At 35.2% G+C, this 58,469-nt stretch overlaps 2 protein-coding genes across 3 annotated transcripts; both read right to left on the minus strand.

The window, feature by feature from the left end:
• Positions 1-16,259: 16,259 nt before the first annotated feature.
• On the minus strand, positions 16,260-27,658 carry LOC108192622 (6,7,8-trihydroxycoumarin synthase). Of its 2 annotated transcripts, none has more exons than XM_064086961.1 (2): positions 26,713-27,653; positions 16,260-17,084 (listed from the first exon to the last, which is right to left on the minus strand). In XM_064086961.1, exons 1-2 carry the CDS (start codon positions 27,628-27,630, stop codon positions 16,452-16,454), a joined length of 1,551 nt encoding a protein of 516 aa, XP_063943031.1. In that variant the 5' UTR covers positions 27,631-27,653; the 3' UTR covers positions 16,260-16,451. The 2 variants fall into 2 exon arrangements, with proteins under 2 accessions (XP_063943031.1, XP_017227478.1); XM_017371989.2 differs by lacking the exon at positions 16,260-17,084 and adding an exon at positions 25,724-26,417 and having other exon boundaries at positions 26,713-27,658.
• Positions 27,659-36,280: 8,622 nt separating this feature from the next.
• LOC108203257 (uncharacterized) lies at positions 36,281-39,383 on the minus strand. Its single transcript, XM_064086742.1, has 2 exons — positions 37,135-39,383; positions 36,281-37,031 (listed from the first exon to the last, which is right to left on the minus strand). Exons 1-2 carry the CDS (start codon positions 39,381-39,383, stop codon positions 36,281-36,283), a joined length of 3,000 nt encoding a protein of 999 aa, XP_063942812.1.
• Between the last annotated feature and the right edge of the window lie 19,086 nt (positions 39,384-58,469).

Raw genomic sequence — 58,469 nt, forward strand, 5'->3', positions numbered from 1 at the left:
TACCCTTGACATGTGCTTTCATTTCCTCTCTCAGTGAGGTAGAGGGATAATCAGAAACCTGTTCCTGTAGAGTGACTAGCTCTCCATTCTTCAACTTAGCATTCTCAGCAGCAAGCCTTTCATATTCATCTTTCAGATTGGCCATTTGTTCCTGCAACAGATTTGTGTCGGTGTGTGAACTCACCTCACGAACATTCAAAGAATTATCTCTATCCTCTCGTGCATGTGTTTCGCTCAGTGTTTTTGCCTTTCTTCACTCGTGTTTATCACACCGTCACCAGTACCTGTATATACTGCTAAAGCTCCTTGAGATGGAACTAAAGGTAGTGAAGGAACAAATTGTCTTTCCGATACCTATGAAGGCAGATGTACTTGCAGGTTGCCAAGTAGATACTGATCCAAAAAGAAAGAGGGATCAGAAAAGTTTTCATTTAACATGTTTTGAAAATCTGTGCACTCATTAAGTGTAGTATCATATGTATCAGGTTGAGTGTTTATTAGCGTGAGTGCTAGTGATGTGCTTGACTCTATACAGGGTACCGCGGTAGGACAAAAAATTTCAATAAACGCATGCTGTTGAGAGAATGAATCTAGAGACTGTATATTTACCATTTCAGTATCCAAATCCTTTTGGAAGAAAATGGATGCGGCTGCAGTTGTCTCTGGTTCATCCACCCTTTGCTTCTTATGTAGAGACAGAGCTGCGGGTTCATGAATCATAACACCCACTCTGTTTCCAGGCTACCTTCTTAACAACATGTGTAGTAGTGTTGGTGGAAGTGTTTGACGAAGAACCAGAGGTTGAAATGAAATCATGACCTTGATTATGAACCTGGGTGTTTTCAGATTCATTGCTGGCAGGCTGGCACACATAATCAAGTTTACAATCATAATCTGCTATATCAACAGTAAAATTAGTTGAGAAGTTAGAAAGTACCTCAGCTACCTGTAAGTCGTCTTGAATTTTCTGTAGCTCAATGTTGATGTCAGAATCAGCTAGTAGTGGCTGGGAGGTTGATTGTGTTTGGGGGATGAAATGTGTTTGGATATTTGAAGGTGTAGGTTTAGATTGTGATGGGAAAATGGATGATTGTTGTACAGGGAAGAAGAGTTGTGATCCTTCCTGCGGTGGTGAAGGGTGATGTAGAGGTGATTGATGTGGTGACTGATATGGTGAATGGTGAGGGGATTAGTATGGATATTGGTGTGAGGATTGCCTTGATGATTGGTAGTCTTGGATAAGTAGAATTGGTTGAATTTGAGGTTGTTGTTGTTGCACTTCTTGTTGCAGTTCTTGTTGTTGTTGAGGTTGTTGTTGTTGAGGTTGATGTGGTGGAAGTGGTTCTCCAGGTTGTAGTTGCTGCAGTGGTTGAGGAGGTGGTGCCACTTGTAGCTATATGGTTGAAGTTGAGCATTAAACTGATCAAGCATAAATGGAGTTACACTCAGGGGAACATGATCAAGTTTCCTTGCCTTTGCAAGTCAGTTCATGAGCTTAGTACAAGTCTTGGAGGTAGGAGCCACTAGGTAATTCCTGTAGTAGAGCTTGTCCTCCTCAGACATCTTATTTCACTACTCTAACTAATTATATTGGTTGTGTAATTTATTTATTAAATTAATTCACTTTCCAAGTAATTTAATTCATGAATTTATTCAATTAGTAAACTATTATTCAATTAGTGAATAATAGTTTACTAATTATTTATAAAAGAAATTTTTATTTGTTATATTTATAAAACTCGGTTGTCTTCCCGAGCTACTACTACTCTTGGCCATCTTTTGGACACGGGAAGATAATGTCTAACATTGTCTTACCGAATTCTCAATGGCTTATCTTTGCAGTTTCATGTGTAATTCAGCAAGACAATTTTATAAATTGTCTTCCCGAATAGTTTGTTGCCTTAGCAGGTCTGTGCACACGGCAAGACAATTTTATAAATTGTCTTCCCGAATTTTTTTATGTTGCCGAGTGTACCAATGTCTTAGCACTTGTTGTTTTGTCTTAGCACATGCATATTTTTCTTAACAAATGTTGTCTTATCATTTGATTAATTTTCTTAGTAGTTCATTTACCATTGCCTTTAAATATGGCCTTTGGTTTTTCATTTGTAGTGTTCACAAAAATTGTAAACTTGATCAAGTTGCTTAACTTGCACAATGTTATATTCGCAAAAATTCTGTGCTGCAATCATTCGAGTGTTTTAATCCCTAAACTAGAATACTTTCTGTCAAATTTATTCTAGAATATTTAGTGGACATTAAAACTGAACCCCTTCAATTGTGTAATTAACGACTTTCAAGTTTAACATACCATTTAACTTGAACCTTGTTTCATTAATTAATATTAATCCAATTTACAAGATCGATTTAAATCATATTATTCCCGCGCGAATTCTGGATGATTGTATTCAACCCTCATTCTACAATCGTATCCAGACCTAACACGGATCACAAGAGTCTTAAGTATATCTTCACTCAAAAAAGAGCTGAACATGAGATAGAGGAGGTGGTTGGAGTTAACTAAGGATTATAACTATGAAATTCTTTGTCACCCAGGTAAATCCAATATGGTAGTTGATTCCCTTAGTAGGAAGGAAAGACTTAAAATGATAACCATTTCCGAGGAACTAATACAAGAATTTGAAAAGTTGGTAATTAATATCAAGATAATCGGAGAGGTCATTAAAAGCCTATTCGAGATTTCAACACAACCAGAGTTAACAGAGAAGATAAGGCAATGTCAATAGAGAGTCTTAAAAGAAGAAGGACGAGTGATGACATTGGAAGAAATAAGGTGCGTAATAGACGAAAAAGGAATCAGGAGATATATAAAAATATGTTTAAATATATGTACATATATATATATGGGTCGCGCTCAAGAGAGAAACAGTCCTTAAAATAGAACCATAGAACCACTAAGGTTCCGTTGCAGAACCCTAAATTTTAAATAGATTTTTCAGATCTAAATCTAAATACATGTTTTTTCATATTTTTTCATCGTTGTTTGTGTTCAAAAATAATTTTAAAATATAATACATAGATATTGATATTTTTTTGCATGTGAAGTTCTGCTGCAGAACCCTAACTAATACTTAAATTCTGCTGCATAACCCTACCTAATACTAGAAATAAGGTAAGGGTTCCATGGTTCTCTCTCTAATGGTTCTCTCTTGAACATGACCCTATATTATATATATCTAAATATATGTTTTTATAATTAATATATATATAGGGATAGGATCAAAAAAAAAAAAAATTAAGTTACAAACTTATAAACTTTTTTTATTCTTCCATCATGTTAATCCTTAGTTATAGAAAGTATCCCTGTTGAAAATTCTTGAAAAAACATCACAATTTTCAAAAATAACGCATAAATAAATCGTACATTCAATACATTTATAACTGGGGTTCAACATCGGGTGTAGAACACTAATTATCATTGTGTTAAATATATTTATAAAAATGCTTAAACTATACCTCTGGGGTTTGTGTAGGGTATAGAAACATAAATATTAGTTATATAACAGGTTTGACTTAGTTCTTACATTGCTAGAAACATAAATATTAGTTATATAACACGTTTAACTTAGTTCTTACATTGAAAAATTAGTTTATATACTTCTCCAACACAATTTTAATCGATGTTCAACAAAATATGTTAAAAAAATGTTTAACTCAAATTATATATGTGTTGAACGCATAAAGTTTGTAAGTTTGTACCAGAACCCACCCGTATATATGTATATATATATATATATATATGTATATATATATATATATATATATATATATATATATATATATATATATATATATATTTTAAAATTCTATGGAGACCACTTTTTTTGGAGACCGTGGAGACCACTTATGTTCTGCAAGTAAAATATTGTATAGAAACATTGCAAAACTCATAATTTTGCAAATCAAAATACTGTAGAATATATTATTTTGTGAAGTAAATTCTACAAATATCACCAATTCATTAAAATTATTATAGAACATCTATGTTTAATAAGTAGAATGTGTATGTTCTGCAAATTGAACAAATGTTCTGCTTACGCAGGATAAAATATTTTATAATATCCTACATGCAAAACGTACATGATAATCAAAATTTTAAATGATATATTGATCTTTGTACAACATTATTTGCAAAATTATGTTTTGCACTGTTTTTATGCATATTTTACTTGCTGAACAGAAACGGTCTCCACGGTCTCAAAAAAAAGTTGTCTCCATAGAACTTAACTCGCCTTGGGTGAGGTTCAAATTGAAACCAATATTAAAATTAGAACTTTAGAGCACACACATCCATTAGATGAATTCAATGGTACTCATAATCTTCCTAACTATATAAATAAAAATTACAACTTAATGGTATTTAAGATACCTTGTCTTATATGTAAATCATTATTACAAATCATAATAATCATTAACTACTACCTACTCATTGTAATAATCAGTTAATATATATGCTTTTTTTTTATAAATGGAAGTCAAACCTACAACATGTGATTCTCAATCAATTCTAATAATATAATATTACAAAACACGAGATTCTGTTGGAGTACATGTAATATTACAAAAAAACGAGTTTCTGTTGGAGTACAAATCTAGCTAAAATAATATTATAAAAAACGAGATTCTGCTGCAGTACACGTCTAGCTCATATAATATTACATAACAGGGGATTCTGATGCAGTACATATCTAGCTTATATAATATTACAAAACATGAACATCTGCTGTAATACATATAAATAATAATAACATACGCACTCAAGCTCTTCGTATTTTGGAGTTCTGTTGCATCACACTACTGAGATATATGAATTAAATATTAAATATATTTTTATTGTTAAAATGATCAAATATAAATTAAGAATGTGCATTGATTGAAGACATGTATATTTACATATGTACTATATATATTAAAACACATTCATATGTTTAATTTCACACATTCAAATTACTTTCATTTAATGACTATTAATATGGTTTTAAGGTTCTAAGTTTAAGTGGTTCTATCTGGAACCTGATCCACAGAGCCTTAGCTGAACATGCAAATTGTCTCTGGCAGAAATTATGGACATAGTTAATTCACTAGGACATGCGCAAGGCTATAACTAAGAAATCAATTGTGGCGCTCCTATTTATTTTGAAGTCAGCCGTTGTCCATTTTACTGTGCCTTGTGGTATGCTAGTTAACCTGTGAAGCACAAAGGAATATATTATGCGCTTCTTGCATGCTAGAGTTACAACGTCTATGAAAGGCTGAATTGGAAAGAATTTAGTATTCTAGTGAGTATCATATTTAACTCATCTCTATTATAATTTGGGATGGAACAATATTCATTTAAAACTTTCAAAATATAGCGATAATATTATGAATCACAACCAACACGGAACCGGTAGAATATGACCCATGCTTTGCACATGTTATTATGCTAGTTAGTACTTATACTTATAACTTGAACTAATGTATTTATTGTTCTCGATTTGAAACTGGAGTATTACACAAACTATATTGTACAATAATATGATATCATCCCTGTTATACTACTAAAGTCGATATATTAAAATTTTGACCGATCAATCGGTATCTTAACGAATTTACGAGTCTTTCTATTTTATAACATATTTTAACAGATATTCTACATTATAACTAAATCACTTTTAGACATTCTCGTAAAAAAAATTCTTGTTTGTATATATTTATAAGTATTTTTACAAACTCGATTTTTAGAAACTTCTTACTTCCTTTTTAATATTTAACGCTTTGACTTTGGGCACATATTTTTAAGTGCTTTGACCGAGTAGTTAAAAATATTATTTTTGCAATTTTCTTTTTTGGATATGAATATCTAATCAGAATTTTAATTCAAAAAAAAAAAATCAATCAAAATAAGAATTTTTACTATCTGGTCAACTCAGCTAAAAATGTTTGTCAAAAGTCAAAACGTCAAATAATAAAAATCAGAAGAAGTATAATATATTAATATATATTACATTTTATGTCGATCATTTTCTATCTTTACTCATTAATATTAATTAATATATATAAGGCAGCAATTTAGAAAATACCTTATACCAATGAAGTCAACTAACTTTTGATTTCCTATATTTGGGTTTAACATTAGTATTTTATAATATTTTGATCATGATGCTCTGATATTGGCTGGTACTGACCAAGAGTCCGATCCCACGGTAACAATTACTCCCATCCTTTCGTTTTAATAGTTCATTGTATAAAAATTACACATATTAAAAAAATATTGAATGTGATATATTATTATCGTTATCATGCATTGGTTATACAAAAATACTACTTAATAAGTTTTCATTCATTTTGTTAAAATTCAACATAATATATACTCCATCCGTTTCAAATCAGATCACACAGTTTAAGTAAAATAAATGTTCACAAATTAATTGCATTGAATAACTATAATATGTGGAACATGGTTGATCTAGTATACATAAATAAGGGATATGTCAAGTAAAATTGACTTTGAAAATATGATTTTGCATTGAAAGTTAAAGTGGACAACTAATTTGAAAAAAAAAATTGTTAAAAGTGGACATGTAAATTGAAACGGAGAGAGTATTGTAAATCATGAATATTGTGTGGGCTAATATATATATATATATATATATATATATATATATATATATATATATATATATATATATATATATATATATATATATATATTACTCCCACGTCTCAATTTATAAGTCCCTTTTAAGAAAATAATTTGTCTCATATTACATGTCTGATGTCCCTCTCTTCCTTCAACACAAATTTAACTCTATATTTATTGAAATTTTTTTGAAACTCAACTCCATTTTCATTTCTCAATGTTCAACTCTATTCTTACTTTTCAATACACTAATTAATGATATATAAGATAAAATCACATCTAATTAGTCAGTAATCATCGAGACAGACAAATGTGCAGGCTTATCAAATAGTGCGTGGTTTCAACACTCATGGTGCACCTGCTCCACTCTTTGACCTGGTGTCTCAAATCTCCATCCTCTTAAGGGCTCGTTGCTGGGTATGCGTGTTGGCGTATGTCTTTCCAGCCAGGAATCATGTGGCTAGGTTTGTTGCTCATATGGGAAGAGAGGTTCGTGATCGACTCTACACCCTCAATCGTATGGTTGGGCCTCTGGAGGAGCTTATCGACTGGGACATGGGGCCGGGTGTGGATCACCCTAACTTCATAGATGTCCGTGTGCCAGAAGATGCTCCAGATCTAGTCAACTTTAATGCGGTTGTAGGCATAGCAGGTTAAGTTAAATGTCTTTTCCTTGGTCAAGAACATGTGCATGGTGAAGCGCATGCAGAGAATGGTGCTCCAGAAGCGGTTCCAGCTGAGCAGATGATGGCAAATGGTGGAGTTCCTACTGCAAATCCAGGCACAACAAATGGAGGTGTGCAGATTCAGGAAAATGTTCCACCTTTTGTCTTTGATGAGCCTATTAATGATCATGAAAAAATGTTTCAGCCTGGAGCAGCAACTGGTTTCCTCTTCGCAGGAGATCCTCCATTGGAGGAAATTGACTGAAAGTTCTCTGCAATCTTTTAGGATCTAGCTGCATTTTGTAGTTATATGTTTCGAATTTAGCTGAATAAATTAGTTTAGTCCAGTTGCTGGGGTCGCTTTCCAGATCTTTTTGTTAGGTTCTATCTATTAGTCTTGGTCTCTGTCGCTTAGGGCTCTGCTTGTATGTTGTTCTGCTACTCCTACATCTTGTTGGAGGTAGGTTTTAATAAAAGTGTTGCGTTTCCAAAAAAAAAAAAACCTCTTTTCTTAATATGTGTGTTTTTTTTAAAAGGGATTTATATATTGAGATGGAGGTAGTGTAGGAACAATCGGACCTTGGTCCTGCGTTTTATGATACTAATTAAAAGTTCGAACGGAATATTAACCTTCATCGCTACGGCGCAAGCGATTCAAATCCACGTCTTCTACTGTATTCCTTGATTCTCCTTGGACGAAGTGTGGCCTTCGATCTCCCAAGGTGTGCCTCTCCTTAAAGCTCCGAAAACCCAAAACCCTAGCTGTCTCCTTGAGAAAAACGTCTGCCTCTCTCTGACTCTAGGATTAATTCGTTTAGGTGTGTCTTTCAGCTTTAAGAGAACGAGAATATATATAGGCTACAGCAGGGATCATGGATCATTAGGTCAGGCCTTCCAATGACATTCCGGGCCAGGCCCAATGTCATTAAATATTAATTCTATCCACTAAAGAACTAATATTTGCACTACCTTTCCTAATTCCGTAAATTAATTATTTAATTCGGCTCCCATATTAATTGCTTATAAATTCCCCATGTTTAAGATATCGCATGTCCATTAATTAAATTAATTTCTGACAATTAATTTAATCAATATCTTTTATCCTTGATCATCCACTCAACCTTATAATTATGCAAGAACAAATCTGCCTGCAGGACTAAAGCATAATTATCTTTATGAGCTTTCAAGAGGACATCATCACCCGAATATATTTTTCGGACACGGTTTCCTTCTATAGTCAATATCACACTCTGTATATAATGTCATTGCCCAATACATAAATTCGTAATTTAAAATAAATTACTTAATTTATGAGTCAAGGCATGTGCATTAAATACAAGTGTCAATCACTATATCCGGATTAAGAACTTAAGCATTAATAACATCATAGAATCTTAGTTCTTTATTGTCAGAATTAAAGAAACAATTATTCTACTATTTTGATCCCGTTCAATATACACAAAGTATATAAGTATTATTCAATAGTCAAGATAAACTATTTCCAAATAATACTTCAGCCGTTCCAGTGGTTTGTCTAACACCACCTCGACTGTGAACCTTTATTATATTATATAAGGAGTCTGACAATCTAATCTTCTGCTATCCCATTTGATACTAGATTGTCTACAATATATAATATACAGACAATGTGAAAACATGCATTCAAGATTCTCAAATAATTGTTATATACTTCAAACGAATATTTTAGTATAACCCTAACAGGTAGTAACATTGAAACTTGTATTAAATTTGAATTGGATAAACAAGGATAATAAAATGATAAAATAACTAATTTCGGGAAGGGAAATACTATACCGAGAGCAAAGTTTTTATATCGAGAGCAAACAAATATGAAAAGACAAAACTGACCTCGTGCATACACAATTACAACAAAAGAAAAAAAAAATGTAAGGAATAATTTCGTCTTTTCATACTTTTTCAGCTCTGGATATGAAAATTTGTTCTCGATATAATATTTCCTTTTGGGTTCTCGATATAATATTTCCTTTTGGGAAATGGATATAAATAATGCATTGTATTCATTGACATTAGCCGAGAAACAATAGCTTGAACTTCCTAATTCAGCATCCAAGTGGGGAAGCTCTGTTATTGATAATTAAGTTCCACTTATTACACAGAAAAGCTGCAGGATCATCTTACAGCTATTATTTCATAAATTAAGTTGGCACATGAAATCTTGATACGAGATGAATCATGGACAGATGTATATTTTAGGTCGAATGTAGAGAACATTTTTCCTCTGCAAAGTTAAGCCATTCACAGTCTCCTCTGCTCTATGTGTTTCGCTGCCTTATGGGCCCGCGGTTCCTTGGTATTCGCCACAGCACCAGTGTTATCACAATAAATCGTGATTTGCTGTGGCAAATTAGGAACCACACCCAAATCCAGCAGGAAGTTTCGGAACCATATAGCCTCTTTGGCTGCCTCCGAGGCTGCCACATATTCGGCTTCCATGGTTGAGTCCGCGATGCATTTCTGCTTCACACTCCTCCATATTACGGCTCCACCTCCCAAAGTAAAAACACATCCCGAGGTGGACTTTCTCTTATCCTTATCCTCCGAATCGGTATATCCCGGAGGCAATAAATCAGAGGACTTGTAAACCAGCATATACTCCTTAGCCCTTCGCAGGTACTTGAGTATTGCTTTTACAGCACTCCAATGTTCTTGTCCTGGGTTCAACTGGTATCTGCTAACCATGCCCACGGCAAAACAGATATCAGGCCTCGTACATAACATTGCATACATTAGGCTCCCACATGCCGAAGCATAAGGAACTGCCTTCATGTTCTCTATCTCCTTAGGTGTCGAAGGACACTGCCTCTTTGATAGAGTAACTCCATGTCTGAAGGGTAAATTACCCTTCTTGGAGTCCTGCATGTTAAAACGAGCTAATACGTCATCTATGTAGGGCTCCTGAGATAAAGCCAACATCCTTTTCTTGCGATCCCTTATAAGTTTGATCCCAAGGATGTATGCTGCTTCACCTAAGTCCTTCATTTCAAATTGTTTGAACAACCATGCCTTTATTGAAGACAACATCTAAACATTGTTTCCAATGAGTAAAATGTCATCAACATAAAGCACTAGAAAAACCACTGCATTTCCCTCACATCTCTTATACACGCATGCTTCGCTTGGACATTGATCAAATCCATATGACTGGACTGCCTGATCAAAGCGAATGTTCCAATACCTAGAAGCTTGTTTAAGTCCATAAATAGACCTCTTCAGCTTACAAACAAGATGCTCTTGGCCTTCTTTAATGAATCCCTCTGGTTGCTGCATATAGATGGTTTCCTCAAGATTTCCATTAAGGAAAGCTGTCTTGACATCCATTTGCCAAATCTCATAATCGAGATGAGCTGCTATAGATAAAAGAATACGGATTGACTTAAGCATGACTACTGGCGAAAAGGTTTCCTCATAATCGATACCTACTTTCTGAGTATACCCTTTCGCAACAAGTCTTGCTTTCCAGGCTTTCACCTTTTTGTCTGATCCCCTCTTTTTCTTGTAGACCCACTTACATCCAATAGGTTTTACACCTTTGGGTGGTTCCACGAGCTCCCAGACCTGATTAGAATACATTGATTCCATCTCAGAATCCATTGCCTTTTGCCAAAGACTTGCATCTTTGTCCTGTATTGCCTCTTCGTATGTCCGGGGATCATCATCATGTTCACCAGAGACCAAGTCCGAAGACTCTCCCAAAAACATGAATCTGTCGGGCTGTCGAACAACCCTCCCACTACGACGAGGAACTGGTGCGGTATTAGTGACCGGTTGCACAGTCTGCTGTGGTTGTTCTACTTGTACTACAGGTTCATTATTCGTCCCTCCCACTAGTTCCTTTAAAACGATACTACTCTTGGGTTTGTGATTCATTATATAGTCTTCCTCTAAGAATCTTGCATTGGTGCTAACAGTGACATCCCGATCCTTAGGACTATAAAATAAATAACCTTTTGTTCCCATGGGGTAGCCTACAAACAGCTTTACTTCTGTAAGAGATTCTAGCTTAGTTGCGTTCTTGTTCAGCACATGTGCTGGACAACCCCATATCCGAATGTGTCTCAGACTCGGTTTGTCCCCGGTCCACAATTCTAAAGGGGTTTTAGGAACCGACTTAGAAGGTACTAAGTTCAGAAGATAAGCTGCTGTTTCTAAGGCATGTCCCCAAAATGACTTGGGTAAATCCGAATAACTCATCATCGATCTAACACTCTCTAAAAGAGTCCGGTTCCTTCTCTCTGCTACACCGTTCTGCTGGGGTGTGCCTGGTGCAGTCAACTGGGATTCTATCCCATTCTCGGATAAATATTCCCTGAATTCCCCAAGCAAGTATTCGCCACCACGATCATATCGTAGTGACTTGATACTTTTATTATGTCGCTTCTCCGTTTTAGCTTTGTACTCTTTGAATTTCTCAAAGCACTCAGACTTACGGCGCAACAAATAAATGTATCCATATCTAGAATAATCGTCAATAAAAGTGACGAAATACTCATAACCACCTCTTGCTTGGATATTCATAGGTCCACATAAATTAGAGTGAACCAATCCTAACACTTCTTTGGCTCTATTCCCCTTTGCCTTAAAAGGCCTATTGGTCATTTTACCTTCCAAGCAGGATTCACAAACTGGAAATGGCTCCACTGCCAATGAGCCTAAAGGCCCGTCTACTACAAGTCTTTGAATCCTCCTCAAGTTAATATGACCTAATCTCAAGTGCCAAAGATATGTTTGGTTCAAACTAGAAGGTTCCTTTCTTTTATTAGAGGTAGAAGATGTGTTATTCAATACCCTATGTTGTAGTTGCAGTGCGGGTTGACTAGGATTAATTATATACAAATTGTCTTGCAATGTACCAGAACATATAATCCGTTTATTCATCATAATAGAAACATTACGATCCAAACAAACATTATAACCATCCATAGCAAGTTTAGAAACCGAAATCAAATTCCTTCTAAAAGAAGGTACATAAAGACAATTGTTCAAAACCAAAATCCTATCAGAACCAAAAGATAAATGAATAACTCCTACTGCAACTACTGCTACTTTCGTAGCATCTCCCATGAACACGTAGATCTCACCATCTCTAAGCATTCTGGATTGCTGGAACCCCTGCATAGAGTTACAAACATGATCAGTGGCTCCAGTATCTACACACCAAGTGCTCGTAGATATAGCCGCTACAAATGTTTCTGTAACTAGAGAAAGAGACATACCAGTATCGTTTGTCTTCTTAGGAAGAGGACAATCCTTTTTCCAGTGACCCAACTGCTTGCACCGGTAGCACTTCCCTTTAGGCTTTTTCACACCACCTTGAACTCCCACTGCCTTCACAGCTTTCTGTGTCTGAGCCTTTTTCTTCTTCTTATTGCCTTTCGGCTTAGAGGAAGAACCTTTCTCAGCCACATTCACTTGAACACTCTGGCGAAATAATCCTTCAGCTGCCTGAAGTTCTGTCAGCAGTTCCGCAAGACTATACTGCCTCTTGTTCATGTTGTAATTCAAGCGGAACTGCTCAAAACTCTTGGGCAAGCTCATAAGGATAATGTCAATCTGGGTTTCCCCGTCAAGCTCTGCACCAAGGATCTCCATCTCATTCAGATGTGACATCATCTTGAGAACATGATCCCTTACAGGTGTACCTTCAGCCATCTGAGTGTTCATTAAAGCCTTCATGGCTACTTGCCTAGCAGCCCTATTCTGATCTCCAAAAAGTTCTTTGATATTAAAGAGCATATCCGAAGCAGTGGCCATAGCCTGATGCTGATGCTGCAAAACACCCGACATTGCTTCCAGAATGTAACATCGCGACATCTCATCAGCCTTTGTCCACCGCTTATAATACTCTTTCTCCTCATCAGGAGCATCAGCAGCGGGCTGCTCAGGCTTGGATTCATAAGTGCAAAACTTGTACTCCTCAGCAGTCAACACAATGTCCAAATTACGTTTCCATTCAATATAGTTAGGTCCGGTAAGTTTGTTATCCTTAAGTATGGTGAACAGTGGATTAAACCCCATTATATCCTGAGAATCATGCATGAAAAAATCACATTACACATAAAGAAGGGTGCATTAAAAATTAAGTCCTATTGGTTCCTCTAACAATTATTAAAATTAAATGCACTAACGTTTAAACACCATAAGTTTCTGGTACGTCACGATGGGTGACATATATACCACCTATATTTGTTTAAACGTTACTTCGGTCCTATTACTAAACAATAAGCCACGTTGGGGTGGTCTATATTATTTTTCATAGCTAAGTGTATACCATCATCAAATCTTAAATTACCCGAAACCTATGGAACTTGGTACGCCACGATGGGCGGCATGTATACCTTCCAATATTTCTCGAATAGAATACCTCAATTCAATATTCGTGTCTGGTTTGACTTCTAGGCAGTGGAGGAGTCACATCGGTCTCACTTAATACCCATAAGCCTTCGAAATCGCCCCAAATCAGAGATAAAGAAAATCCGTATCAATTCGTATTAATTTAAGAAGTTTGTTCCAATAATATCTATAACATTCTAGGCACCATAAATTACATGCCACGATGGGTGACGTATACATAATTTATATTCGCCTTATATGTTAAATTACATACAAACAATGATGGAGACCATGGGATTTAATACCATATTAACTCCCTCTCCCACTTAGAATTTACTTTGAGGATTTTAATCTAGATGCATCGCCCTATGTTATTTCTTCGAAGTCCACATGCATACTATCATGGTTATAGCAACATAAAGAACACATAACATGGCAGCATACTAGCATGATTAAAGCATTAATTAAAAACATCCCTATGTCCATGTCATTCTAGCATGCGAAGGGTTAGTATCACATGGCATAACAACACAGACAAGAAACACATAGTAGCAATAATCAAGAAAAGGCAGAAATTATGTAAAACATAATGAAACACATCCACTATTATGGCCCCGGAAAAACAGCTTCGAAATCATCCTTCGAAAAATTCCGAAAATCTTCGAGAGCCCGTTTGGAGGCCTAAACAGCCTCAGAACGCCCTGAAAAACTGCCGTCCCCGAAAAGGTATTATGCGCCCAAATCGGACATCGTATGCAAAAGTTACCCTAAATAGCAGCGGCAACAGATCGCAGCAGCAGAAGATCTCTGTTTCTTGCAGCCCCGTTGATCAAACAATTACATACAAATTGTACAGGCGAACCAGCCTATTCTATTACATCAGATCATAATCTAAAACAATTACAAATTGAATTACAAGATTAAACTATCACGATCAACCCTCGTGATTTACAACAGCCACGATAAACCACGTGGAATCCAAACATAACAGAATAATTAAAACACGGCCATAATAGTGGACAACGACCTGCATCACAGAATCACTATATACATGCATATATAATCATGACATGGACTACATATCATAAATCGCAGAACCGCGACCTGGCTCTGATGCCATTGTAGGAACAATCGGACCTTGGTCCTGCGTTTTATGATACTAATTAAAAGCTCGAACAGAATATTAACCTTCATCGCTACGGCGCAAGCGATTCAAATCCACGTCTTCTACTGTATTCCTTGATTCTCCTTGGACGAAGTGTGGCCTTCGATCTCCCAAGGTGTGCCTCTCCTTAAAGCTCAGAAAATCCAAAACCCTAGCTGTCTCCTTGAGAAAAACGTCTGCCTCTCTCTGACTCTAGGATTAATTCGTTTTGGTGTGTCTTTCAGCTTTAGGAGAACGAGAATATATATAGGCTACAGCAGGGATCATGGATCATTAGGTCAGGCCTTCCAATGACATTCCGGGCCAGGCCCAATGTCATTAAATATTAATTCTATCCACTAAAGAACTAATATTTGCACTGCCTTTCGTAATTCTGTAAATTAATTATTTAATTCGGCTCCCATATTAATTGCTTATAAATTCCCCATGTTTAAGATATCGCATGTCCATTAATTAAATTAATTTCTGACAATTAATTTAATCAATATCTTTTATCCTTGATCATCCACTCAACCTTATAATTATGCAAGAACAAATCTGCCTGCAGGACTAAAGTATAATTATCTTTATGAGCTTTCAAGAGGACATCATCACCCGAATATATTTTTCGGACACGGTTTCCTTCTATAGTCAATATCCCACTCTGTATATAATGTCATTGCCCAATACATAAATTCGTAATTTAAAATAAATTACTTAATTTATGAGTCAAGGCATGTGCATTAAATACAAGTGTCAATCACTATATCCGGATTAAGAACTTAAGCATTAATAACATCATAGAATCTTAGTTCTTTATTGTCAGAATTAAAGAAACAATTATTCTACTATTTTGATCCCGTTCAATATACACAAAGTATATAAGTATTATTCAATAGTCAAGATAAACTATTTCCAAATAATACTTCAGCCGTTCCAGTGGTTTGTCTAACACCACCTCGACTGTGAACCTTTATTATATTATATAAGGAGTCTGACAATCTAATCTTCTGCTATCCCATTTGATACTAGATTGTCTACAATATATAATATACAGACAATGTGAAAACATGCATTCAAGATTCTCAAATAATTGTTATATACTTCAAACGAATATTTTAGTATAACCCTAACAGGTAGTAACATTGAAACTTGTATTAAATTTGAATTGGATAAACAAGGAGAATAAAATGATAAAATAACTAATTTCGGGAAGGGAAATACTATACCGAGAGCAAAGTTTTTATATCGAGAGCAAACAAATATGAAAAGACAAAACTGACCTCGTGCATACACAATTACAACAAAAAGAAAAAAAAAATGTAAGGAATAATTTCGTCTTTTCATACTTTTTCAGCTCTGGATATGAAAATTTGTTCTCGATATAATATTTCCTTTTGGGTTCTCGATATAATATTTCCTTTTGGGAAATGGATATAAATAATGCATTGTATTCATTGACATTAGCCAAGAAACAATAGCTTGAACTTCCTAATTCAGCATCCAAGTGGGGAAGCTCTGTTATTGATAATTAAGTTCCACTTATTACACAGAAAAGCTGCAGGATCATCTTACAGCTATTATTTCATAAATTAAGTTGGCACATGAAATCTTGATACGAGATGAATCATGGACAGACGTATATTTTAGGTCGAATGTAGAGAACATTTTTCCTCTGCAAAGTTAAGCCATTCACAGTCTCCTCGTCGACGTCTAGGATTGTCATCCCATCAGGCAGCTCCCAGTCGAATGCGTAAAGAACATTAGCAAGTGCAAGCTCCACATTCCTCGCTCCCAGGTTGAGTCCAGGGCATTGTCTTCTCCCAGCACCGAATGGAACGTACTCGAAATGCTGTCCTTTGTAATCGATGTCAAGCCTTTCCAAGAACCTTTCGGGTTTAAACTCGAAGGGCTCTTTCCAATCCTCCGGGTCTCTTCCAATTGCCCACATGCTTACAAACACCAGGGTTTTGGGCTTGATCTTGTACATATGAGCTTCATCTTCGCCGATGACAGAGCTTCCCATCGTTTCTCGGGGAAGTAGAAGTGGACCAGGAGGGTATAAGCGCATCGTCTCCTTCACAACGGCTCTCAAGTAAGGGAGATTCTGAATGTCATCTTCGTCTATCTTCCCTTTCTTTCCCATTACTCTTCTTATTTCTTCTTGAACTTTCTTCATCACTCCCGGGTTGCGCATTAATGCTGTCATCGCCCATGTGAGCACAGTTGCCGTTGTCCCAGTTCCAGCAACTATTATATCCTGCAAAACATCCATACTGACAGCTATTAATCATGCATCCATGTAATTCACGGATATATTGTTTTACTTAGCCTAAGAATCCATATAATATCGACTCGTTATACAATTTTAATTTTTTATCATTAGTTTTCTGAGCTTCATGAGGAGACTTTTAATAAATTTTCATGTAATTGTTATAAACCACATCTCAAACAAATAATTTTCTGGTCTTTCAAATAAAAGAAAGAGAGTAGATATGAGTTATGCCTCCAGAAGTTCATAAAGACATGAAATATTGAGCCCCATTAGTTGTGAGTCATTTTTTTAGCTTTGTGTGAAGTCAGATTTTTAAATTTTTTGATACTCGTATTTATCAGGGGTGAGCAAAGCAGCATATCATGTTCAGTTGTTAAATATCAAACCAAAAATTCCATATTCTGGATTCTAAATAATAATTCTGGTCCTAGTTCCGACCAAACGCATATTTTTTTAACCAGATCACTTCAGATTATTCGGTTCCAAATTAGTTAATATTTTTTTAGTTTAATTTGTAAGTCGTTAATCAATTTAATTGCAGTTTCTCATTATATTTAATTTTGTAAATTATGGATTGATTATTGGTACACTAAGAATTAAAATTTTTTGACTCTAATATAAGTAACTTATTCCTCCTTTTTTAATTTTATTTTAACCAGATAAAATTACAATTCAATTCTTTATACTAAGTCTCGCAACGCATTTTGCTATTATCTTCACATGTCTTCATAAGTTATGATATTTTAAAACCATGTTTTATCAATATTATATTATTTAGATATATTTTTTGACACCAAATTTGATGTCTTTGTCACTGTTCTCATATCTGTAATTTTTTTTAATAATTGTTAATAACACATCGAATTTTGAATTCATAAGTTTAAAATCAAAAATAATCTAAATAAGAATATTCTTTCACTTACTTTATTACATATCCTCCAAAATATTGTAATCTCATTATAAATCATCTTTTATAATAAAATAATTAATATGACACGGTACTTCTTGAAAAACCAGTGATTTTTTCTTTAAAAGATGTAAGCGTTTCGGTTTAATATGTGCTTACTTAAAAAATTAATTTTATTTAACATAATATGATATATATGTTTCACTATTTGTCTTTATTAATCTTATTCATTCTAAATATAGTTTTTTAATAAAAAAAAATGGATCGAATTCGGATTAGCGAGTGCATAAGAAGTTGTGATCTGGATCGGATTCGGATTTATTGGTAAAATCTCGAATGAAGGTCCAGTTTGACAATTTTTGTGTTAACCCCCAGTTTTTGGGCATGTTCCTTGCATTCATGATATAAAAATTTTCTGAGTGACCTTTATCTAGATTGTGGTAATATTGTTGATAATGTTTTTCTGAATCCACGGTCTATTTGTTAGAAATTGCATATGAGAAATAATATACTGTATAAGCAAGTATGTGATATGATAGTATGTTGAAAAAAATTCTTTGTTAAAATATCATGAGCTCGTAATAGAGAAATTTTTAAAAAAATAATTGTCACAATATCGCGATGTGTATTTTCTTCTAAACATTTAAATTAATCGATATGTAAATTAGAGTTGTCTCTTACGGTAGTTGACATTGGATCCTACCTTAGAGCTCTTTTAAGTGAATGAGATGCACACCCTTAAATTATTTTTATTTTATTTTATTTAATTTTAGGATATACTTAAATATAGAACTACTCCACATATGTTTTATCAAATATTAGTGTTGTAAGATCAATCTTGATACTCGTTTAAACTATTAAGTTAGATTCGAATTCGTTCATTTTTATGCGAATATGAATTATATCTACTTTTAGCAATCCAGAATTAAGATGATCATCATAATAGAATAATGATCATCCAGAATTATTAGAAATATTAGTTAAAGTTATGCAATATATCAACATGATTCTATAATAGAATAATGATCATCCAGAATTATTCTGCCGCGGAATCAATTACGAAAATAAACGTTTTTCTTTAAATTTTAAATTTTAAATTCTATTTTTATATGTAATTCTATAATAGAATTTATGATAAACTTGATGATTTACAATCGTGTACTATGTAACTCCATATATAAGTCCCTGGAATGTTGGCATATATATATATATATATATATATATATATAATATAGAGAAAAGTTCTATGGAGACTGTATTTTGTGGAGGATGGAGAGACTTAATCACAGCCATCCAATCTTTAAACATCCAAAGGCTCATGTTAGTTGTAGATATTTGTTTTCATTTATTTCTTTTTTTAAAAACATAAATGCATTCTAAAACTCACGTAACTTACAATCTGTTACAGTTTTTTTAGGAAACAGTACAATATCTTTTAGAAACTGAAGAAACCATTAAAGCTTGTCCAGCACTTAGAAACAACATTGTCTAGGGACAAACCAATATATTTATAATCTCCCAAAATACGGCAAGACACAAGTCTTGCATATGAGTAACATTGCATGACACCAAGATAGTACTCTATGTGCCTGATATTCGCAAGAACCTTGTGTCCGGTTCCTTTGTTGAATAAGCATGGCTTTCGTATTGTAATAGAGTCTGATACGGTAATTTTGTCTAAGAGTGGTATGTTTGTTGGCAAGGGCTATGTAACCGATGGGCTTTTTATGCTCAATGTGATGCCTGTTAAAGACGATAATGTAATGAAGAATTCTTCTGCTTACTTGCTTGAGTCTCCTAATCTATGGCATGCTAGATTAGGACATGTAAATTATGACACTTTATGAAGATTAAGTGCAAAAGAATACATACCAAAACTGACTATCGATTCAAAACATAAGTGTGAAACTTGTGTTGAGGCAAAATTAATGAGATTATCTTTTAAACGTGTGGAAAGAAACACCAAAGTGCTGGACCTAATACATAGCGATATATGATTTAAAATTCGCTCCAACAAGAGGAGGAAACAAGTATTTTATTACATTCATAGATGATTGTACAAAATACTGCTATGTATATTTGCATAAAAGCAAAGATGAAGCTATGGATAAATTTAAAATCTATAAGGAAGAAGTTGAGAGACAACAAACTGAGACAATCAAAACGATACGTAGCGATCGTGGAGGTGAATATGTTGAACCTTTTGGAGAATTCTGTTCACAACATGGTATAATCCATGAGGTCACTGCACCATACTCCCCTCAGTCAAATGGAGTGGATGAGAGGAAGAATCGCACTCTCAATGAGATGATGAATGCGATGTTGCTAAGCTCTGGACTTCCGCAATTGATGTGGGGGGAAGCCATCTTAAGCGCGAATAATATTTTAAATATTACGATGCGCAAGAATAAGGATGTGAGTCCTTATGAAATGTGGGAGAAAAAGAAATCGAGTTACAAACACTTGAAAGTGTGGGGGTGCATTGCAAAGGTACTGATCCCTACACCTAAGAAGGTGAAGATTGGTCCAAAAACCGTGGATTGTATCTTCATCGGATATCCTCCACATATATAGTACAACATATCAGTTTCTTGTTTATGATTCTAAGATTCCAGAGATTCAAAAGAATACGATTATGGAATCAAGGAATGCCTCATTCTTTGAGACTACGTTTCCTTGTAATCCAAGAAATGAGCACCCCACGACATCTAAAGGAACTCATGAATCTATAGATGATGAAAATGAGAATGATGAAAGTGAAGATGAAAATGTGGGGGTTGTGAGGAGGAGCAAAAGACAACGAACGGAGAAATCCTTTGGGTCTGACTTCATGACCTATTTGCTCGAGGAAGGAGATCCGAAAACCTATAAGGAAGCGGTTACCTCACCCGATGGACCTATGTGGAAAGAGGCCTTAAAAAATGAAGTTGATTCTATCCTATAGAATCATACTTGGAAATTGGTGGACTTGTCAACTAGTTGTAAAGCACTAGGTAGCAAGTGGGTTTTCAAGAAGAAGTTGAAAATAGACGGCACTATCGATAAGTATAAGGCCAGAATTGTAATCAAAGGATACAAGCAACACAAAGACCTTGATTACTTTGACACATATTCTCCAGTGACGAGAATAACGTCTATAAGGATGATGTTTCAAATTTAGCAGTACATCAAATGGATGTGAAAACAGCTTTCCTAAATGGGGATGTAGATGAGGAAGTCTATATGGAACAACCTGAAGGGTTTATTGTCCTTGGACAAGAAAGGAAAGTCTGTAAATTAGTTAAATCATTATATGGTTTGAAGCAAGCGCCTATGAAATGGCATGAAAAATTTTATGAGGTCGTGCTGGCCAATGGCTTCAAAATCAATGAATGAGATAGTTGTGCTTATTACAAGGATAACGAGAGCGGTTATGTCATGATGACATTATATGTAGATGATCTACTTATTGCCGGAAGCAATGATAAAGTAATCAAATCTACAAAAGACATGTTAAAATCAAGATTTGACATGAAATACATGGGACTAGCAAATGTAGTTCTAGGAATTCAAATTTCTAGAACATCAGAGGGTCTCGCACTGAGTCAACCTCATTACGTTGACAAGATCCTTGAGAGGTTTCTTAAGGATGATACTGAGAAAGCTAGAACACCTGTGGATATGACTTTACATCTATCCAAAAATAAAGGTGTGGAGGGTCTCCCAGTTGGAATACTCTAGGATAATCGGAAGTCTGATGTACCTAATGAGTTGTACAAGACCAGACATTGCATACTCAATTAGCAAGTTGAGTAGGTTTACGAGTAATCCAAGAGCTGATCACTAGAAAGCGATCATAAGGGTACTAAGGTACCTAAGGGGAACTCGAGACTATGGACTGCACTATGGCAGATACCCAGCAGTATTAGAAGGATATACTGACGCGAACTGGATATCTAGTAAGAAGGCTCTAAAGTCTATGAGTGGCTACGTGTTTACACTAGCTGGAGCAGCAATATCATGGAAATCCTCCAAACAAACGGTAATAACTCATTCCATAATGGAAGCTGAGTTCGTGGCTCTAGATAAATGCGCCGAAGAGACTAAATATCTACGCCAATTTCTGGAGGATATTTAAAGATGGCCGAGGCCTGTGACTGCAATAGGGATACACTGTGATAGTCAATCCGCTATTGGCAGAGCACAATGTATAATGGGAAGTCCCTTCATATACGACGACATAGTTCCATTAGACAATTAATCTCAACCGGGATTATCACTATTGACTATATACCATCAAAGGATAATATTACAGATCCGCTAACCAAAGGGTTATCGAGAGAAGTGGTTAAGAAATCATCGAGAGGAATGGGTCTTAAGCCTATCGCTTAACGGGATCATGGTGGACACCTAACCATTGCTGACTGGAGATCCCAAGAACTTGGTTCAATGGGACAACTAAATCATGATGACCAAATCACTGTAGGGGTAACCCCAGGCCTATTCCCATGATGAAGAAACAGTGAGACCCGTAAGGTACGAGGTTATGCCTTGAGTTTTTAATGATCTTTAGTGAATACATGGAGTTGTACACGCATGGAATTCAGTTGAGTAAACGCGGGTTACTCTATAAGATAAAGATCACCTGTGTGGGAGAGAAGTGGGGCCGCTTCAAAGGAGAATTCCTGCAGAACCAGGACGATGTTCCATGGCCAAAATGGACATACTCATGAGAGCTGAACGAGTCAGAAAGGATATAGTGATAAGTATATCATCGTTTACACAAACGGTCGAATAGTTCAAGGACAAGCACGTCTACTGTCTACCAGTAAAGTCGGTATACTTACTCATGCGAAGGTTCAAGGAGCATTCTCTACCTGTCATATGCTATATCTGATCGAAGAAAATTATCACCAAGCCAAACTTTGTGTCTGTTTGTCTGGTGTGTGCTACTACTAAGATCACCAATCTCACCCATGTGGGGGATTGTTGGAAAATATGGGTATAAGCCCCATATTGGTAAATAATATTTTGAGCATTATGTGTGAGATATGATGATATCTTCTTGATAATGGAAATTATTTTTTCCAGTAAAATTTGGCTCAAATATTATGGCATAAATTAATTTGATTTTGTTTCAAATTAATTGATATGGTGTATATCTCGATATATTTAATCTGATTCTGTTTCAGATTATATATGAGATATAATAGCTTGCAAATATTTATCTGATTCTGTTTCATATTATTTATGGAATAGTGTGGCTTGCAAGTTTCACACCGATTCCATAATTAATTAATTATGGAAAAGAGTAGTGCACAAGTCTCTCTGCACCTATAAATACCCCTATAGGTTGGAGGGTTTTGAATCATCAAACACATCTTCCTCTCCCTCTCTCTCAATACCACAATCTTACCTCTCTCTGGTGATAGTCGATTCAAGCTCGCCGAAGGTGCCGTTCTTGTTAACGACATCGTAATCCATTTTATCCGGAGAAGTTTTCGTTCCACACATACGGTGAGGAGGCGAATACGCTTTAAGGAGACAGTTTCGCACTGGACTCGGATTTTCTTCATATCCTTGTGTTTAATCTGTCTCCTTCGTTCTTGTTCGGTTTCGCACACACAAACACACATATATTTGTTTTTTGCACATATTGTTCAACAATAAGTCACTTATGCATCGCCACCTAGTAAAAATAATTATTAAAAAAATGAATAATAATATTATATTATAGAAATATTTTGGAGATAATCATATTTATCATGAAAGTTCCCAAATTTTGATTCCTCGGATAAAAGAAAACAAAAACATGAATGTTGTTTTCTGTGTAGGTCCAAGTCAGTTAAGTATTGTTGAGCAGATCAGTGTGGGTCGATTTTGGCGTTTTTGATTTGTTTTGTATTCTTTCATAATTTTTTTGCAAGGTCCCGAGTTGCCTGTTTTAAGCGATTTAGGCATGAAACTCAAGTTGTTGCCCCCCAAAAAATATCAACTGAAATATGCAGTCGTGGATTCATGTATCTGGACAACATAGACTTTTACATCACTCGTCAGAATTGAAAATCATCATGTCCCATTAACATAAACCTTACATCTCTTGCACTGTATACTGAGCTTAGGCGTTCCGGAGACCCTTCTCAATCTGGGACATATGAGTTTGAGAAAGGCAAGAACATCTCCAAGTGGGTTGTGACTCGTGCTATTATATCTTATCAAAATTTAGAAAATTTATTTCAAAAACTCATTCGCACCCATTATCTAATTTTTTATATTTTTTAGATGAGAGATCTTGAAATTTGAGAAGAAAAAAAAATCTTTTTTAAAGTAAACTCTTAACTAAAAATTCACTTGGCATATTAAAATAAAAAGAGAAAGTAAATAACTCACACTTGAACCATACTCTCCCCTTATCTATAATTATAATCAAACTCTTGTGAATGGTTATATTTGTCGAACCAATATATTTGTCGAACAACTACAGATATGTGGCAAATGATAAGTCATCCGATTATCATATTAATACAATACATTTTATTTATAAAAATCTGAAATAATAATAACATATTATTTTAAAAATATATATAGCCAATATCAAACAAAATGTGTTATGGGTTTAACAAATTTTAGATAATGTCTTATAAATCCAATCTAACTGACCATTATAGTGCATCCCATTGGATAGGGGTGTCAAAAGGATAATTCGGATATGAATCTGCCTTTATCCGTTTTCGAAATTGTTTGAAGGGATAATATCTGAATCCGTATCCGATGAATGCTATCCGGATACGGATAATATCCGAATCCGAATTTGATTTTTATAAGATTTTATTTTTTATTAAAATTCAAAAAAATTGTGAAAATGAAAAATTCATTTTAAAAAATTCAGTTAAGAATTAAAGTCATTAAAGACAATTTATATTTATCCAAAAATTAATTTTTATATATTATTCAATTATAATTTGTTATATTTGAAATAATAAAAATTCAAATGATATTATGATATATGTCTATAATATTTCACAATTATATAAAATTTATATAAATATATTTTTTTATGATGTAAATGCATATATAAATATACACACTATAATAGAAATACTATAAAGTTATAGAATGATAGTATATACATAAATATATATATATATAATATTTAAATATCATATATATTTAATTTCGGATTCGGATTTTATCAAATATAAATATGTTATATCTTATATCCGGATTTGTCGTATTCGGATGCGGATAATATCCGCTTATTTCGGATATAAATAATATTCATTTTATCTCGGATACGAATACGGGTTTTTCAGATTTTTTTAACCGTGCATGACACTGAAGATGCTCTTTACATCATCCTTCACTCTCTTGTTATCTTGAAACTTCTTGAACATGCTGTTTACATCATCTTTCACTATCACTATCTCACTATCTTGATACTTCTTATTTTTTATGTCAATTATCTTCTATCTTTACTCTTTAATATTATTTAATAAATATATAAAGAAGCAATTTAGAAAATACCCATGAAGTCAACTAACTTTTGATTGCCTATATTTGGGGAAAACATTAGTATTTTAATACCGGAACTGACCAAGAGTCCGATCCTATGCATCGTATTCATTGACATCAACTTCTGGGAAACAATATATAGCTTGAACTTCCTAATTTAGCATCCAAGTGGGAAGCTCTGTTATAGATGATTAAGTTCCACTTATTACACAGAAAAGCTGCAGGATCATCTTAAAACTATTATTTTATAAATTAAGTTGGTACATGAAATCTTGATACGAGATGAATCATGGACAGACATATATTTTAGGTCGAATGTAGAGAACATTTTTCCTCTGCAAAGTTAAGCCATTCACAGTCTCCTCGTCGACGTCTTGGCTTCTCAAGCCATCAGGCAGCTCCCAGTCGAAGGTGTAAAGAACGTTAGCAAGTGCAAGCTCCACATTCATGGCTCCCAGGTTGAGTCCAGGGCATTGTCTTCTCCCAGCACCGAATGGAATGTACTCGAAATGCTGTCCCTTGTAATCGATGTCCGGCCTTTCCAAGAACCTTTCGGGTATAAACTCTAAGGGCTCTTTCCAATCCTCCGGGTCTCTTCCAATTGCCCACATGCTTACAAACACCAGGGTTTTGGGCTTGATCTTGTACATATGATCTTTATCTTCGCCAATGACAGAGCTTCCCATCGTTTCTCGGGGAAGTAGAAGTGGACCGGGAGGGTATAAGCGCATTGTTTCCTTCACAACGGCTCTCAAGTAAGGGAGATTCTGAAGGTCATCTTCGTCTATCTTCCCTTTCTTTCCGATTACTCTTCTTACTTCTTCTTGAACTTTCTTCATCACTCCGGGGTTACGCATTAATGCTGTCATGACCCATGTGAGCACAGTTGCCGTTGTCCCAGTTCCAGCAACTATTATATCCTGCAAACATCCATACTGACAGCTATTAATCATGAATCCATGTAAGGATGTGACTGTTCTCCAATATATTATTTTCCATATATATTGGCGAATAGACAAAAAAGTAATATAAAAATTTGTCTAGTATGTGCTCACGAGCATATGTTAAGCATTAAATTTTATATATTTGGGACATTTTGATTAGAATGGTTGTTGTATATTCAAGGGACTCCACTATATCAAAATTAGTTAAACTTATAATTTTTAGTGCTTAACATGTGTCATACACTAGAAAAACTGTTAACATAATAATTACCATAAGAATCGCTTTGACATGATTCATCGTCAGAGCAAAGGAAGCCGAGCTCTTGTTTCTCAGCAAAACATCAATGACATCGTCAGTCGTAGACGCGAGCCTGTCAGGTTTAAGGTGTTCATCAATAAGTTCTTGGTAGAACATATCCAACTCCACGAAAGTCCGATCCAGTCTAGCCATCATTCCAGTGAGCTTATCGATCCATCCAAACATCGGAAAATAATCCGAGACAAAAAAGTTGGAATACAAGGCTTCTATCTCAGACAAAACCCGATGGAATTTCCCGCCTTGATCGTACCTCTTTCCAAATGCAACTCTCGTGATAATCGAACTCGCGAAATCCGAAAAACATCGGTGCACATCGACCTCTTTCGAAGCTGAAGCCGCCTCCGCCAGTCCATCAATCATCCGATAAACCTCCTCTTCCCTAACAGGCCGAACGGACATCTGAGCTCTTTTCTGCGTAAATAATTCCAGTGTGCAAAACTTTCTCACATCCCTCCAGTGCTCACTGTACGGCGAAAACGCCATTTCCAGTCCATTATATGACATCTTTTGCTGACCAGTCATCGCAGGCTTGCTACTATAGATGGCATCTTGAGTTTTCAGCACTTGTTTCGCCATTTTCGACGATGATACAACTAGGGCTGGGACTGAGCCTAAGTGTAACGTCACGAGAGACCCGTATTTCTTGGAAAGTTGCCAGAAATGCTCGTGATTCGAAGAGGCTTTGTATAACTGGTGCATGTTCCCGATCAAAGGAAGGCCTGGTGGACCTGGTGGTGATGGAAGATCATCTTTCTTTATGTGTTTCAAAGATAAATATAAGAAAGCCAGGGGAAAGGCAATAACAAGAACTATCACTAGTAGATCCATGTGTAAAACCTCAAAAAAGAGCTGGCGTGGAAGTATACACATTCAACTTCTTTATATTCATGAAATTGTGTTAATTAACTGTACATGTTCTGGCTTTAAAACCCCCACTTGAAACTGTTTCTAATGTAACAAGTAATGTAATAAGTCACAAATAGGTCCCAAACTAACTTAAAATCAAAAGCTAGTTGCATGTACTTTTCTAGTGAATAAATTCTTTCAAACATTTTTTTTCAAAAATTATTCATATAATATAAATTATCTATAAATCATTTTTATTTTTATTATCATATTTTATATAACTCATAAATTATTAAAAAATCAAAAATATATAAACATATATTTTAAACTTCTAACTTAAATCACCTTAAGTGATAAATTCAGTCAAATTGACTTTAAATCATATGCAACTTTTTGTCTCATATGGTTGGCAGGAATTTTTTGTCTGCTCTGCGGTCCAATTGTTTTCATCGTGCCAAGGTTTCTGCGGACACGCTTTATGATTATATAAATTATTTTAATATTTCTCTTTTTTGAACAAAATTAAATATTTAAGTAAAAATATTTTTTATATAATTCATGAATTATATTTTATAAACATTTTAAAGCACAAATCAGACACGAAGAATATACATAAATTATACAAAAAATGTACTAATTACTTATGTGTACTGAGTATAATTCCTAAAACTGAAATTAATTAAGGTATTATCCTTTTTATTATATATAGATTTTCTCAATTCTGATAATAAAAATCGTTGTACATATTGTATAAAAACGGTGATTACTGCAGTAAAATTAGTGATACCCGTAATCATAAATAGTGATAGGGAAACAGGTTTCTAATTTTTATTATAAGAGTGGTTTCTATTTGATCATGAGCCTATATATATTAAATACAAACTTAGACTAAAAAACCTATGTAATACAAATTAATGATAATCTATTAATTACTATACAAATATTCCTAGTTCGCTTTGCGGCACATATATAAGATTCAGATTTTTCGGAGGTATCAAACAAATTTTCAAATAATATTTATATATTTTTAAAAATTGTATAAACACTTTTATAATTTTATCAAAACAAAATGATAGAAATATAAAATTTTTTTAAAAAAGACACGGGTCTCATCTCTCTTCCTAGATCCATGCTAACCGCTAGTATCATGAAGCGATCTGTACAAGGGGCAGGACTTGGGAGCAAACAAACTCATTTTTGTAACTTCCGAAATTTATTTTTTTATTTTTTCTTTTATAAATGAAAATTTCATATATTAATTTTAATTTGCAAAAATAAAATTTTAAAAATAAGTCACGTATCTATGCGGTCAATGAACCTTAAATTGTGTGCCCAAAGTCAACGGGGCCATTTAATTTGGGATGGAGGGAGTATTTCTGTCGTTTTAATTACCTAACATTTAACTGTTATTTCATGTATATAAATAAAAGTCAAACTACTATTTTACACGTAAGTTACCTTATTTTATAGCTTCAATGCATAAGCTACGATCTGTCTGTACGTACATAGCATTTAAACTATTATTCTATATACATATAAAGTTCAAACTAATATTTTATATGTTAGTTGCCTTACATTTCACATTCACATTGCATATAGTGTAATCACACAGAATCCACATTTTTCTCTCCACACCATCATTTTAAAAATATCTTCGATCGAAAAATTCTACTTTTGTGGGCTTGCATGTCATGCTCGAGAAAAACTTCACGGTATTTTTGCCTTTCTCGCCGAGATTTATAAATAAAAATTAATTTATTCAAATTCAAATCATTTTTATAAAGAAGTTATAAATTGATTTTTGACTTATAAAGCGAGATATCTGTAATGTTGAATGTAAAAATATGAAAAGTTAAAAATGCTGATTGTTTAAGAAACTTGAAAAATATCAATGTTTCAATTCTTTTTTGAAAAATTGTCAAATTTTTTCATTTAATCTATTTAAATTAATAATTAAATAAAATTAATTTTAAATTATAATTTAATTTGATATAATTAAAGCAGACGACTAATATGAATAATTTAATATAATTTAGTTGGTAATTGTGTCCGTACGCATCTCAATAATTTAGAAGAGTAACCAGAAAGTTCTCATTATTGAACTATTGTCATTGAATATTATTATAGGACCTAATAATTCACACTATGGTACACGTTTCTGCCCGAACATTTCTAATTAACACAACCAGGGATGACAGGTAAAAACCTCTCAACCACAAACCTCGGTAGTGATTAATGATGTGGCAAACCGAAATTATATATTTTTTAAATATTTATCAAAGAAGATAAATACTAACATTAGAATATAAAGTTAATATTTATATTTCAATGAAATAAAATATCAATTGAGACTAATGTTAATCGATCAACATATGAATACAAGCAACTTGGAACTATACATTATACTAGTATGTGTGCCCGCTTCGCAAGGGCATGCAAAATGTTTCTAATAAAAAATGTTTATATAAATTTAATATTACCTCAAAATATTCTAGAGAAAACGTTTTTGTGTATATTAAATGAGAAATCATTATGAAACGTTTATTTGAAATTAATTTATATAAATGTTACTGAATAGACTAATTTTCATATTTTGTAAAATATTGTTTGTTATTTATTATGTAATTGTTTTTTCATTTGCAAACTCACATATTTTTTTTTTGATAAGTTATGCGGATTTTGTTACAAAAATATAATTTCTCTTTTGCAATTCATTCCTACACAAAACTAACCAAAGTTTAGTTACACCAAAAAGCAGTATCAGGTACCGTTCTTCATTATAGCTTATGTTTACTTATTTACTGTTCATCACTGTTAGGAATCAATAATTTTTGATGATAAAATAAACATTTTGTAACATGTCTTACTTAGAATCTTTATCAAATTTCAGTTGTAATTGTTATAATTTTGTCTTTGTGAATTATCAACGGATGGGTAGAATAGGATGGCTAATTGTAAATATCCAATGCCATGTAATTTTATCTAAGTGAAGGATATTCAACTGATGAGATGTAACTATTCAACTGATGAAGACTGGACCATGTTTCAACTGATGAAAACCAAGCATTCAACTGAAGACAAAGTATTCAACTGATGATGCTAAGGATTTTCAACTGATGAGACTGGAACAACATTCAACTGATGAAGTTTATAATTCGTTCAACTGATGAGTCTAGCGCAACATTCAACTGATGAAGTCAAGAGCAGTTGAAAGTAACCAGAACTTTCAACTGATGAAACAAAGAGCAGTTGAAAGTGACTAGAGCTTAAGTCTGACAAATCACATGGATCGAAAATCACATGGATCGAATTACACTAAAATGGACATGGAAGCGTGATTAGGAAAATAAAGAAGAAGCAGAAACATTCTTATCTCATGCAATGCAATCTGGATCAAATCAAGATGATGGTCAAAGATGAAGACATCTCAGAAAGCATGCATAAGACAAAGATGTGCATCATTGTTTTTAGATTAGAGTGCATTTTGTAATCTAGCTAAAAGCTTTGTAAAACTTGGAGTATATAACGAAGTTAGAAGCATCAGTTGAACTTGTTCGAAACACTTGAGAGAAAATCTGAGAGTTAGAATTTGTTTGAGTGATGAACCAGCAGCTGTGCGAATTGTAATCAATCCACAGATTCTTCAATATAAAATCTCACGGGTGGATCATTCAATCCACCCGTATTTTTAATACTTGGTGTTTTCCATTTGCTGTATTTAAAATGTTTGTTCTTGAATCTTTTAAATTTGTAAAAGATTGTATTCAACCCCCCCTTCTACAATCTTTCTTATAGTTGGTGTAAAATAACAATTGGTATCAGAGCCAGGTTCCCAACAAACAGGGAAAAAGATCAACACTGCTAAAGAAAGATGGGAAAGAAGGATGCTGGAGTGAAGATTCCTGTTCTTGACAAAGACAACTACTTTCACTGGAAAGTAATAATGCATCTGCATTTGTTGTCTATTGATGAAAGCTATGTTAACTACATTGAGAAAGGACCTCATGTCCCAATGAAGGTCTGCACTAGTATGGGAGCTGATGGTGAGGATATGGTAGGAAAAATGGTTCCAAAACCTATCCATGTGTATTCTCATGAAGATACTGATGAAGTGCACAAAGACAAGAAAACCATGAACCTCTTGTTTAATGGTTTAGATCAAGAAATGATTGATAGTGTCATTAGCTGCACAAGTGCAAAAGAAGTTTGGGATACCATCAGGACCATCTGTGAAGGGAATGAGCAAGTAAGAGAAAACAAGATGTAGTTGCTGATTCAACAATATAAGTCATTCCATTTTAAGGCTGGTGAAGGTTTGAGTGACACATTTAACAGATTTCAAAAATTGTTAAATGGTCTAAAACTCTTTGGAAGAGTATATCAAGTTAAGGATTCAAATTTGAAATTCTTAAGAGCTCTTCCTAAAGAATGGAAACCTATGACAGTCTCTCTCAGAAACACTCAAGAATTCAAAGACTATACTCTTGAGAGACTGTATGGAACTTTAAAAACTTATGAGCTTGAAATGGAACAAGATGAAGAGATTGAGAAAAGCCAAAAGAAAGGGCATTCATCTGTGGCTCTAGTTGCATCCCTTGATGATACTGTCAAGGACAAGGGAAAGTCTCAAGTTGAAGAAACTGAGAAGTTGGTCAAAGAAGAGAGCTCAGAGTCAAGCAAGGGAAAAGGAAAAGAGAAAGATATAGTTGATTCTGGTGAAGAAAGTGATGGAATTGACACTACACCATAAAAGGCTTATAGCAACGCGGAGAAACCATTGCGCAAAGTGCTATATATGTTGCAATAGGTTCAATAGCAACAAAAGTGCCAAATTTTGGCGTTGCATCTGACCGCGTTGCAATTGGTGGATTTAGCAACAAATATATCCCCATACAGCAATGAAATTAGTTTATTGCAATAAATCGATATAGTAACAAATGTTTGTCTACAGCAACGCATTCCTTGTATTGCATTAGCTTAATTTTGTTTCATTTGGATGACTTTAAGGCAACAAATATTAGACCAATTGCAATGAATTTTAACCAAGATTTTCGCCCGTATTGCAATATTTTAATATATTTTTGTGCAACAGATTTCGATGCAATAGCAACAAATTTTTTTTAAAAAAAATGAAAAGGTCATTGCTGCAAATAGAAATAGCCAGGCATATAGCCACAAATTTCAATTGTCACAAATTTCCACAGTCAATTCAGAATTCTAATTAGCATCAAGTAGCTGCCAACAATCCAAAAGCGGTACCATGACCGTGACAATATAGTCTAGACATAATTCTAAGTCGCATACTTAAATAAGCCATATAAGACATAATTTAAACAAAAGACTTAGTCTACTAGCTAGACGGAGCTAGATAATTGCTAAGTTAATGATATACGACATAACAGAGGATCAGCTAGGCAGAGCCATCTCCATCATCTGAACCGATCTCATCATCTCCGTAATTGGCAGATCCATCCCCATCGCCTACATCATCATCATCTTTGTCACTGGCAGATCCTTCCCCTTCTTCATCGTCCTCATCATCTGATCCATCAGTTTGGCCACACAATTCTTCTACATTGACATTTAAAGTGGGATTCATTTCTGCAAGTCTCCCCAAAATTTTCCCGAGTTTCTTATTCATCTTGTCATCCATTTCAGCAGCTATTTCTTTTCTCATCTTTTCCAGGTCTGCAGAATCTGTGTGACCAATATTTTCCGGTTGTTTCTTTGCAGATTTCCTTGTTCTGCCGGTTCTTCCTATCAACCAGTTTGGTCCATGAGCTTCAAAATCAATCTCAGCTTCATCCTCATCATGATCAGATGGACGTTCTTCCAAATTTTCATCATTTTCCTTTTCCTTTTCTTTTTCCTTTTCCTTTTCCTAAAAGTATGCCAATGCATTAGTAGAGTTGTAGACACATAATCGGACAAAAAAAGTGAATATATATATATATACACACTATTTAATTAATACCTTCTTTTTATGACCCTCGCGTGTTTTTGTATACAACTCACGCTTGGCAGAACCTTCACCATCCAACTGAGCAATTTTCTATGATAAAAGAACATGCATGAGTATTTGTACAGAAATGAAATAGAATGCAGAAGAAATATTCTAGTGACTTAACATACCAATTCACTACGAAGCTGGGCAAAACTCTTACGACCAGCAGTATGAGTATCAATCACCTTCTTCCGATTTGCTATATTTTTTCCAGCTTTTTCCTCGACAAAATCATCATTCCAGTACCTCAGCAGAGCCATGAACTGTTCCAATGGAATATTTGCAGGCTTGCTTTTGATACGGTCCATGTCATTGTTGAACTTCTTAAAGCATCGAGACTTAATTCGGCTTTTGTATACCCTCCAGTTGTCATCAAGCGTCCTCAATACCCAATCTTTCCCTTCGTCAGGAATAATGTACTTTGTCTAGTGAAGTCATTGATTAAAAATTTTAATTAATCATGTATTAAATAACTAGCAATTAGTTAATTTAACAAATATAGTGAAAAAGAACAAGACAATTATAAAAAAACATATAGCTTTTTACCCTGACATATTCCCACCAGCCATTTTTTTCTTCCTCTGGAACTTTAGAACAATTAACAAAATCAAGTGGAATATATAATCTTGCTATTGTCCCCAAGAAACTGCTCAATTCAGTAACTACTTTATCTTTCCTTGAGTATGGCTGAAAGTCAGAATTTAAGGAAACTACTGGCCTATCTTCGAGCTTCCTTGTGAACACATGATTCATCTTTGTAGGTCCTCTGCGCCTTTGATTTTTATTACTACTTTCACCTATATAAAAGAAGACACAAATAATTAGTTCAAGAGATCATTATTTATACTTGAGTGAAACCATTATTTAAATATGACAATAAACCTGTCTCAAATACACTTTCGATGATGGGCGCATTAGCCCCCTGATGACCCTCCACAATAGTCGCAGCCTTGTCATTTGTTTTTTGCTTTTTCACACCCCTTTTCTTTTCTGCTTGCATTGATAAGTAAGTATCCATCGTACCAATTCCCTGATTGTTAGGAACCCTAATCAGTGTGGTAAGATCAACCGGTAGTGGAGGGGGTGGAGGGAGTATTGGATGGGGGAGTACTGGTGGTATATTCTCCCCATCAGCAGCCTAGCAAAAACACAAAAAAATAGGTAACCTCAAAATACAATCCAGAAATATATTAAAAAAAAAGAAAGTTAAATAAAACTAGCCATGTACCTTTTCAACATTGTTAACTGATGAACGGGTCACTCGTTTGACCGTGACCTCCTTCTCCTTTAGAATTTTCTTTTTTTCCTACAAAATGAAAAATGGTCAAACATTAAAACTACGATTCCATATATGATATTATTTATGGAAAAAAAACAATGTCATACACTGAAAAGAATAACATGCACATCTTCCTCTTCACTTAAACTGTAATGTCCAGAAACATACGGCCTATCAAAGTTCAGTTCCAGATCTGACCATACCTCTACAACCTTTTTTCTTTTATTCTTTTTTAAATTTGCAGCTTCGACCAGATCAGCAGCCTTCTCCTTCAATTTAAGTCTTTCTGCTTCTTTCCGGACTTCTTCCACCCTCATCCTTCTCTTCAATTCATAATCTGCAACCTTTTCCTACAAATGAAGCAACAAATTATAAACTGAAAAATATGTGTGATATCTTATGATATTATGAGATGAAAAGAACCAATTACCGTGCCACTTTCTTTTTCCTTCTCATTCTGAGTTAAATGATCTGCCTTCTCCTTTTCAGTTGATTTCATTTTCTCCTGAGGCTCACTTGCATTTTTCTTCTCATTTTCACTTTCTTTTTTCCTTTTTCTGTTACTCTGTTGATCTGCGGGTTTCTTTTCAGTATTTCTTTTCTTCTCCAGCTCATATGCATCCCTGGCCAACTTGTTTTTTTCTACTTGTTGTTGTTTAAGATCCTGAACTGTCACAAAATTTCGTTTCACCTGGGAATCAACACCTGGAACAAGAGTACAAGAAAAAAAAGATATAAATGCAGAAGCAATTTAAAAATTATTCACAAAACAAGAAATGTAGCAAAGTACAGTTTAATTACCTTCAAAAAATGAAGTCCTTGGCCTTACAATTACATGGGGTTGGGTCTGACTTAAAGGCTCAATCGACTTGTCAATAACCGTGTCGACATACAGATCTAAGTAAGAACCATTGCTCATACCTTGTCCAAGACGAATTGCATCTGCATCCGTATCGATTAATTTCCAGCCACCGCCTTGTTTCTTTACATATACTCCTCCAATTTCATTATATCCAAGATCATCTTTTACATATTCCATGATTACCGTGTAGGAAAATTTATCAGGGTCAACAGCTTCAGCAATGGTGAAACAGCTTCCACGAGAGTACTTGTTTTTCTGAAACTCTCCCTTGTGGTAGAACCTGAGAAAAAAATAGTTGTCTGCCATTTCCTGAAAATAAGATAAACAACACAAGGTCATTAGTCCACATATTTTTCTTATATAAACAGGGCATGAGTTAACAAGTAAATCAGTAATCACTACAAGAAGAAATCATTACAAACAAAGCATTCATTACAAACAAAAGTATTCATTACAAACAAAAGTATTCATTGAATTACAAGAAAAGGAAAATGACATAGCAAAAACTAGGAACATTAATCAGTCTAATTCATTCAATATCTTCATCATCAGCTTCATCTCCACTAAACGATTCACGGCACATTTCACCCGGCATGTCATCCTTGCACCAACTAACATCATCACGCTGGTTCTGCATTTTAAAGTTCAATCCTGTATCATGCACAGTGGGTCCATAAACATCCTCCAAGACATCAGTTTCGATGCCTATATTATCGTACTCCTTAGGTAATTTCTTTACAACAAAATGCAGATTATTTTCAATACAATCTTGAATATAGAAAATTTGTTGTACTTGAGTAGCTAGAACAAAAGGATCATCCTTTTGAATATTTTTAGAGAAATTGACGCGTGTAAGGCCATAACAGTCCTTATCCTTTTCATACCAACAACATCTGAATAGAACTACTGTGATTGCTCCCCAATAATCTACTTCAATAATTTCTTCGATTGCTCCAAAGTAAGTAACATCCCCAATTGTTGGATTTTTATCTTTAGAACTCGCAAAACAGGTGGTTAGTGCTGTCAAAATGACACCGCTATTTTGTGTAGTACACTTGGCATCTCTTTTCTTGGTGTGGAATCTGAACCCATTTACGACATGGGCAGAATACTTTTTAGCTGCGCGTTGAGGGCCCCTTGACAAATTTAACAATTCTGATGAAGGTTCTTTCAATTTTTGCACCTCATCTTTCAACCAGTGGTGAAATTTTACTGTATGTGATTTTTCTCTTGCATATTTCTTTGACTTCCCATGACTTTCAATTAAGGTATGATGTTCCCTATTATTTAGACAACAAATTTTAATACAACATTGTACTAGTTTAAGGAATAACTACTTTATTTACTTAAATAAATACTAGGAACATATATATAAGAACGTACCCAAGTAGCTTTTCAATTTCTATGTTTCCACAGTTGAAAAGCACATATCGATGAACCTTAATCCAATCCTTGTCTTCCAACTCTACTGATTTACCATCTTTGTTTCTTCTTGACCCAATTGAGTATCCAACATGTATGTTCTGTTCATTCTTAGTTTTGATAGTATCATTTAGAAATCTAGAACAAAACGTGATACACTCATCTGCCAAATACCCTTCAGCCATGGACCCCTCCGGTTTACTCCTATTGCGGACATAAGATTTCAATTTGCACAGGTATCGCTCAATTCCGAACATCCATCTAAGGTGCACTGGTCCTCCAAATTCCAGTTCCTTACACAAATGAACTGGAAGGTGAACCATGATGTCGAAAAAGGCAGGTGGAAAGATTGTTTCTAACTGACAGAGGATTTCAATTATTTCCTCTTGCAACTTAGGAATATCCTCCAGGTCAATCACTTTGCCGCATAAACCCCTAAAAAAAGCACTCAATCTCAGCAAAGCCACTGCAACCTCTGGTTTTGAGGTCTTTACGACAGCAAATTGTAGTAAATACTGAAGCATAAAGTGTGCATCGTGACTTTTATACCCAAATATCTTTCTTTCAGCAATATGTACGCAGCGACTAATATTAGATGCAGTTCCATGTGGAAGCTTTGCATTCTTGAAAACTGAGCAGAAAAGCTCCTTTTCTTTTTTAGTCATGTCAAAAATTGCGGCCCTGATTTCATATTGATTGGTATCACCAATTCTGAGAGGGTGAAGAGCCTTACGAATACCCATTTCCTGTAGATCTTTTCGAGCACTGAGATGATCTTTCGTCCTACCGCCAAGATTCAACAGAGTCCCTAATATTTTATCACAAATATTTTTTTCTATGTGCATTAGATCTAGATTATGCCTAACCAGGTTTTTCCTCCAATATGGTAATTCAAAAAATATGGACTTCTTTTTAAAGGGACACCCTGTCTCTCGTTTCCTTTTCTTTAAGTCTCGCTTTCCGAAACAATTCTCATACCCAAATAATAGTTCTTCAATGTCCATTCCAGACAATGGAGGTGGAGAAACATCTGTTTCGACCATACCATTGAATCTTTTACAGTCGTACCTAAGCTTGTGGCCAGGAGGAAGGAACTTTCTATGATTCATGTAGACAACTTTTCGACTATGTTTCAAATAGGTTGAAGAAGTACAGTAGTGGCAATTGGGACAACCTAACTTACCTTTCGTGCTCCACCCCGATAAAACTGCATACCCCGGAAAATCACTGATGGTCCATAATAGACTCGCGTGCAACGTAAAGGTCTGGTCAGCGTGGGAATCACAAGTTTCTAAACCTATGTCCCATAATTCTTTTAACTCTGCAACCAGTGGCTGCAAATACACATCTATGTCGTTACCAGGGTACTCAGGACCCGGGATTAGTTTTGATAAAATCAAATTTTCTGGTTTCATAATCAACCAAGGAGGAAGATTATAATTGACCAGAACAACTGGCCAGGTGGAGTGACTTATATTCATTGATCGGTAAGGATTGACACCATCTGCAGCTAATCCTAACCTCACATTTCGAATTTCTGCTGCAAATTTTGAATGACTAGCATCCATTGACCTCCACCCCTCTGCATCCGCTGGATGCCTTAACTTTCCGTCTTTTGTTCGCCCCACTGCATGCCACTTCATGAGTTCAGAATACTCTTTACACATGAAAAGCCGTTGCAACCTTGGTTTTAGTGGAAAGTATCTCAAGACTTTTGCGGGAATCTTAGAGCTGTTTTCTTGTACTTTAGTAGAGCTAGGTGCACGGCTATCTTTCTTAGGGACTACCCACCTTGACGCCCCACAAAATTTACACTTAATTTCATCTTTGTTTTCAGACCAATATAACATGCAATCGTTCGGACAAGCATGTATCTTTTCATAATCAAGGCCTAAATCTCTAATCATTTTTTTGGCAACACTAAAATAAGAAGGCAGGTTTACATTCGGGAAAGCTTCCTTCAACAATTGTAAAATACCGCTGAATGCAGACTCGGTAAAACCATGACTGCACTTTAATTGGTAAAGTCTGACTATGAAGCCTAATTGCGTGAAATTTTCAGACCCGGGAAACAGAGGTTGTTTCCCTTCCTGAACAAGCTTATAGAAGTCTTTTGCAGCTTTATTCATTCCATTTCTAGCTCTACCTTCATTGCGAATCATTTCATCAAAATCATCACCTAGGCCTATACACATATCAGAATCATCCATCCCTACATCATTAGGCTTTCTAAACTTGTCGATTGACACTTCATATATCCAATTACTAAATGATGGACAAGGACCATTAAACACGAGATGTTCATATACATTGTTCGGAGAAATCCAGAAACGGTTACTGCAATCTTTGCAAGGGCAGCGTAATTCATTTCCTATGGAGAAATTATCAAACGCATTCCTAACAAAATGTGTGGCACCATTACTATAACCCTCACTGTGCTTTGGCAGTGAAATCCAAGTCATGATTATTTTGCAATTTCACAAACCTATTTTCTACACAAGAAATCAAGCAAAAATATATAGATAAAAACAGAGTTCTCAAAACATAAATATTTATATACACAACACAAAATAACATATCATATATATCTCAACACAAACAACATATATATGCACAACACAAACGCCATTAACATATGAACACAAGTAATTTTTAAATAATAACAGTCACAAATGAAGCCCTAATCAACAAATTAACAAGCCCTGATTGAAGCCCTAATCAACAAACAAGCCCTAATCAACAAACATGCACTAATTGAAACACCCATTTTGATTTACTAACAAATAAACATCGATTGAAGGTGTATGATTGATTTGGGGAAGAAAATCGACTTATACAGTTCAATTATTTACCTGGTAGCTACGAGCTTCTGTTGTCCGAGCTTGAATATTCGAGCTTGATACTTTTTCTAGCTTGAATCTTCGAGCTTGAATCTCCCAGATAACCTAGCTGCTTGAATCTCCTCTTTCTCTCTCGCCTTCTCGATCGTCTCTCTCTCCCTGATGAGCTGCTTGTAATAATGTATCTATGTAATATTATTACAAGTCAAAGTGTTAGTACAATGTATGTGTGTTGACTGGGGTGGAAAATAGCCCGGCAAAAGAAAAAAAAAGGAAACCCCGCTTATTTTTTGAACCCGGGAAATTTTGGGCCCAAAATTTGAACTCTATTGCAACAACTTTAAAAACCCGTTGCAACTGTTATAGATTTTTCGAAAAATTACACTCATTTGTAACATTTTTTAAAAATATTGCAACAGCTATAGGTCTGTCAAAATTTGATAAGAAATAGCAACGATTTATGAGCAAAATTCAGACTTGGCGTTGCTATAGCCCTTTTATGGTGTAGTGTGATGAGCACCTAGCCTTCCTGTCAAGAAGATTCTCCAAACTGAAATTCAAAAAGAATTTCAATTCTGCAAAATCATTTAAAGGCAATTCCAAGTCTGATAGAAGCATGGTAGACAGATCAAAATTCAAGTGCTTCAACTCTGGGAATGCAGGCCACTTTGCTAATGAATGCAGAAAGCCAAAAGCTGAGAAGAGATCCAGTGATCACATGGATTACAAAAAGAAATATTATGAACTTCTCAAGCAAAAAGAAAGGGCATTCATTACAAAGGATGATTGGGCAGCTGGAGATGATTCTGAAGATGAGGAAGAGTTTGTCAATCTTGCTCTAATGGCCAACTCTACAGATCAAGAAGAAAACACTGGAAGCAGCAGTCAGGTATTCACTACAAACTTAGTAGAATTAACTAAAGATGAATGCAATGCTACTATTAATGAAATGTCTACTGAGTTGTATCATTTGCATGTCTCTTTAAAATCTCTCACTAAAGAAAATAGTAGAATTAAGGAAGCTAACACCTTTCTTAGTGACAGGAACAGTGCTTTAGAAGCTCAATTTATTGAGTTTGAGAAACTGAAAATTGAGTGTCAGATAGCCAAAGATGATCTCTTGATTGTTCTGAAAAGAGAAGAGATCATAAGAAAACAGCTTGATAAGGAACAAGAGATTATTGCTAAATGGAAATCTGGGAGAGATGTTTCCACTAATATCATCAACATGCAAGGCAGAGAAACCTTTGTGGAAAATGAATGGAAAAGGAATAAGAAAGCTCTTGAGATATCTGAGAACAGTTCAAGTGATGAGAATACTGATGATGATCATCAGTTGAAAAACAAAGTCTCAACTGATGAAAGTCATCAGTTGAATAAAAACTCACCAGTTGACAAGAAAGTTCTCAAAAAACTAAACAAGAAATATGGTCCCGTTAAAAAGAACTTTGTTAAAGGTGAGGATAATTCTTCTGAGACTAGTGAAAGTGTTAACAACACTCTTAATTCCAGTAATAAGACTAAGAAGAAGTTGGATGCTAGTGAGCATAAATCAGAAGAGACTAAGAAGAAGAAAGGGAATAGAAATGGTAAAATTGAAGTCAACAAGCACACTAATTACACACCCAATGTCAGTGCTCCTAGGAAAACTTGCAGTAAATGTGGTAGTGTAAATCATTTATCTGCTAATTGTAAAACTGTGATTGCTCCTAATCTATCATTGCCTATTCCTATGCCATCTGTTCCTCACAAGAATTTATCTGCTATGAACATGATGCCTGGTTTATTGCCTCACAATTCATATTCTCAGCCTAGCATGCCATATATGTTCAATCCATATTTCAATGCTTTTAACATGCCTCTTTTTCATTCAAATCTGCATGGTATGAACAATGTATGCATGCCTCAAATGCCTGTGTTTAAGAACAATGTTGATGTTCCAATTTCTCAACCAAAACCAAAGATTGAACCTCTTCAATCCAAGGGAAAAGTTGAGAATGAAGGAAAAGCTGTTAAGACTAACAAATCAGGACCCAAAGTAATTTGGGTACCAAAATCAACTTGATCTGTTTTTGGAATGTGTGCAGGGAAACCATAAGAAGAATTTGTGGTACTTGGATAGTGGATGCTCCAGGCACATGACTAGTGATTCTTCCCTGCTCACAAAGTTTGTAGAGAAAGCTGGCCCTAGCATTACCTTTGGAGATGACAGCAAAGGATATACTATGGGATATGGCTTGATTGCAAAAGAGAATGTCATCATTGATGAAGTTGCATTGGTGTCTGGTCTTAAGCACAACTTGCTTAGCATCAGTCAACTCTGTTACAAAGGATACAAAGTTAATTTCACTCCTGCAGCCTGTGTTGTCACCAAAGGAGATGACAGCAATGTGGTACTAATTGGACAAAGAAAAGGAAATGTGTATGTAGCTGACTTCAACTCTGTAAAGTCTGAATCTATCACTTGTTTTCTCAGTAAAGCAAGCTCAGATGACAGTTGGCTATGGCACAAAAGATTGTCTCATTTAAATTTCAAGATATTGAATGAGTTAGTTAAGAAGGATTTGGTGAGAGGAATACCAAAGCTGGAATTCTCCAAAGATGGTTTGTGTGGAGCTTGTCAGCAAGGAAAGCAAAAGAGAAGCTCTTTCAAAAACAAATCTCTTTCATCAATTGTGAAACCTCTTCAGCTCTTGCATATGGATTTGTTTGGACCAGTCAACATAATGTCCATTTCAAAGAAGAAATATTGTCTAGTGATTGTTGATGATTTTTCAAAATTTACTTGGACTTTCTTCCTGCATTCTAAGGATGAAGCTGGGAAAATCATTATCAATCATATCAAGGCATTAGACAACAATCCAGATATCAAAGTTGAAAGGATAAGAAGTGATAATGGAACAGAATTCAAGAATTCTGTGATGAAAGAATTTTGTGAAGAAAAGGGAATTATTCATGAGTTCTCTGCACCAAGAACTCCACAACAAAATGGTGTGGTTGAAAGGAAGAATAGAACTCTCATTGAGGCTGCAAGAACCATGGTTAATGAAGCTCAACTTCCAACCTATTTTTGGGCTGAAGCTGTGAACACTGCTTGCTTTACTCAAAACATTTCTCTAATTACCAAACCTCACAATCTAACTCCTTTTCAACTCTTCAAGGGAAAGAAGCCAACAATCAGCTTTCTTCATGTATTTGGATGCATGTAAGTGCTATGTTCTGAGAAATCAAGGTGAAAATCTTGGAAAATTTGAGGCCAAAGCAGATGAAGCTATTTTTGTTGGATATTCTAATGGAAAATCATTTAGAGTATACAATCTGAGAACCAACATTGTTATGGAATCAATTCATGTAGTTTTTGATGATAAAAAGATTGAAGGACTAACAGATGAAGGATTTCATGATAATCTCAGATTTGAGAATGAGGGTGAAGGTGATCTATATGACAGTGATGATGATTGTGATGACACTGTATTGAATGCTGGAATCAATCCTGGAATTAATATTCCAACTGATGAGACCTTGGTGCAAGAAACAACTGCTATTGAAAACTCAACTGAAGCATCAGTTGAAACTACATTAGAGGCATCAGTTGAAACACCTCAAGGATCATCAGTTGAAAGAATGTCTCAAAATTTCAATCAATCTAGAAATAATGAGATGTCAAATTTCGGGGGAGCTTTCCAACATGGAAATCTGAACTTCAACAGTGAAGCTACATCATCAAGGCAATCACTTCCACCCCAAAGAAAATGGACAAGGGATCACCCTTTTGAGTTAATTATTGGAAATGCAAATGCATTTGTACAAACAAGAAGAGCCACTCAAGATGAGTGTTTGTACAGTGCATTCCTTTCACAGGATGAACCTAAAGTCATAGAAGATGCTCTCAAAGATGCTGATTGGGTTCTTGCTATGCAATAAGAATTAAATCAATTTGAGAGAAACAATGTATAGAGTCAGGTGCCCAAGCCTAAGAATAGAACAATTGTAGGCACAAGGTGGGTATTCAGAAACAAGATGGATGAGAATGGAGTTGTCACCAGAAACAAAGCAAGGCTTGTGGCTAAAGGATACTCTCAATCTGAAGGAATTGATTTTGATGAGACATTTGCACCAGTTGCAAGATTGGAAGCCATAAGAATCTTCTTGACCTATGCTGCTCATGCAAATTTCAAAGTTTATCAAATGGATGTCAAAAGTGCTTTTCTAAATGGTGAACTGGAAGAGGAGGTATATGTGAGTCAGCCTCATGGTTTTGAAGATCCAGAATTTCCATAGTATATTTACTTTTTATTAAAAGCACTTTATGGACTAAAGCAAGCACCAAGGGCATGGTATGACACTTTATCTTAATTCTTGTTGGATAATCATTTTTCCAGAGGAACTGTGGATAAAACACTATTTTACAGAAATGTAAATGGTGCCTTTATTCTGGTTCAAATTTATGTAGATGATATAATTTTTGGTTCTACAGATGAAAGACTTTGCAAAAAGTTTGCTAATTTAATGCAAAGTCAGTATGAAATGAGCATGATGGGAGAGCTCACCTACTTTCTTGGTTTACAAGTTAAACAAGTAAAGGAAGGTATATTCATAAATCAAACTAAGTATATCTATGATTTACTTAAAAAGTTTGATTTAATGGATTTCAAAGAAGCTAAGACTCCTACGCCAACTGCCACTAAATTGGAGTTAAGTCCTAATGAGAAATCTGTGGACATCTCTAATTATAGAGGCATGGTTGGCTCTCTTTTATATCTGACAGCTAGTAGACCAGATATTATGTTTTCTACATGTCTCTGTGCTAGATTTCAATCTGATCCTAAAGAATCACATCTTATTGCTATAAAAAGAATATTCAGATATCTTAAGGGAACACCAAATCTTGGTATTTGGTACCCTAAAGACTCTGGATTTGATCTAATTGGATATTCAGATGCTGATTTTGCAGGATGCAAAATTGATAGAAAAAGTACAACAGGCACATGTCAATTTCTTGGAGATAGACTGATTTCTTGGTTTAACAAAAAGTAACATTTTGTATCAACCTCTACAGCTGAGGCTGAATACATTGCAGCTGGAAGTTGTTGTGCACAAATATTGTGGATGAGAAATCAATTGCTTGATTATGGTTTAAATCTCTCTAAAATCCCAATATTTTGTGACAACACCAGTGCTATTGCTATAACTGAAAATCCATTACAACACTGAAGAACCAAGCATATTGACATCAAATATCACTTCATAAGAGAACATGTGATGGCTGGCACAGTTGAGATGCATTTTGTTCCAAGTGAAGAACAAATTGCAGATATTTTCACAAAGCCTCTTGATGAATCCACATTCACAAGGTTGGTAAGTAAATTAGGTATGCTAAATTTCTCCTAATTTATAGTGAATTTTTCTGAAATTTGGCAGCCAGAGTTTGACTAATTTTGATTTATCAAAATTAAGTTAGTTATAATTCTAGATAAAATGTGTAATGTTTCAACTGATGAACTAGTGAAATTGTTTCAACTGATGTTTGAAACAATGCGCTCTTGGTTTGTTTTTCATTCAACTGATGACACTAGTTGAAAACACTTTCAACTGATCATCATCAGTTGAATATGAAGTTTAAAGAGGCGCTTATTTCATCTGTTGAAAACATTATCAAATCTGAGCCGTTGAAATTTCTTTTATCTCTCTCCTACTTTATACACACGATCGTGTGTGTAATTTTTGTAGAGTTAAATACGAGTTATTTCTTCTCAACGGTAATTTCTCAGCCAATCACAGCAATTTTCTGAGAAAGTATTTAAGTGTTTTAATTTATTTTCATTTCTTTTCATCTCACTCTTTCGAATTCACAAACTCTCCTTCTCTCTCTGTGCAAAGAAAACTCTCTTTCTTCAAGTTTCTTTTTAACTGTAACTACAATGGCGCCAATGAAGAAATATTCTTCTCCTACTCACTTTATCTACGAGAAGAACAACTTCGCATCTTTCGTGGACACTAAAGCTGTAGAAAAGAAGGAATATCACAGGATGATGGAGTTCATCAAATCCAGTCAGCTTTCTCATGCCATGCTCTCAACTCCAACTATCTACCATGAAGTTGTGGAGGAGATTTGGACAACAGCTGAATTTAATAGTGAGGATGACACTATCTCTTTCACTCTTAAAGATAATGTTCATATAATTAATTGTGATGTTATGAATGCATGCTTTAGAATCCCTGAAAATACTGTTTCTACTTTGCCTTCTGATATCCAGTTAGTTTCAATGCTCTAGGAAAGATTGAGAGGAGAGGTTTAAAGAGAGAGTGGAGTTTTCTATGTGATGCATTTGTTAAGTCATTTTCTGGTAAAATTAGTAATTTCAATGCTATTACTTCTCAAATTCTTCAAATGCTCTATATGTTCTTGACCAATAAGTACTATAATTTTTGGCACTTTGATGATCCATGAAATTGGGGAGAAGCTAGGTGATAGGACTGATAGGCCTAAGAACATATATTATGTTAGATTTTTGAAGATGTTAGCTAACCATGTTGATGACAAGCTAGTCGTCACTAATCAGGAAGCCAAGCTTCCAAGTTTTGTGCAGGAGAAGAGGGTCTTTAAAGACCTCTTAAGGATGAATCTCTACCCCTCTTTGGAGGTGATTTACCTGCCAATTATGGAGCCTGGTAAAGAAAAAGAGGTACATGGCTATCCTACTACTCCTTCTCAACCCTCACCTTCTTTGCTTTCTTCCATCAGGGCTGTTGAAGAGGCCCATCAACAGTCCACACAAGTGGCACAACCTTCTAAAACCAAGTCTTCCAAACCAACTTCAGGTGCCTCCCAAAAGGCATCTGTTGTAAAATCCAAGAAACACAAACCTGAGGGGAGTGTGATTGGTGGAAGTAAGGGGGAGGGAAAGGGTGATCATCAAAGAAACCCTAAGGATAAGGCTGGAGAGAAGAGTGATAACCAGCCAAGCCACTCTGCAGTCTCCCAAAAGACTGTGGAGCTTAATAAGGATTCAAGCTCATCCCTAGCAGCATCCTCCCAAAAGGATGTTGCTATTGAAAATAGTCCCCATCCAGGGACACAGCAAAAGAGGGGGAGGGACATTACCTCTTCACCTATAAAAGCCTATGGGAGAAAGAAGCAAAGAGGTGAGAAGGTAAAGCACACTGCACACACACAGGCATCCATTCTGAATTTTATGCCTGTATCTTCAACTTCTCAAAGTCAGTTTGATGTGACTCCAATAAATGTGGAGTCACAGCCCCCTTCTTCTTCTCAACCTATTGTACATATACATGATCTTACCATATCTACTACTCAAACACAATCCCCAATCTCTTCTGTGGATGTGGAATTAATCCACACCACACTTGTAAATTCTCCATCTTTGGATTTCATGGAGAAGCCCCCTTCTGAGATTGATCATCATCATTTTGATGATTTGTTGGATCAATCTCATCAAATTTATTCTACTATGACAATGTGCTCTGTGGATTTACATGCAAAATCAATCACCACAGACTCAACTGTCATAACTTCTATGCCTTTTTCTTCATTATCTTCAACTGATCTCCTTCATCAGTTGAATAGTGTTTGTCCTTCAACTGATGTGCTTGACAGCTTTCATCAGTTGAATGCCTCCACTACTCATGTTTCAACTGATGTCCCTCATCACATGGTAGCACAAACACTACTAGGTTTGAGTGATGTGAGCACTGGAGTGGAGAGGCAGCCTTGGGTGCTGGCAAAAGGAGAGGGTGTTGAGAGTCTGGCAATTTCTTCTGGCCAAGAAAAAGGAGAGGTAATGAGTGACCCTTTAGCAAGGGTAAGTGAGGGAGAGGTGAGCTGTGAGGTGAGCCAATGGGAGCCCTTGATGCAAGAACAGAGAGAAATTGAGAGAAATTCAGGTGTCAATGAAGGGTTTAGTGAGCAAGCTTATCAAGCAGAATACAGATCCTTATTGGATAGTGTGCCACTAGACCCTGAGACTTTCACTCATGGAATGTCTTCTGTCCAAGCTTTTGCAAGGATGGATAATCAAGCAGCTGAGAGGAGCCTAAATCTGATTCACACTACATCATCTATGCTTAGAGCAAATGAGGCACTTACAGCTCTGCCTGCCAATGCTGGAGATGATTTTTAATATGATGATAGTGATGAAGACCTCAATGATGCTCTTGAGGATTCTCTTGGTGAAGAGCCTACAACCTTTCTTCCATCTTAGCTCTCCATTCAATCTGCAAATGCAACTGCAGTTAGTCTTGAGTTGCAAAGGCAAGCCACATCTCTGCTTCATCCTCAAGCTGGAAGCTCTTCTTCTTCTTCATCCATCACTGCTACTTTTGCCAGTGAAGCCCTTGAAAATTTAAGAATGCATAAGTATCGGTCTCTCCATTTTCAGAAGGAAGCTGAACATCTAAACTCTATCATCACATCTGGCAAAACAGACTTATCCAAAGAGATTGATGAGAAGTTTTCTACTCAAGTCCAAACTGCAATTTCTGCCTCTGACAAGAAACAAGCTCAACTAGAGAAGAAAGTGGAAGCTCTTGAAGAGAATGTTCAGGTTTTAAACTCCAGAATGGAAGAGATGCTCCAACACCAAAGGGTGCAAACTGATCTTCTCCAACATCTTCTATTGACATCTGGCATTCTTCTTCCCAGTCCTTCACTTGATGCTAACAAAAAGGGGGGGAAAGAACCCTTACCTTCTCCTGCTGAGTTGGTGAGCAGAATTCCTCCTCCTTTTCATACTGCCAAGGAGCAAAAGAGGCTTGAAAGGTTTGCAGCCTTGAATTCAATTGAAAAGATATTGGCTCTGCTAGATAAGAAGGCTGCTTCTGCACTTCAAATTCTCAATCTACATCTGCAATTCCAACTTCTTTTCCCACAACAACTACAATTCTCAGGGTGATCACACCTGAGATTGTTATTCCCTCCAAGAAAGAAAAGGGTGAGCCATCAATTGTGAATGAGTTCAAGGCCACTCCAGGCCTGGAAAAGACTCAAGCTCAATCTACTTTCCACTAGCCAGGCCTGACAAGAATGAGTACAAGCTTTTGGGCCAAGAAATTAAGAGCTACAAAGATTCTACAGATGTGGCCCTAAAATCTCATTTTTCCATCATCTACAGAGAAGGCCAAAAGCTGTTTATTGGAACTGGCCATCCTCACTACTCATTTGTAAAAGCTGAAGAGGTGGCCAGAGACTGTGAAAGAAAGGAATTTGAATCTTAACTTTCCTTAAACCAAGAGATAGAGGTTGATGAAAGGTATGCTATTGAGCTTGAAGAGGAGTTGGCAGCTGAGCTACAAAGTGAGAATAGATTGGCTCTTGAAACTTCTCCAAAGAAAAAGAGGGTCAAGTCTAGATCAAAGATGCCTGAGGCTGCCAAGAGAAGAAAAGAAGTGCCTGAAGAATCTGTACCTATCTCAAAGCCTTCTTCTCCAATCAAGGACACCATAGTGGTACATCCAGATGTCAACTTCCATGATGAGCCAATAATGCCAAAGGAGGAGCCAATTGACCTTGAAGATATTCCAATCCCAGCCTTTCTTGTTCAAGAAACTCCAAAGCCAAAGAAGAAAGTAAAGACTGTGGCTAAGAGAATGGCTAATCCTCCTAAACCTCCAAAAGAACCTGAAAATCCAGATGACTATCTTGTCATTTCCAATATTGAAGAAATTTCTGAGTTAGAGCTGGAGATGGATGATCACCTGGCCTCTTCACAGAGTTCTGAATTCTGAAGGATTCAGTTCTCTTACAAAGATATATGCTTCCATGAAGAGGACAGTAGGATTTACACCACCTGCAAAGCAAATGGTATTAAAGAGAATCCTTGAAATCAGGAAGGAATGGTCCTCAGATGCTAGTCTACAAAGAAGGCTGAAAATCCCCTACACTGGAAAGAAAATTCACCATGAACCTACTCCAATCATGGAGTTTAGGGACAGTCAAGGTGTTAGGAGATTTTTCAGACCTAAAGATCAACTCAAGGTTGCTAGCTTGGATACTCTGAAGACTCTCCAATCCAAGCTCAACAGGGAAGACAGTGATGAAGAATGGTTCTACAGGATTTTTCAGAAACAGATTGATATTCTTGAAGAAAAACTTAAGTCCAGAAGAAGAAGATCTTCTAGGAACAAGTAACTGCTCAGTCTAGAGGAGCATAATCATCTGTAAACTTTTCTAATTCTTGTATTTAAATTCTGCATTTTATTTTATTTATGTTTTGTTATCATCAAGTGTAGAATTTATGTCTGCATCTTCTCCAGTCATAAATTGGGGGAGATTGTTAGGAATCAATAATTTTTGATGACAACATAAACATTTTGTAACATGTCTTACTTAGAATCTTTATCAAATTTCAGTTGTAATTGTTATAATTCTTGTCTTTGTGAATTATCAACGGATGGGTAGAATAGGATGGCTAATTATACATATCCAATGCCATGTAATTTTATCTAAGTGAAGGATATTCAACTGATGAGATGTAACTATTAAACTGATGAAGACTGGACCATGTTTCAACTGATGAAAACCAAGCATTCAACTGAAGACAAAGTATTCAACTGGTGATGCTAAGGAATTCAACTGATGAGACTGGAACAACATTCAACTGATGAAGTTTGTAATTCGTTCAACTGATGAGTCTAGCGCAACATTCAACTGATGAAGTCAAGAGCAGTTGAAAGTAACCAGAACTTTCAACTGATGAAACAAAGAGCAGTTGAAAGTGACTAGAGCTTAAGTCTGACAAATCACATGGATCGAAAATCACATGGATCGAATTACACTAAAATGGACATGGAAGCCTGATTAGGAAAATAAAGAAGAAGCAGAAACATTCTTATCTCATGCAATGCAATCTGGATCAAATCAAGATGATGGTCAAAGATGAAGACATCTCAGAAAGCATGCATAAGACAAAGATGTGCATCATTGTTTTTAGATTAGAGTGCATTTTGTAATCTAGCTAAAAGCTTTGTAGAACTTGGAGTATATAACGAAGTTAGAAGCATCAGTTGAACTTGTTCGAAACACTTGAGAGAAAATCTGAGAGTTAGAATTTGTTTGAGTGATGAACCAGCAGCTGCGCGAATTGTAATCAATCCACATATTCTTCAATATAAAATCTCACGGGTGGATCATTCAATCCACCCGTATTTTTAATACTTGGTGTTTTCTATTTGCTGTATTTAAAGTGTTTGTTCTTGAATCTTTTAAATTTGTAAAAGATTGTATTCAACCCCCCTTCTACAATCTTTCTTATAGTTGGTGTAAAATAACAATCACTTAATGCTTTAACCATCACTTAATTTTAAGCATAACTTCTATTAGTATGTACAATAGTAATTATATGCTTCTGATTTTGTTCCTTTATGATTTAGGCAGAGATATAAATTCTTTAGATCATATTTATTCCCTGAAAGTGTTGAATCTCATCGCGAGTGTATTTCTAGAAAAAAAATAACAAATGAATTAATTATAATCAAGCCTATCGGGTGCTATGGGATACCTATGGAAGTGCAGCAAAGGGAAGAGCTCTAATTTTTAGAAGAAATATGTTTCTAGCTTGAACTAGAGCTTTATTAGTATGTACTCGGGAGAATCTATAATATCAAATCATACAGACAAAACTTAAAGACAACTGTACAAATAAGATGACTGAAAGACTGACCTTGCAAATGGACATGCAATGATGGTCAGATTCTTGATCTCGGAGGCCAAAGCCAGGAAAATTGTTGCCAAATTCTTTAAGAACAGCTGCTTTTTCATGTTCACCCACAACAGCACCTGGATTTTTTACAAATCCAATATCTCATCTTGATATAGAATCTTGTAATTCTGTGCCAATAAAATTGGTAGAAGTAAGACTAAGAGGATATACCATTTTGGCAACCTTAGTATTAAAGTTCAAGCTCAAGAGTATGGAAAGCACCACTCTGAAATGCATCTATTAAAAAGGTTAAAACAACTCACAATGTGAAATACAAATACGACGATGGTAGGAATTTAAACAAATAAAGTTTTAAGAACCAAGTACAATTAGGTCCAAAACAAAGTTCTTTCCAATAATCTAAGAATTCTATTCTTCTTAATATGCATCGCAACAACTAAGATTCTCTTATAAGAAAATAGCCTATTAACCTAAAAATGCAACCCTTTGATGAAAGTCTCATCTATGCAAAACTTGATGCTTACGTAATATTGATTCTGGCTTATAATTTTTACTGAAAGAATGTTGGCACTACAGGATCAGCCTGAACTTATAATGTTGCATTATGATATACATAGGGAAGGCATAGTAGGAACATAAGCCAATGTCCAGATTAGAGATGGAGTACACATATACTTTCATGAGATAAAACTCCAGCATAACAACCTTGTTAATTTTGTTGCTAAATCATACAGATTTATAAAATTAAGCTCCAAATCTGCCAATCACATCAGCTGGAATACAAATTTCCATATGAGAAATTTTTAAGATAAAAAAATTGAGATCACACATAACAAATAAGAGTACCCGATGAAAGATTCATCTTAACTTCAATATGAACATTTATGTGAATCTGAAAAAAATTAAACAGAACTAAAGTTGCATATATGTGAATCTAAAAAGTATTTCATATAATCACATATATACATGAATTGTTTATAAATTAAATCAAAGAGAGAAAGTACCAAGAACTATAGGAGAAAGTACCTGAAATTCATAAAACAGAATATCAAACCATTATGTTATATAATTACTGGATCTGCAAAACAAAAAGAGAGAGAAAAATTTGTCTTAGGACTTATATCAAACACTTAGAAAGCATGCTACAAAATACTCAATAACCATAAACTTACCCAATAATAATATCCATAGCAAATGTATATCTGAAGGGGACATCTTCACTTTCTTAAAATCATACCAATATACACTTGAAATAATGGACAACAAATCATCAATCAGCAAACTTCATTCAAATTCATACGAACTGAATTAATTTAATTAAGTGCGGAACTCATATTAGCGAGGGAGGAAGGGAGGATAGAGAGAGAAGATAGGGGAAGAGGGAGAGAGATATATTTAATCGGAAAATTTCAGAGGTAATGCGGTGAGATTTTTCAGGTAGAAGGGCGAGAGACAGAAGCTCCGCTTCGTCGACGGAGCCCTAATATTTTCAAATTAAAGCAACTGTACTGTGTTTGGTGCTCATGGACAGAGTTAACAATGCTGAGGAGGATGTGGTTGGGAGAGCGCCGCGTGTAGATCAGTGACCGTATAATGTAATAAGTGAAATTGTAGAGGGACAAAGTGGACATTTTGAATCAAAAAAGGCAACAGGATTTATATTAGACTAGTATTTGTGCCCGCTCCGCAAGGGCAAGTAAAATGTTTCTTAAAAATATGTTTATATAAATTTAATGTGATCTAAATAAATGTAGGAAAAATGTTTTTGTGTATATATTTAATGTGATATTTGTTGATTTATGTAAACTTCTACTTGAAATTAAATTATGTAAAAGGTACTGGTAGATTAATGTTCTAATTTCTTAAAAAAAAAATTGTGAGTTAATAATTTTTTTAAATTTCCCAATATATTCGACTGTGGCTACGGGAATTTAGAATATTTTTGCACTTCCGCCCTACATAGTAACGGGCCAGAGAATAATTACCGCATAAAGTAGCATTGGGCAGTGTTATTCATTACAATCAATGAGTTAATGCTCTTTAAACCTGACCTAAATTGAATCATAACCCCCATTTGTGTGCTCTATCTCTATCATCTTCTCTCCCAATTTCTTGTTTGCATGCAGGTAGAAGTTCAGAACAATATAATTTTTTGTATGCTGTAATGGAGTGCTCTGGGGTTATTGTGGAGAAATTCATGAAATTTCTTACTGCTGATGACACTAAGAAGGATGAGATGGTGAGGTTCTTACTCCTGTGTTTTTTGTATGTGCTGATTTTTATAGTTTCGTCGGTTTGATTTGTCTTTGTTATGATTTGTCTTTTTTTAACAGAAAGTTCCTACTGAGATTGTGAGGAAATATGGCTCAAGGATTCAACCATCTTTCCTTTTAAAATTTCGTAATGGATATGAAAAAGCCGTTGTCTTTAACGAAGAGACGGGAACTTTTTATGGGCTTTTTTCAATATTCTACACTTTTAATTTGGAAGGGGGTGAGATGCTGCTTTTTGAGTTCAATGGGTCTCGTGATTTCAATATTTTTGTAATAGGGAAAGACCTAAGAGAAATTGAATATCCTAATATAGTTCACTACATGCAGAAGAAGCGACCACGAGTGGGTATGAGTCTCTTTTAAATTTTCATTTTGTTAATAGAGTACCTTGGGCTGCATTTTTGTTGTTAGTTTGATTTCTTAATTTTGGGTATGTGTTATTTTATTTCTGTCAGTCTCTGTGCCAATGGCGGTCTGAAATTTGTTCACATTGTGAGGGATGAGGATCCCTTGTTTGATGAGTGTGTAAGTATTCATTGTTCCTGCTGTTCTGCTTATGGAAATGAGTCCTGTTTTTTAAATTTAAGAAAGCAGTGTCCTGTTTCTTTTGGTAAATTACACATGATTTAATAGTTGTTATTTTAGTACTCTAAATGTTTCATGAATTGTAGGAGCCTCTTTATTCTTTTAAGAAAGCACTCCCCATGCTCCCTGGATATCAAAGTTTCATCTTCAGTAATGGGAAGAACATAGTTGGTGGATATAATCATGGAAGAGAAAAATTTCACGGCCTAAGGAAGTTTTGCGCCATTGTAGGCCTTGAGAATTTCAGGGAATTTAACCTGGTTTTGTTCAGTTATGAGGAGAATGGTGTGAGCACTGTATCTGTCTTTGATGACCACTTTGTGGAGTTTATTTTTCCTGGAACACCAGTGTCAATGGGTATAACTTTATTAATTTTTTGTTGTTGTCAGTTTGTATAATTTATGAGTTTTGACATTACATAAACCGTGTTGTATTTGTGACGTAGGGCTGAACTCAGAGAATATTAATGTACATCATTGTATTGAGATCAATGTGCAAGCTTGTCACATGTACAAATACAGTTATGGAGTGGTACTTACCCAACTCTTTGGTTTGTATTTTTCTATTTCCTACTGTCTTTGCAAAATAGAATTATGCAATATGACATGAGTTGCATTGTGTTTTCATATAGGATGTATCGACTCAATATGCTGCTGTTACAAATGTTTGGAGCAAGAAAGATTACATAAGTGTTTATTCAGGGGATAGGGCGTGGAAGCTGCAGGTTAGGACACGGCCTGTCAACTTAAAGCGTACGACGATTATGGATGGGTGGATCCAGTTTAGGGATGACATGGGTTTGCAAGCTGGTGATGTTATTGTCCTAGAGTGTACTCTAGCCTCTTTCCATCATTTCTCTATTGGTGTGTTGAAGAATGAGGTTGCCTAGCTGAATATCATGTATTAACTACTTTCATCCTTTAAAACCTGTGTTTAAACTTATTGGTTATGTTTAATGAAGACTATCAAATTTGGATACTGTCTAACTTCTGATTTCTTGAGACAGAGTTATATATTTTTTAAATTTATAGGCTACCATATGGAAATATAATATATCTGCCTGTTACATAGATTACTGGAATACTGATAATAGATTAGAGGTACAATCGACTGAGATAACAAAATGAACATGTTTCACATTTTAAAGTACTTGGGGAACATATAGATAGGAAGGGTAAGATAGAACCATCGTGTCGTTGAATGCAGGTCCCTTAAAGTTGTGAGATGTTGTCGAGATGAATGCTTGTTCCAGAACTCTGTTAAGGCAGAAGTGAAAATTAGTGGTTAGTTTATTGTAACTGTTAGAGTTTTTAGACATTGGAGTTTTACCTGTGCTTGTGAAATTTCTGTTGCTTGCTGGACTGTGAATTTCTTTTCCTTCATCTTAGGAACCATGTAGGATCCTTGGTATATGTCATTGCCAATATATATCTCCTCCTTTTCTTTAATATTAAATTCCCTGATTTCAAGCTTGATAGTGTAGATTCCCTTTTCCATTGTCTTGAAAGTAGCTGGAAACTTACCCTTCTCCTGTGTTGGAACAAAATAAATGTTAGTAATATGTTTTGTTTGAATGATGTTTGAAGGTTTAAACTGATATGTACCTCCTCCTCCATTTCAAGAACAGTCTTGCCAGATAGTTTTTGAATAGGTCGATCCATCAATAAAATATTGATCTCCCCGGTTTCATCCTTGGCAACGATGATGATAGCAAACCTAACAGATTTAGTGTTAGTAACTAATACTTATGTGTCTAAAAGTCATAGTAATACCTACTTCTTATCTGGGTATGGTACAATCCTGTTGTTGCATTTGCTGCATCTGTAAGTACCCTCAACTTGATCGATTTGCTTGTAGCATGTGGTACATTGTGAATAGTACCAAGGGTTTGATTCTTGAACCGCGGTTATCTGAACTTGACAGATTACCTCTTCCTGTGGGAGAAAGTGTGATTTATTTAGTATTTGATATGAGCGCACATTATTAGATGTGTATATTAACACTATCCGCACCTCAATATAATCTTCGCCTAATGTCTTGATTTGTTGTATAGTTTTCAGCTCCGGTTCTTTTTTGGTTTGTACTATGCTTCTGTGCTCTATCTTGAACTCTGGTTGAGTACTCCTGCAAAAGATAAGAGGTTATTTAAATTTTGTATGAATGACTACATGAAATCTATAATCAGAGAATTGTAGTGACTATGTCTTACATTTTGCGTAACTGTGCAACAATGTGGTGGTTGTAGTTCATGTAGTAAGCCGTTGGTGAGAAGTTGCACATATCATATTCATCTTTTACATAGCATAAAACCAAAAGAAAAGCAGGATGAACACAGGGGTGTTAGTGAAACATGTTTATTTTAAAGACAGTGGGCATACCCTCGAAAATACCAACTTTCCCCGCAGCGATAATAACAATCAAAGGTTCTTCATATTTGGAGGAAGATATGTCAGACTGAAAGCACTCAGCCAAATTGTTCCAGAGGGTGATATTTAAGTAATTTCTGCAACATAACACATATGTAATTTTTTTTACATCTAATGTAAAATATCTTGTTTTCGGAATGAACTTATTAATTTTCAGAAGTTACCTCCCATCAGCTATCGTCATTCTTATCTGGTATTTATCGACTCCTTGTTTAGTGTGAACCAACTTTAGATCCTCTCTTCTAGTGACAACTCCCACAACATCTGGATATATTAACATGTAATTAGTTTTGCAATAACTAATAGCATAAGTGGTGTGTATGTTTAAATACCAGCCAAATATTTAGTCTGGTTTGCGAAGCTCTTAATGTCACCCAGATCGCAGAACTCAAAACAATTTTTTGCTATGAAATAATCATTGTCGTGAAGCTCTTTTGCTCTTGTTTGGTTTGTAAACTGGATTTGTCTATCAGTTGTAACACATCTCCATTTGTCCGTCTCGGTGTAGTTCTTCACCTGAAAATTTGAGATTGCATACATCTTGCCGAGAATAAACACATTCTGTAGCTTCTCCATAAGGAAAAGTGGTACAAAAGCTTCCATCCTAACATTCTACGTGTGAAAAGATAAAAAGTTAGTAGTGTCAAGTGTTTGAAACATAAATATAAAAATTTCTTGTGGTTGAAGTGTACCTTTGCATCGAGTAGCAGCAAATTGTAACCTTTATAAGGTTGTCCAGTTATAGTTACTCCCCTCCACTCTCGAATAATTCGGACCTTCACCTTCCAATCCGTTCTTCCTGAATGAACATTATTTAGATATTCGTAGTTGTTTGACATTGCTTCGAAGCTTCTACAGTTTTGTAAAATGATATTGCTTAGTGTTTCTACAGTACTTCGTTTACTTAGGTCTGATTTGTATTAATAGGCAGTGAAGCTTTATTTTGATATGATAGGGAACCATATCATTTAATGGTTGCTATTAACTTCTGAAGCTGTTCGTACGAATTTAGTTGGACAGATTGAATTTAAATGCTTCCCATGCTGCAAATACCAACTGGTTCACTGGTACTAACATTGTGTACTCTTCAAAAATAGTTTAGAATACAAACGATTGTCAACATAGCTGTAACAAAAGAGTACATTAGAATGAAAACCAAAATAACGCATGCTGCAGCAACCATAAATAAGGACCATCTACCAGGTGCACATGTCAAGCCTGCAAATAAAACAAAAAATAAGTATATTGTTATTTGTATCATAATGGCGATTTACATGACATTTATATGAAGAACTTACAATTTTGGTCTTGACATTCTTCAGCTTTGGTTCAGGACTTTTCTCTGGTAAATCACATGGAACAACATCAATTTTTTTCCTTGCTCTACTTTTGTTCGTTGACTCTCCAGTGGCAGGACTCGTGTTGTTCAACGTAGTCCTCGGCTGAAAATAATTTCCAATGTGAGCATGTGTTATCTGGAATAATCAATTTGCA

The sequence above is a fragment of the Daucus carota genome, chromosome 2 (genome assembly GCF_001625215.2).
Source record: "Daucus carota subsp. sativus chromosome 2, DH1 v3.0, whole genome shotgun sequence".
In the NCBI taxonomy this organism is placed as follows: Eukaryota; Viridiplantae; Streptophyta; class Magnoliopsida; order Apiales; family Apiaceae; genus Daucus; species Daucus carota.

Excerpts from the sequence above, each read along its gene's own strand:
- LOC108192622 (XM_064086961.1), bottom strand. The coding sequence starts at position 27,630 with ATGTGTATACTTCCACGCCAGCTCTTTTTTGAGGTTTTACACATGGAT. Across the intron at positions 17,085-26,712 it reads ATGTCAAAGCGATTCTTATG|GATATAATAGTTGCTGGAAC; the intron begins GTAATTATTATG and ends GATGTTTTGCAG.
- LOC108203257 (XM_064086742.1), bottom strand. The coding sequence starts at position 39,383 with ATGGATGATTCTGATATGTGTATAGGCCTAGGTGATGATTTTGATGAA. Across the intron at positions 37,032-37,134 it reads GAAATTGAAAAGCTACTTGG|GGAACATCATACCTTAATTG; the intron begins GTACGTTCTTAT and ends TCTAAATAATAG.